Genomic DNA, 72089 nt, shown 5'->3' with positions numbered 1-72089 from the left:
ACAGGTTTCCATTAAACATCCTAGGATGGTAGTCTCATGAGCCGGGGATGGTGGTATGAGACCTATGCCCAAGCTGTCGGCCTACGCTGGTGACAAGCCCCCATAGTGACCTTTGAGCTTATTTAAAATGGCTGGTTGTAATTGGATTAATAACGGATTGGCTAATCATGCAAACATGACACAGACCAACATCTATTGCTATCATACGTGATGTACGTATTGTTCTGACTGGATGATGTTTCCCAGGTTCGATGATTGCATGGGTGACGAGCCCACTGTCCGCACGGATGAGCATCCCCGGGGTGATGATTGCATATTTCATGCATCCATGCACATAATAAGACCTGCATCAAGTGTCACATGTTAATTGGCACATGCTAATGACCATGAGGAAAATTCTCTAGATTTTTTTAAATTATACCAAACGATAAATTGGAAAATCAATTTCAATTTTTTAAAAAGAAATCTTGGTTGAAAACAAATATGGAAAATAAACTTTTCTTTTTCATAATTTCTAAAAATAAGATTTTTTGAGACTGGAAGTCGGGCTGTACTTGTATTGGTACTGGTCAGTTTTTATGAAATAGTAGAACAAATTGTTGTCTGCGCGGGCTCCGGATCTACCAAGGTGGGTGGATGTAAGACTGTGGGGCCCACCATGATGTATGTGCCCGACATTATTTTGACAGTTCAGGGACAATCCATAAAATGAAGTAGATCCTAAGATTGGTGGACCACACCACATGAAACAATGGTGATGGAATACCCACCAATAAAAAAATTATTGGGGGTCACTGAAGTGTTTATTTGCCATCCAACCTATTGATAAATTTACAAAGACTTTGATGAAGGGACCACACAAATATCAGCTTGATCCAAAACTTGTGTGGCCACAATAATTTTTTCATGGTCAATCACCATTGTTTCCTGTGGCGTGGTCCACCAATCTTTGGATTTGCATAATTTGTGGGATTTCCCCTAAGCTTAAGTGTCAAAATGGATGGACGACATGGATGCAAGGCACATACATCACGGTGGGCCACATTGCCGACCATCCACCCAAGTCGTGTCTATTGTTATCTATCCTTCATATAGTGGGTCTATTAGGTGTGATGGGTCACTAGAGTTGGCCTCAGTTTAAAATATATCCCATGATATAAGTTTTGACTATGATGCCAAATGCTATAAAACTAATTAATCGTAACTAACTCATCTCTATGTTCGAAAGGCTTAATATAATATATTTTCCTTTTACAACTTGTTTTAATTTATAGAAAAGGAAAGAAAGCAAACACTATTTTTTATTGCTTGTGAAATTATTTATTTAAGGAATTAATGAGAAACACCCCTTCTCATTTTTCTTTTTTTTTTTTTTTTATTTTATTTTTTATAAAATTAAAGACTTCTTTTTTATATGAATAAATGGAAAACACGATTTTTTTTACTTTTATCTTTTTGTTGGAAAATTTGCAAATTTATAGGGAAAATGAATTTATTAAGAATTAAACACATATATTTAATTGCCTATTTCCAGTCTCCTCATATATGTTACATGTTTGAATGTTCCACCATACATCTTTTATCGTGCCACACATGTTCCACTATCCGACATACACTAGGACGCGGATTGCGTCCTACCCCAGCCCGGACGGTAATCCGTCCGGGCAAGGCTCTGTGGGGCCCATCGCAATGTAAGTGTTTTATCCACTCTGTTCATCGCTTTTCTTTTTAAGGTATGTTTGTAAAATTGAAGCAGGTCCACAGCTCCAGTGGACCACATCGGAGGAAGCTGCAGTGATAATGACACCCACCGTTGAAACCTTTCCAAGGGTCACCGTGTTGTTTTTTTTAAATTATCATCCAACCTATTAATAAGGTCATGTAGACGTGGATGAAGAGAAAAAACAAATAGTAGCTTGATCTGAAACTTATCTAGCTCCCAAGAAGTTTTTAATGGTGGACATTAAATCCCCACTTTGTGGTCCTCTTAAGCCATGTACCTTGCTCAGTGTTTGGCTCATACCTTAAAATGATTTGAGAAAAGTGATTAATGGCTTGGATAAAACACTTACATCATGGTGGGCCCCATAGAGCCTTGCCCAGATGGATTACCGTCCGGGCAGGGGTTGGATGCTATTCGCATCCCATACACTAATGTGCTAGATGGGTCAACATCCATGTTCACTTGGGCTTATTGTGTATAGAGCACCTCAAATGTGCTTAATGTGCAAACTTTCAATTGTCTAATGTGTATTGTCTGTGGTGTAGCACATGTGATGCCATGTGCCACCATCCATATTCACTTGGGCCCTACATGTATAAATCCATATTCACTTGGGCCCTCCATGTATGAAGTGCCTCACATGTGGTGCATGTGCCAACTTTCAATTTTTCATCTCTTGTTGTCTAATATATGTGTTCCTATGGTACATGTGCCACTATTTATCTTTCACTTGCGCTTCCATGTGACACTCACATGTGCCAATGTTCCTAGATGCACTTGTGCCACTATCTAACTTCATGTACATGCGTCAAATGTGCTAATGTGTTGCTTGTGTCGCATGTGTTACCATACAACCTCAAGCACCCTCATGTGTCATATGACACCATTAAGCTTTAGCACCCACATGTGCCATCGTCCATCTTCAAGCATCCCATACATGTCATGTGTTAATCTGGCACATACCAATGACCATCAAGAAAAATTTCTATAGAATTTTTCTTTTTCATTTTACCAACAATAAATTTGGAAACCGATCCCAAATTTTCAAAGAAATCTTATTTAAAAACAAATATGGAAAAGAAATTTTCCTTTTCTATAATCTCATCGAAATAAAGTTTTCCTATAAATTATGTTTCCTTTTTGGCACTTTCCACGAATCCACCTAAATTTAAAAAAGACTATTCAAATGAAAATGGCATTTTGGTTGCTTTTTAATTTTTCTGAAAATGCTGGTTTAATTTTCCTCTCATTCACCAAAATTTTCCTTTTTTCATTTTCTTACCCCTTATTAAAAAGCCCATTTTCAAGAAATCAAGGAAAAAATTAGAAGAAATGAGCACGCTTTTTACAAAGTGTCACAGTCACATATCCCACATCTCATTTTCTAAATGCCCACATGTGCAACACTGTGTTCAGACATGTGCCAATGTGACACATGTGCCACAACTCATCTTGCATGTCCCATGTGTATTTGACATGCGCACCACGTGCTGCCTTCATTTTCAAATGGCCCAATGTTGCCTGCATTTGCCACAACTGCCATATGGCGATTGTCCATAATAAAGCGTTTCACATGCACCAATGTGCAACGTACACAACATGTTCCACCAACCACTTGTAAGTGTCCCACATTTGCAAAATTCCATCATCAGGCATTCACATGCGTCATTGTGCCATCATACATCTTAAAATACCATACTCATCCACTGTGCTACATGTGCAACGACCACCTATGTTCAAATGTTCCACGAGTCAACGTACCACAGCTGCAACATGTGGTAACCTCATCATTTAGGCACCCCACGTGGCACCAAAATTTAAAATGCGGTGCTGGAGTTTGTGGCTTGTGTACGAGTAGAATTCCCTGTGTTTTGGCTGGTTATCATGTTTTAATCAATTCCATGGCTTGTTTCAATGAGCATTAAAACTGAGACAATCTGGCGTAAACTAAGTTATAATGGGACAATACTTTGAGCCATTTAAATAGTTATATTGACCCTGAAACAATTGGTCAAATTCTTAGAAAAAATTGTAATTTATTACTTACAAGGTTTGGAAGACAAAAAAACTTACCAATTAAGTATGGACAGCTTATGTTCCATTCGTTTGGACCACCACCCTCTGCATCTTTAATTACCTTATTGAAGGTTGAGTACATTAAAAAATAAATACATAAATACAGTATTAGAAAAACTGTATCGCACAATCGAGTCCAAGTGTGAGTTAGGTGGTTTTTTTTTTTTTTGAAAGATAACGGATTGTATATTAAAAGAAGAAACAAAATACGTAAGAGGAGGAGGATTCTGTTGAGAAAGCAAACTCGGCTAACCTCTTAGAAAACAAAAATCATAATCCTTTAATGATGTTGCATTAACAGCCCATTCTGTAAGAAGACACTTTGCCTTAGACGCAACTACCTCTGCAGAATTTGAAATATCCCTGAAACATCTCCCATTTCTTTCTTCCCACACAGCCCACCAGATTGCCAGAATAGCCATTCTCCAACTTCTTGTTCTAATCTTATGAAAGCAGACCCCGTGCCAGGCTGAGAAAAGGGTATCTACCGAACCAGCTTTAAACCAACTGATGTTGAAGCAGGAAAAAAATTCAGACCATATCTTACCAATGAAGGGACAAAGAACGAGAAGATGATCAATGTCTCTTCATTCTTTATACAACATAAACAGATATTGACTAAAAGCATCCCCTTTTTTCTCAAGTTATCAATCATCAGGATTTTCTTTTTACCAACCAGCCAGCCAAAAGAGGAAATCTTTGGGGGGACCAAATATTTCCAAATGTAGTTTAACTTTTGATCTTCCTTTACAACTGACTTATTATGGAGCAGATTGTATATTGATTTGACTGAAAATTTACTGGACTTATCCAGTCTCCAAGTAAGGTTGTCAACACATAAGGGATTTGGCATTGATCTCTGAATGCAAAGAAGCAGCTCCACACATTCACTAATCTCCCTATCTTGGAGATGTCTTCTATACTCCACATTCCAGACTAACTTTCCAGCAGTGGCCTCATAGCAATCAGCAACTACAACAGCTTTGTTTGAAGCTAGAAGGAAGATATTCGGAAAGCCCATTTTCAGTGCAAAAAGCCCCAATCCACATGATCGTAGGCCTTCTCAATATCTAACTTACAAAAGATAGTCTTCGGACCTGATCTGTGAGAAGAATGAAGACATTCATTTGCTATGAGCGCACTGTTAATGATTTGTCTTCCTGGGATAAATGCACTTTGATTCACCGAAATGATCTTCCCTATAAGCTTTTTCAGACGAGAAGCTAAAACTTTAGCCAGGATTTTATAAGGCCCCCCTATAAGGCTGATCGGTCTGAAATCTTTAAAAGAAGTCACTCCTGAAACTTTTGGGATGAGGGATATGAATGAGGCCCCTAGACCTGAGGATAATCTACCTCTAGCATGGGATTCATGAAAAAAGGCCATAACATCTGATTGAATAACCTCCCAAAAATATTGAAAGAACATAATGGGGAAGCCATCAGGTCTAGGAGACTTATCTCCACGCAGCGAATTAACGGCTGTCCTCACTTCTTCCTCAGAAAAAGGAGATTCCAGAGGTTCGATGTCTGCTGTCTCAACGCTGTCCACTTGAAGAATATCCAGCCCCGGTCTGTCCCATTCTTCTGCTGAGAGTAACGATATGAAATACACAATGGCTTCTTCTGCTATCTGATCCTTATCTTCGATACAAACGTCGTTCACCACGATACTGCTGATTTTATTGATTCTAGCATGCATACTGGCTATGCTGTGGAAATATCTAGTATTTTTGTCACCCTCCATAATCCATTTAGCTCTAGATTTTTGTTTCCAAGATATTTCATTTTCTAGGACCCTAGCAAAGATAATTTGAATGATATGGATTCTTTTAATCAACAAATCAGGAGACATCAACCCTTCTTCTGTTTCTGCATCTATCCTTTGCAACTTTGACAGGCTATCCTCCATTTCTGTTTCCCTTTTGTGTAGCTCATTATTCTTCCACAACTTCAGCCTTTCCTTTACAAGTCTGAGTTTGGAAGAAAGTCTGAAACCAGCAAAACCTTCCATCTGAAAGCCCTTCCACCAATCTGCTACCAACTGTCTGAAGCCTTCTATCTTGATCCAGGAGGAATAGAACCTGAAAGGTTTGGGACCCCAATTTTTATCTTCTACCGAAGGAATCACTGGGCAATGATCGGACATGGTTCTTGGGAGGGCTGACTGAGTGACGGTTGGAAACGATTCCAGCCATTCCGGGGAAATCAGAAATCTGTCCAGCTTGGAAACAACTGGATTACCTCTCCCGTTGGTCCAAGTAAATCTAGACCCTAGAAGAGGAAGATCCACTAATTCTTGATCTTCAATCCAACAAGAGAAAGATTTCATAGTTGAGGTAATCTTTCTGCGGCGAGAATGTTCTTCTACATATCTAACAGTGTTGAAATCTCCCACTATGCAGCAAGGACCTGAAAATCTCTGTCTTGAAGAAGATAATTCATCCCAAAATTCTTTTTTGCTTGAATCAAGAGAAGGGCCGTAAACTGAAGAAATAAGACACCTAAAATCAGATGATTTATCTTGCAGGATGGCCAAGACTGAGAATTGGCCAACGCAGGAAATCTGTAAATCCCATTGCGCCGACTTCCACGCCAATAAAATCCCTCTGGCACTACCGATTACATTAAGAACCACCCATTTTGCATCCTCAGCCTTCCATAGAGTGCCCATTAATCTGTCATTAAACTGATGTACCTTTGTTTTCTGAAAGCACAACACATCAAGATTACACCTCCCACAAGAATCTTTTAGGAGTCTTCTTTTCTGTTTAAACCCCACTCTAGCATTCCAAGATAGAATATTCATTGAGGAACCGATTTGCTCCGAGTGCCCTATTTTCCTTGACAAGCCGTTGACAAACCACTGCTCATTGCAAGCCGTTGCAATTCGCTGTTGCTAACAGATCTGGATAGACGATGACTAGGGGATCTTGAAACTAGAAGAGGTCTTCCGCAATTCTCAACACATTGAAATAAGGCTATGTAATCCTCCGGACGATCCCCAAACGACATCCCTATGGTCGTTCTCACATGACCGACAACATCTTTGATCCATTTCTTTCTTTGGATAGTGTCAATCAAATTAGCTCCGAATTCAACTTCTTCCATCTTCTTATCTTGGGCTTCCTCTTGGTTCTGCATGAATCTGTAATGGTTCTGCTATGATGAAGTCGTCTTCGGTTTTGTCGTGGAAGAGAGTGATAGGACCAACGTCTGGCCAGTCGCGAGAAGAAGATAGAGGGGAGGAGGGAGGAGAGGCAGAGGAGGCCGAGTAATCCGATTGCAGAGAGGGGTTCTCATCTTCTTTGTCTTCAGTCGCCCTGTCTCTATTGTTGATACAAAGCATGAGGTTGGTCGTATTTGCAGAGCTGAGAGCTTCCAACACCTCCGTCTGTTTGGATTGGATCGGAGATGGAAATCTCCCATGTGGCTTTGGATTTGTTTGAGATATTGGGATCACCTACTATAGTAAGGATGTCTGGATTAGAACTTCTGAGTACATTCACTATTGTCCTTGAGCTGCTTGCTGACATGGGGTCGGAAAGTAATGAATAGTTGGGATTGAATGTAGGTTGACTCGAAGGACCCGATTCGGGATCCGGAATACCCGATTCGATTACTGATTGTGAACTGGACCTGAGACCGAACTTTGAATGAATAGCCGAGCACACGTGTCGAGTATCATCACTAATACGAGTCTCTTAAGGCTGACTGATGAGGCGATTTACTATCTCCCTCGAAGATCTAGATATTGATCAATGACTTGGCTCCATCTCCTCCGTTTGCTTCGGCATGCTCTTGTCTCGAGAAGCACTTAACTCGAGGTGTGGGCTAAGAATTATTGTCCGGCTGCCTTGTCTCAAGATGGGACTTCTCCCTGACACACTCTTTGAGAGGTGCAGCTGGAACAACGGAAAAAAGGTTTGTTGCTCTTCGGGAGCAACGAGTTCGTGCTCCTTCGTGTTCCTTCGGCTCTGTACCTGGATCTCAAGGGGATATCTGAGATTCCTTGATCCTCCACAGATCACCCCACCTAGGGATGAGACCGTTTTTAGACTCCATTTGCAGAGGAAGATCCATCTTTCTGTTGTTTGCCATGATCCAAATATGGGGTGGCAGCGTATTTCCTCTCTTCTTTCTAACTCGGACTCTGATAACAGCAGGGTGTTCGAAAACAGTTACGTGTCGGTCGATACGTAACGGTAATGGCCATGACCGTTATGCATTACGGGGTCGTAATGGCAACCCCCTCTTTTTTGTGCTCGTAAAGGCCGTTACGGGCCATAATGGCCGTTATGGTACCGTAACAATTGTTATGGGCTAAAAAAAATAGGAAAAATTAAAAAAAAAACATACCTTTTTTTTTCCCCCTTTCTTTCCTTCTTCTTCTTCTTCTCCTTCTTCTCCGGCTGCGGCCCTGTTGCAGCTGCTGCTCCCGTTTTCTTCTTCTTCTTCTCATGCTGCGGCTGCGGCCTTGCTGCAACTGCCCCTCTTGTTTTCCCTTTCTTTCCTTCTCATTTTCTCTTTTTCCATCTCATTTCTCTCTCCCTCTTTCTCGGTCTGGAAAATAATGAACGGGTGCGTGGCTGTTTTGTAAAACAGCAAAACAGCCACACACCTTATTTGTTTAAGTGGTCTGCGGCGCACGCCGCTTAGTGCATGCTACCCACCTTGATTTATGTATTGTATTATATATCCATGCCACCCATCAGTTTTTCCTGATCATTTAAAGGTATGGTCCCTAAAATGAAGCAGATCCACATCTCAAGTGGACCGCCTAGTAGGATTCAATGCCCTCTGTGCACTTGCATTGTTTTAGTGCATGTGGCCCACCTTGATTTATGTGTTGTATTATATATCCATGCCAGTTCCACCCATCAGTTTTTCTTGATCATTTCAAGGCATGGTCCCTAAAATGAAGCAGATCCAGATCTCAAGTGGATCGCACAATAGGATTGAATGCCCACCGTGCATTTGCATTGTTTTAGTGCATGCAACTCACCTTGATTTATGTGTTGTATTATGTATCCATGCTACCCATCAGTTTTTCATGATCATTTCAAGGCATGGTCCCTAAAATGATGTAGATCCAGATCTCAAGTGGACCGCATGGTAGGATTGAATGCCCACTCTAGCTACCGGACCATCTGTACGTAAAGCTCTTGCCATTATCAAGATGTCCGGATTAAGACCTGGGCACATCTTAATCCACAACTCATTATAACCGAGCGGTCTGATGGTATATTTCTCTGGATGGATTCCACAGCAATCTACTATCCATTTCTTTACTTGTGAAATGGATGCCCCCTCTTTGAGATCACCACTATTGTGTCCTTTAGCTCCTTCCTTGACTATTCCAGGCGTAGTTGATTGATTCATAAATTGCAATCCGACCCTTTATCTACTGCATCTTCTTTGGTGTCTTCCTTTTTCTTTATTGAAACTTGATTGTTACTCTCGCAGGGGATACGAGTCTGTTTCAACTTCATAGCACCTACAGGATTTAGAAGGACATCTTTGAATGAGAGTCCATTAGATCGTATTGATAGATCTTGAGAATGCTCCTTCTGGGTTTTGTTATGAATCGCTGATGAAGAAAGCTTTCCCTTTGATATTTTACATTCCGACCCATATCTCGCCCTTTGAACTAACATTGGGACCTCATCGGATCTCTCGCCATGAAGCATCTGAACCGCTCTAGCTAGTTCTTCTTCCGAGCTCATCCTGACCAAAGCAAACCCGCGGTAATGGCCGTTAATCCTATCTCTAGGCATAACAACATCCATAACAGCACTCGCACGGCCAAAGACTCTAGAAAGATTGATAGGAAGCTAGCCATATGGATATTCTTTAACAAATAAGGTAGGATAAGAGGCTATGCTTCTATCCCTTTTGTCCACATTTTTCCTTTTCACCCTTCTCCGCGAGATCTCTTTCCATTCACTCAATATCGTCCTCTGTTCGTCTTGCTCGGATTCATCCTTGTCATTTTTGAAAGCTTTAGATCCTCCTGAAATCATCTCATTACTAGTAGTGTCTATACCGCTACTGTCGTCAACGTCGTCTCCCTCGTCGCCATCGTCACAGCAGGATGATGTCGTCGTCGTCGTCGTTGCGATCGCTTTACGAATCGTGTTCACCGTTGTAACGCCACTGTCATCATAGATGGAAACTCCCAACTTTAAAATTCATTTATTAAGTGAGGAAGGCTCACTGGGTGTTTTATTGGGAAGCTTCACATAGACCAAGTGTCTTATACTAGTCTCTGGGCACGCTAGGGGCCAGATCATATGGGTTATTTGACTGCATGCACTAAGTATATCTAACATGATAGCATCAGTGAATCTGTACACGTTTTTATGAAATGAAATAAACATTAAGAAACTGTTTTTATGAAATGGTGAATGCTATCACTGTACGTATTCCCAGTTTTATATTGTATTTAATATAAAATTAATAATTTTGGGTTAACAAAAGTAGTGGTGTGGACTGGCCTGATTTTTTAGCCAGGGCATCTATAGAGTTACGATAGACAACCCAGGCGTTTACACGTCAGCCACATTGGCACATGGGGAGGCTTGCATGGGGGTTATGTTGTGCAGGCTTGGTGTACTGTAACGGCTGTTACATAAAGGTGACAGTGGTAACCGTTACATGTTATGGGGTCTTAATGGCCGTTACTGAAATAATGACCCATAACAGTCCGTTTTGCTCCCGTAAAGCCCATAATGGCCTTATAATGGGCCATTTCGAGGTCAATATAGGTTTTCCAGATTTTTTTTTCAATGAAAAAAACACTGTAACTGTAAAGAGTGGCCTGTTTTGAAGAAGGGACTTCCAATCTAGCGTGGGTAGTGCAATAACCAGGTGGATAGACAAAAATGTAAGAAAAATTCTGGTTTGGGAATAGTTTCACAAAAAATCAGATTTTCATTAGGGTTTTGTATTTATGGATGGAGATTTAGGAATGAGTTTTTTTAGGAATTCAAAGGATCTAGGGATTAGTAAGTTTTGGAGGAAAATCAAAGAGGAAAAATCCCAAACAGGGGCCCACACGTGTCTAGGTAAAGGAGAAGAAAGGGAGAATTGAGTGGGGTTTTGATGGTTTTAGAGGTCGTGATGGAAGGGGAAAGCGGAAGACGAGAAGAAGAAGAATACCTTTTGAAGAAGAGAAAGAGGAATGATGTACCTTGAAGAATCCACTACCAAACAAGTTTCTACTCTACCATTCCCTAATTCAATTAGAAGAGTGTTTCTCACAAATTCTAAAACATGAGGAAAATTCCTTCACACAAGAGAGCCTTTTTTTTTTCCCCCCTTTCTTCTCAATAACACCACTAGGGTTGGAGCTCCACCTCTCTCCATGTGCTTTTTATTATAAAAAATTTGGAAAAATACAACTATGCCACTCACTCATGTGAAATGGTCAATCATCCAAGATAAGAAAACTAAAATACTTATTATCAATCTCTACTATCAAATAAATACTAAAAGTAAAAAAAAAACATAAAGTAAGCAAGATCAAAGTCCGAGGGGCACAGATCCAGAAGATCTGGTGGCCTGATGGTTTGATCGACAAGATCCAGTAGTCAGATTAACACGAAATAAAAATCCCATGACTAAAATGGTCTCCTAAGCAACCAACATGCATCATTCCAAAGTTGGGTCTTCCTGATGCACGTCCAATGCCTGTGGGGTCTTTAAAATGTCCCAGTGCCCCCCATCTGGAACTCATCTTCCATTTACAAAGAAAGCCGCGCTAATGTGGGTGGTTGCCTTTGTTTATAATACACCCGAGTAGGTCCTCTGATGTCCCCATCAATTTTCCCCAGCTGAGAAGAATTTGCCATTGGCGAAATAAACTGTGATAACACTCGAGGAGGTTGGGATCAATGCGTCAAAACTTTGCCTCTGTAACCTAGGTATTGTCCGACTCCGGCCTATTCTTCCACTTCATGAGGTATTTCTAATATCCTCCATGGCGGGTAGAGACCGCTTGGTGGTCCAAAACATCCTTGATCTCTCCTTTCGAATCAGGTAGTAATGGAAGAGAAGGCAATGAATGGAAAGTAAAGTCTGGTAGAGGCCATGGGCTGGGGACGGGGTCAAGAACACCATCATCTGAAATAGGAGAAATGTCTGCAGGAGGGCTAGAAGATGAATGTGTGGGTCCGCTACAAGTCATAAGGTTCTCCACGTTAAATGTTCCACTAATGGCCATTTCAGATGGAAAATCCACTACATACGCATAGGGCTCATTCTTGTCAAAATTTTATATGGATCGGCACTGCGAGCATGCAATTTCCTCACAGTTCCCTATCGGAATTGTTCGGCCCTAACATGGAACATGATATAATCACCAACCTGAAACTCCTTAAACCTACGATGTGAATCTATAGAGATTTTATAATATTGATTGCTAGCATTAATGCGCTTATTGGTCTCACTATGCAAGTCATGCATATGTCGTGCAAATTTTTCTGTGGACTCAGATGGCCTATGTGAAACGACATGGATATGAGATCTATAGGTGTTCTAAGCTTGTATCCAAATACTATCTCAAATGGACTTATGCTATCCTGAATGAACTCTTCCCTAAGAAGCTAATCAACTAGCTTCTTGAGTTCCGCTTGCTTTATGGGGTTCATTTTGTACTGAGGAAGGTTTGGGAGAATTGCCCCAGTGATTATATCAATGGCATGTTGGAATTCCCTCATATGTAGAAGTTCATCTGGGAAGTCTTCAGGAAAGACATCACTGAAATCATCCATCACCAAAATCACCTCACTAGGCAACTCTACACCAACCTAGGGAATAGCCTCTCTAGTCACGATGGCATACACTTTCGAATCCTCCTTAGTCTCTCTTTCAAATTCTTTTGCATTGATGATATGGAGAGACAGGTTTGGACTTCCTTGAAGTTACAGGATCACCTTTCTTGGTTGTCTCCTTCTTTCCTGGTATGCTCTTGGGTGGAAGATGACTCAATTAATTTTCTTGCCCTCAAACATGAATGTACAAATATTCGAGGGACCGAATATTATAACGTCTATGTCAAATAACCAGGGCCTACCAAAGATGATGTGATGGACATCAATGGGAACCACATCACACCACAACGAATCCTTATACGACCCAAACTGGATGGGGATACAACATCGCTATGAGACCGGAATGAAGGACTCATTAACCTTTGTAGGGCTGAGGGTGAGACTCGGCTTTCAATCTCAATCGACTCACGGTGTTGGTTGAGACCATGTTGGCACAACGGCCACTATCCACGATCGCTTTACAATTCTTTTGTTTACACTTGGTATAAGTGTAAAAGATCATGTTCCTGCACCAATCATCATTTTTTTTAAGCCTTGGAAAATGCGTATCTGACTACTGCGAGAGTGTGGGTCTCTTGATCATCAAACTCCTCATCACTAGCACCAATGTAAGGCTTATGTTCCTCTACGTTGCAATTGTCCTCGTCTTCGTCACCATATAGAAATTCTCTGGCAGTTGCTTCAAAATTGTGACCTTCGAAATGTTCGCTCTTACCTAATATTGCAGTGGGTTTCATATCTAACATTACCTAACTCTTGTTATCATTGCCATGACAAGAATCATAGGGTGTCAGTTCTGCCTGAAGCTCTTGGCCAAATAAAAGGGTCACGGCTACAAAGGTGGCATGGGAAGTCTCTATCTTGACAAACTTAGAGGTTCCCACTAATCTAAAGAGTGATGAGGCTGTAAAAGACCTACTTTTGGTGGTGTTGAATGGAAATCGGTTCACAATAAGAAGAGCTTGACCTCCACATGCTTAGAAGAATTAAGAGGGGTCTGCCTCTGTAATTTCAAGTTCTAAGCAAACGTCAATTGGTCAAACAAAGGGAGGGACAAACATCAATTGGCAGACAAAGGAAGGGGCTTTAGACACTCCACGGCCTCTGTTAGTCAAAGATCTGTCCAGTGGGGAGATACGATGTTGTTCTTACTCCTTGTCAGCCTTCTCTTCAAGGCACTTCTATCCTCATCACCAAGGAACATTTTCTTAATAGTCACTTTGAAGATGATAACTTTCTCATGCTCGGGAGGAGAAGAATCACATTGACACTGCCCTTGACTGCCTTGATGTTTATTGCAAGGCCTCAAGCTCGACAATTAATTGGAGTTAGACTTCTGGAGTCCGTCTGTCTTATCAATCCAAAACCCCGTTGGGCTCGCAAATATCAGTGGAAGTGGTGTGACCTTACTGACTTTTCACCCCTGTGGGTATCCCAGCTTCATGCTTCCTCTCACCAGATCTGACAGGATCTTCTTTTCAATGCAAGCCAAAGCTCTCGAGTGGGATAGTAGACGTCTTCCTTAAATGGAAAATTCGTGGTCAGTACACGATTTATACACTCGGTTCATATTTCTCTATCTTCTTTCATGGCACCGTTTAAAGCAGAAACTAAGTAGAAACTCAGAGATTAATCAAGACTTGATGAGCCGGGTCAATGTTCTAAGGTAAGGGCTTGTTATTTCTCCAGTTGCTTGTGATGCTTGCCTTCATATTGAGGAAAATGGTGGAATTGAATTCCCGAATGCTTATGAATTTGCAATACCAATTCTTGGAGGGTAAATGTGTGCTTAGGAGCGTTCAAGGGGAGGAGCCGTGGAAACTTCTATTTAGACACATGCTCTCTAAAGGTTGTTTGAAAAATTCTTAAGGCATGCCTAAATACACCATGGTTTTTTGATAGTTTCAACCCGTCTCTATAAGAGGCTCGCTTGATTGTCCTAAAGCTTAAAGCAAGGAAAGCTTGAAGACCTTAAGGACTACTTGAATTGGTCTCCTAGTGTACTTTCAATCATCAATGGCAGTCACTACTCCCTCTGGTGGGCTCCAATGTTTTTCTTAATGGTAGTGGAAGTTAAGAATAACAACTCTAAGTATGTATATATATAACTTCGGATTTGCTACGAGGAATGATGTGGAATGAGAAAATCCAGGGAGATGGTTTATCGAAGGGGAAGGGGAAACAAAGATTGCTGGAGATCCGCGAGACAGATGAGGCAGGAATGGAAGAACGATAACAGGGAGAATGGGAGATAGCTGGAATGGAAGAACGATAACAGGGAGAATGGGAGATAGCTGGAAAAGGGAAGTTGCAACAACAGAAAAATAGAAGGGGGGCTCCACAGAATTTGTTGGAATACCCGACACTCTTCGTTGATAATTTCCTGGCAGACTGGCAGGCAATAATTTTGGAGAGAGTGTTTGGTCATGCGGGAATGATTATGGAGGTTGTGATTCCAAGAGAGAAATTAAAACAAACTCTTGAGGTTTTGCTTTCGTGCAAATGAGCTTGGAATATGAGATGGACAAGGCGGTTCAGGTGCTGAATGGAGAGAGCTTTGGAGGCATCAAGCTCAGTGTTTAGAGAGCGCACTATGGACCTAAATGAAAAAAACAGGGAATGTGAGGCCAGAAAGACTCACAGATATAGAGACTTTGGTTCAACAATGGTGGCGGCTTCGAAGAAAGGCCGTTCCATCAAAACAGTCCCACACCTCGTTGCCATCATCTTCATTAGAAGCCGCAAAATCTTTTAAGCAGGCAATGACGAACAATAAAACACGGTGTTGATAGTGCCAAAGAAAGAGGAAAGACAGGTGGAGTAGTGGGTGTGGAAGGAGCTTATGGAAGAAGGTCCGGAAGGTGCGAATTCAAGAGAAGGTTCTTGAGGACTCTTTGAAGATTTTTGATTTATGCTTCATTTCTTCAGTAAAGCTTGGACTTCGAGAGGTGGAGCTATCTGAATGGTTATAAAAAAATTGCAAGGGAATTGAAGAAGAAGATATTATCATAAAACGTCTTTAGGAGAATGCAAAGAGAAGTGCAATCAATACCCTTGAATGCAAAGGCAGAAACAACCTGCCAGAAAGAATAGATTTTTTTTAATCGTCAAGTACAACAAATTAAATTACATTTCAAATTAAAGTTATTCAATCCCTTGTAAGAATGGAGAAGGAAATCCACCTAAACTCGAGAGATGGCATGCCCCGGAATATAGACATAGAGAGAATAATAAAGATTAGCCCAGTGGTTAAACTTATTTGCCTTCAAAACTTCTTAAATCACACCTTTTTTTATTTTATTTTATTTTTATTTTTATAACTACGTATACCTGTTGGATTAGGTTCTAACGAATCCTTAGGGAACTCATTGGGATTACGTCTCAGGAAATTATTGAGTAGAACACTGAAACTCACAAATGAAATTAGAGAAGACCAGAACGATGCCATCAAGTATAGATAATGAAAGGCTAAAATACAAACTCCCAGAAATAGCTTTGTAGCAGGCCTCCCTTATAAAACTCAAGATTGGACGAACAGTAGTTGAAGAGCAGTCACAGAGAACAATGATTAATGCTTGCTCCTTGATTTATATGAACTTTGAAAAAAAAAGTGATAGAGAATATATAAATTAGGCATATGAATTGATACTGGGTTTGACATGGAGGTTGTGTTTGGATGTTCAAAAGGAAATTATCACTTTTAGGGCATATTTGGATGCATGGATTCCGTAGATAATGTAATTATTACCATATGAGAATTTTTGTGGCCATTGTAGAAAATAGGATTCCAAAATTGAAGTGACAGTTTGGACAACTAGTGGAATTAGACAACTATCACCTTATTCCTTGTGCCAGAGAAGTCTAACAACCGATAAGAGTAATGATTACTGTACATGTATCCAAACGGCCAACTGTCTTGTCTATGAAAAACAATTTCCATTTCTCCATGGATTCAGTGCATCAAAAAATGCCTCAGTACTCCCTTTTTCACTATAAAAGCCTTTTGTAGACCTAGTTGCAAGTAGATCTAAAGATTTGGCATCTTTGCTATTTTAGACCTATGACACAACACAATCAAACAAGAGATTGACATATGGACTTCAAAACCTGACATGAAACCAAACATTTTTTTTTGAACACTTCAACTAAAAAAAATTAAAGACCCCAAATCTCTGAAGATGTTCTTTTACACACCGTCTGCATGACTAGACTGCTAGACATAGAAGCTTATGGATTTGTGGGCCACAACCACAGCCTCCATTCACGAATGCACAAACAGTTACCAAGGTCATTTAAACCCATCTGATTGGTGTTGTGGACCAAAGAGTTGAATCAGAAAGTTGATTCAGGAACAAACATGCTGCATGCCCTTGTTCTGGTCCAGATCCTTAATCAACCAATATGGACACTTGGTCTTGTGGACCTAGATCTATGATCTATATCAACAAGCTAGATAGTTCAATTACGTAGATCTATGATTTGGACAGTTGGATCTGCTAGATCTTAGATAATGACTGAGGGACAGGCCCGATCTATAATAAGCAAGCTTGTGCTGCATGGGTGCAACTTTTGATTGTTCATGTTTGTTCTTGGATGCGTCCATTCCCTTCAGCTTCATTAAGAACTCGTCCTTGAGATGATTACTAGAGATTACATTTCTAGGATTCACATTATATCTTTCTCCTTCACAGGTTTTAGTTGGAGCTTGCAATGGAGGCCCGACATATCTGCTTAGAACTTACTTTCATCAGTTAGCAGAATAGTAGGGAATGGCACTTTTTTTTTTTCACTTCTTTGTTAATGTCCACATCCTTGGTGTCAGCTTCCATTTGTCCTATGCATTAGAGTTGCTATCTGTGGATGGCAGATCATTGTCCTCACTCTTGATGGGCTTCTTAACTTTGTTGCAAAGCCTTTTTCATCACAACTTGTTGAACAATGAGTTTTGATCGTTGTTGGATGGTATAGGTGTGTCCATCTCATCTTTAACAAAGCAGATGCTCATCTCCTTTGCCAATCTAACTGTCAAGTCATTCGTCACTTCTCCATGCATTCAGACTGTTCTCCATCTATGGGTACGATGTATCAGTTGGCCCATCACTTACTTCTGCTGGTTTATCTGTTACCTCTTCTTCTGATCTAGTTGGTCCTCCATTTAATCCAAACCATTGATCCAACTACAATTTTATCAATGGAACCCTCATGTTCATCATTTTGGATCTTTAGGAACCTTTTCCTTAGAATTTCTAGATATTACGTACTCAGGTTCCACCATTTCCTTTGCCTATTTTCTTGCTTCTTGACCTTTCTTATCCTTCCTCTTCTGAAGATTTGAAGGACAATCAGATCTCCTTAGCCATCCGTTTCAATATATATCAGCTTCCATCATTCATGATTTTATAGGTTATTTTTCTTTTGATCACAGATGGCTTTTTGATGTTGTATCAACAATCTTCCGAGAATCAGGTGCAATAACGCACGACAATGACTTTACACCATACACCTTCAGAGTAGTTTTCTAGAAAAGATTAAGTTAAAAAATATCAAGTGGGTTATTCTTCACACTTGCAGTATCCCAACTCTGACAATTTCAAAATCACCTCTTGTGGTTGGACATGTTGTGGACTGATTTGAGGAAGAATTGGGAAATAATAGATGGCAGGTTAACTGGCATTAGCATGGGATGGTCTGGGGGGTTTGAGGGGTTAATTAAGTGAAGGTTTTGGGGAAAAGGGCTGGCTTAGGGGACATATTTGGGACTGATCTAGAGCTAGAAATTGGGCAGTTATACTGTTAAAGGTTGGAAATGTTTGAATCCCAACCTTGGACTTATGGCTAGATATTGATCATTCCCAGAGGGATTTAAGCAATCAGCAAGAGCAAAAGATTCATTAGGGGAATGCGTTGACCATCCTCTGAAGGATATGAGCAGTCAATCGTGGCCATAGATACATGAAGGGGACACTAAGATTTGGACCTAGAAGCATTCCAATAATCCACATGCAGAAACAGAAATCTTCAATATATCATGATATGTAATTTGACGCTGCAGATCAGAGAACAGTCACAAAAGCATCACAACCGAGGGTATGCCAGCTGAGGCTTCCTTTACAAAAACCCCAAACAAATGACTAAAGGGTATGCCAGCCGAGACTTCCTTTATAAAAACCGCCGAATTCTTGACTAACATAATAACCTTAAAAATCACCTCATTTACGATGTTATCTAGTTGCATGGATATGCTAGAACTGTTAAGACTTATATCCATCAATAATCTATTGTGTGCTAATTTCTAGCTATGAGTACAAAGGAAATATCATGTGGTGTGTGTGGGTCTGCAAGTGTGTATTTAGCATTAAAAAAACCCCCACAAATATGACAATTAAAATCTCAATTGGAAAACTACAATTTAACCTAGGCAGCAAACATATTATCTTATAGAAATCCAAGCAATCCAAGCATTGATTGAATCTGAAGCATAAAATTGTTAATCAAATATAGGTGTGTAGGGGATAGAAAAAATCCAGTAATAAACGATCTTAGAGTGTGTTATTGAAGTGGATGGGGCGGACAGTGATCACTTCAACCTTCGATGGGGGACAGTGATCACTGCAACCATCTCTCACCCACTGGCCACCCACCGCTGCATACATCTCTTACTGACCGTCTTCATTTAGTTGCTGTTGGCGACGAATCTCTTCCTTGATTCTTATTTTTTCCTTGTTACGGCATTCATCTACGTGTTCTCTCCATTGTTGGAGATGCATACGTCTTCGTAGATTTGCAGACTGGGCATTCCTGGTAGGCGATTCTCACCTCAGTTTTTTCTTTATTCGGATCCTTTCTTGCACATTTTTGGTTTAGTCATCTTCGGCCAGGTGAACCTTGGATGGCGGACGGTGATCACTGCAACCATCTCTCACCCACTGGCCACCCACCGCGGCATGCATCTCTTACTGGCCGTCTTCATTTAGCTGCTAGTGGAGACGAATCTCTTCCTTGATTTGTGCTTTTTCCTTATCACGGCATGCATCTACATGTTCCCTCCATTGCTAGAGCCTTTCATACGTCTTCGTAGATTTGCAGACTGGGCATTCCTGGTAGGTGATCGTCACTTCAGTTTTCTCTTTATTCGGATCCTTATTCTTGCGCATTTTCGGTTTAGTCATCTTCGGCTAGGTGAACAGGTATCTTTGGGCTGCAAGAGATGATGAATCGAGGGTTTGTTTGAGGAAGAATACCAAATGAATCGGGCTGGTTTGTTTGAGGAAGAATGTCAAATGAATTGGGTCAGGTTTGTTTGAGTAAGAATGCCAAATGAATCGGGTCGGGTCGAAGGACGCAGTTTGGCTAGTAAACGCCACCACTAGCCATGATGCTCTGTGAGCCCTACCAAGATATGCGTGCATTTTATTCACGCCATCCATCTATTTTTTCAAATCATTTTAGAGCTTGATCCCAAAATTAAAGCAGATCTAAATGTCAAGCGGAAAACACTACAGGAAAACAATACTATTAAAAATCCACCATTAAAAACCTCTTAGAGCTCATTTCAATTTGATGGGGCACCATTTTTATCCTATCTTGGGTTGGCAAAACTCAAAAACGATGTATGTGACAAGTGTATTCTTGACCAAAAGAAGACATAAATCAAAAAATGGGGGTTTTACTGCTAGGGTGGACAATCACAAAGAGGAGAGAAGAAATCCGAAAATTGGGGTTTTACTACTATGGTGGACAATCACAAAGAGGAGAGAAGAAATTAGAAAATGAGAGTTTTACTGCTAGGTTGGACAATCACAAAGAGGATAGAAGAAATCAGAAAATGAGAGTTTTACCGCTAGAGTGGAGAATCACAAATAGGAGAGAAGAAATCAGAATAGGGGGATTTTACTGCTACGGTTAAACTGTGTGAGGGAACAATAACTTTCAGAAATTGTGTTTATGATAAAGCAGGGACATTTTGGTCCAATAAAAAGTTGCCCGTACAGAGGGTAATAGTTAGGTGAAGTTTGGATTGGCAGAGAAATATCGGTGGCCTAAAAGTGAGGTCCCAACCACGAAAACACATACATCATGACGGGGCAACAGAGCTTTGACGCTGGACTTGGATTGGCTAGTGGCCTGTGCTTCTTGGGCCCGCCATGCCGTTCATCTAGTTTTTCAGATTATTTTAAAATATGAGCCTCAAAATGAGGTAGATCCAACTATTAAGTGGACCACATTACAGGAAATAGTGTTAATTGAATGCCCACCATTGAAAACTTCACGGGGCCACAAAAGTTTCGGATCATGACATTTGTTTTTTCCCTTCATTTAGGTCCGTATGACCTACTAAACAGGTTAGATGTCAAATTAAAATGAGCTCTAATAGGTTTTTAACGGTGGACTTTTAATAGTATTGTTTTCCTGTGGTGTGTTCCACTTAAGATTTAGATCTGTTTTAATTTTGGGATCAAAGCTCTAAAATGACCTGAAAAAATAGATGGACTGCGTGGATAAACCGCACACATATCATGGTAGGGCCCTCAGAGCACCGTGGCTAGTTGTGGCGTTTAATAGCCAAACCGCGTCGTTCGACCCGCCTCGATTCAGTTAGCATTCTTACTTAAACAAACCCGACCCGATTCATTTGACATTCTTCCTCAAACAAACCCGACCCGATTCATTTGACATTCTTCCTCAAACAAACCCTCGATTTATCCTCTCCTGCAGCCCTAAGATACCTGTTCACCTAGCTGAAGATGACTAAACTGAAAATGCGCAAGGATAAGGATCTGAATAAAGAGAAAACTGGGGTGACGATCGCCTACCAGGAATGCCTAGTCTGCAAATCTACGAAGACGTATGCAAGGCTCCAGCAATGGAGGGAACATGTAGATGCATGCCGTGATAAGGAAAAAGCACAAATCAAGGAAGAGATTCGTCTCCAGTAGCAGCTAAATGAAGACGGCCAGTAAGAGATGCATGCCGCGGTGGGTGGCCAGTGGGTGAGAGATGGTTGCAGTGATCACTGTCCGCCATCCAAGGTTCACCTGGCCGAAGATGACTAAACCAAAAATGTGCAAGAAAGGATCCGAATAAAGAAAAAACTGAGGTGACAATCGCCTACCAGGAATGCCCAGTCTGCAAATCTACGAAGACGTATGCATGGCTCCAACAATGGAGAGAACACGTAGATGAATGCCGTAACAAGGAAAAAATAAGAATCAAGGAAGAGATTTGTTGCCAACAACAACTAAATGAAGACAGTATGTATGACTTAAACGCGATTAATCGTTAACAACGAAAATGCGGAAGGGTTCGTTCCATATCGAAGGTTGCAGTGATCACTGTCCGCCCCATCCACTTCAATAACACACTCTAAGATCGTTTATTACTGGATTTTTTCTATCCCCTACACACCTATATTTGATTAATAGTTTTATGCTTCAGATTCAATCAATGCTTGAATTGCTTGGATTTCTATAAGATAATATGTTTGCTGCCTAGGTTAAATTGTAGTTTTCCAATTGAGATTTTAATTGTCATATTTGTGGGTTTTCTTTTTAAATGCTAAATACACACTCTCACACCCACACACACGACATGATATTTCCTTTGTACTTATAGATAGAAATTAGCACACAATAGACTATTGATGGATATAAGTCTTGAAAGTTCTAGCATAGCCATGCAACTAGATAACATTGTGAATGAGGTGATTTCTAGGGTTATTACGTTAGTCAAGAATTGGGTGGTTTTTGTAAAGGAAGCCTCGGCTGGCATACCCTTTAGTCATTTATTTGAGGTTTTGTATTCTTTCCTTGCTTTGCGAGCTTTTTAATAAAATTTCAATTCTCTCCAAAAAAAAGAAATACATTGTCAAATAAAAGCAACTAGTTCCAAGTCACAATTAACAAAAACAAAACTTGCTAAGGTACTTCAATTCCAAAGAAAAATCATCCATAAACTACAACAACAACCTGAAAAGGAGTAACTAACATGAACCAACCTTGAAGTTAAAAAAGCAAATATATAATTCCAAAGCACTGTTGAGGGTCAAATATTGCATATTAGACCCCGATTATTGCTTGGATTTATGAACATGGTACTGTTTAACGACCCAATTTAATTGTGTTTATGCTGCAAGGTGTGTTTAGGAGCTTGAACTGAAACAGGGTGATAAAAGCATGGATTTGACACTCCAGAATTCTCCAAGGCAAGGGACGGACTTTAGGGGACCAAGATTGATGGATTTGCACGCCAGAGATCCAAGAAAATCGAGAAACTGAAGCTCAAGTGGCCCGAAATTGGTCTAGAATGCAAGATTACAGGGTTCCCACCATCCGTTCGGCTTGAATCTTCATATGTGGCATGAGGACTATAGATTAACTATACACGTTGAATTTTAACCATTGGATCTTCGTGGAAGTGGCCCAACTGACAAATCAGCCACTAAATCCTTGATCGGGGGCCCACTTGATATCTGGATAGGCTTCAAATTTGGTCTCAACGCGTTAAATGAGCTGACAATACGGATGGACAGCAGATTTCTCATGAACGTCGCCGTGGGACCCACACATACAGTGCTTGTGCAAGGTGCTCTTGCGTCCGATTGACGGTTCGTGATTGTGGGCCCCACCCATCATCCCTTTGGCAGATCTGAGCCGTTCATTGCGTCCACAGGGGGGGAAGACCATCGCCTAGCTCTCTTTTTTGGCCCATGCATGTGTACGCATGTGGATCGTCAGAAAACGTTGGATGAACAGTGAGTTGAGTTCGTACAGTGGGCCACGCCAGAACCTACCAAAACTACCCTTTCCCGACTAGTTTTTCGCCAGGAATCTAATGGACGGGGTGGATTTCTCTGATGACGTCGATCATGGCTCCACTAACGCCACAAAATCATATTTTCGCAGGCTTTACGCATGAACGTGCGTCCGGAGGCTGTTGCATACTGTGGGCCACTAGGCGTCCATGGTGGTGATCGGATCCACGATCTAAGCTGTCCACAAGCTTCAGAGGGTGGACACGACCCATCCCATGAAGTCAGAATGGACGGTGTGGATACTCCCTTCGCCAAAACTCATCCAAACGCAAGTTGGCTTGCGGTTTCACTGTGCACGTGGCTCTTGCTGCGTAAAATTCCAGCAACCGACCTCCTTGCCTATAAAAGGAGAGGAGAGAGAGAGCATGAGGCATTCAATTTTCCAGAGGTGGAAACAGTGGAGCATCTTCTTGGACGTGAAGAGAGCAAGGGAGAGAGAGAGAAGGGTGGACGTTTCAGGCTCGGGTTCTTTCTTTATGTGATTATGTCTTTCCTTTTCAGAGATGTTAGCATGATTATGTTAGGCTAAACCTCTTAGATAGGGCTAAGAGGTGAAGCTTGTAGCGTGATGGGAGAACTATTTGCTTGTGCCTTTTGTTTAGACTGAACTGATGTTGATTTTAGTTTAATTAAGGGAATGTTTTTAGTTTTTAATGATTTGTTGTGACTATAATTACAATGGGTCTGCGATAGCTTTAAGCATGTTCCTTTCCTTTTTATGTTTATGACGTCAGGAAGCCCTGTTGTTCACCATCGTCTCCTGGGCATGGTCGGATGACAGTACCCTTCTTAACCTTCATACATCTTATGATTGGTTGTTAAGTAGTTTAATTCTATTGTTTGCTTTGTCTCCTGGGCATGGTTTGGTGATGGAATCAATTCTAATTCATATACCTTTCATCTTTTGAAAATAGATCAAAGGAAGTTCAGTTTTGATTTCCATGGTTACACCCTTCAACTGGATGAAGATGGGACTCTAAGTCCAGTTGAGTTTTTGAAACAGGCATAAGATCTCCCTGATCTCTGCAAGTGGATCCTCTGAATCCCTGGTTTCCTACCTCTGATTTTTTTAAAGTTTTAGATTAATAATTCACCATTATTCCCTCAAATTCATTGATTTAGATTTCATCTTAGTCTAGTTGTAGTTCTACTTAATTTCAGATTACATACTGGTTCCAGTCCCTTGGGATTCGACCTCGGTCTCACCGAGTTTATTTCTACATCACAACCCTATACTTGGGGTGTGAACAAATTTTTGGCGCCGTTGCCGGGGACTGACAATTACGTTTTTTTGAAATTAATTAGTTTTGGGATTAGTTTAAGATTAGGATTTTCTAACCTTAGATTTTAGGTTTAGTTTTCTTGATTTTTAAAAACTAACATGTTTTTCCTATTTTGTAGGATTCTGACATATACTTTCTAAATTGGTAATCCCTTTCTGATTTTCTAGTTTTTATAACTTTCTATTTCTAGATAAGGTTTTATTCTAAGAATTTTCCTAATTTATTTCATCTGTCCTTTCTTTTACTTTTAGAGATTAGTTTACTTTCTAGTTTAAATTTTAGGAACTTTCTATTTTTAGACTTTCTATTTTAGAAACTAATTTCTTTTGTTTTCTCTTACAGGATCTTTAAATAGGCACTCCAACCTGGTAACTTCCTTCTAACTTCTCCTCATTTTACTTTCCATAATGCTGTAGGATCTTTTCTTTTATTTTTTAGGATTAGATTCAGAATTAAGGTTTCACCATGAACGAACAAGAGTGGCTAGAGTGGGCACGTGAGTATGGTAATCTATTTCTACAAAACGAGAGGTTCCGTGAAAATGTGTTAAATGCTTTTGCTTGGAAACAACCTATATCTCAAAATTTTTCTGAAACCATGATTGAGAACCGACTGGAATATAATTCTCCACTGATTAAGAAGTCTATACGCGATCATATGAGGGAGAATAATTACACCCTACCGATTAAGAAAACAATACGTGATTATTGGGGTCATCTTGATTATTGGGGTGATAATGTGTATCAACAACCATCAAACTCTCCCACCTATGACCCGTATAATTATGATTAGTGGAAACATCAAAATTGGGAAAATGAATCAACAACATGTTATAATGATTATTCTCTTGGATCTCCTACCTTTGAGATCTAACCAGAAACGATCCAAGAGGATTCATTTCGGCGTAACATGACATGTATTGCGGAAATTAGAAAATCATTGGAAGTGCTTAATTCGCGCCTTGATAAGGTAGAGGAGGCTCGTTCATCTCAGCCACAATTCATTCCAGAAATACAATGCGAGGAAAGTGATCCTAACTTGCTTTTGAAGAACTCTGGAATTACGAATGAGGAGTTAGAGTCTATTAATGAGCATATGGTTCAATTTCCTGATGAGTCGATCTCAATGATGGTCTAAAGGAATGGTCAAGAGATGTGGGTGTCTTTCAAATATAAAGATAGTGACACACTGCACTCACATGACACACAGGATTTCAATGATGAGGTAGAGGTTAGTTTATTCGAAGCTCAACTGAATTTAGGAATAGAATATGAGGAAAGCGATCCCATCCCAAGTGTGTATTGCACTGAATTGGAAGCTGAGAAGTATTGGGATGAGATTCATGAGAGCACAACCCAAATTTCATTGGAATCAACTTTAATTATGGTCCAGGAAGGTGATCACGAGGCACAAGAAGTTCTCTACTCCACCTATTTGACATGGCCAATTTAAATGTGGAGGATGAACCATTTTCACCTAAACCTTCCAACCTTTATGAGGCATGTTTAGACCACTCCCCTGAATTGAATGATGATATGATTCGGGAGATGGACGAGCCGCTCGATATGACTCTAAAAGTTGAAACCACCCAATTGAGGCCACCATCTGAGTTATACACTTTTGACGATTCAATGCCTCTTCTGAGTAGTATCAATGAACAGAGTCGTCATATCAATACTTCGTCTACTGACCCTCAATTTGTCTGTGCAGGGCTGGAGCAAGAGAGCATACCTCCATCTACTTTTAAGGGCGATGGAGTCCTTGAGCATCTCATTACAGACTTCAATGAGGAAAATGAGTCACTCTCAGCTGAAATTCCCGACTCTTTGGATGATTGCTTGGCACATTTTTCAGATTCAAACGATCCTATGATTAAAGAAATAGTGGATGCCTCGCAAGAGAATATCTCGGTAGTTGTTACTAATCGAGAGAACCCTTATTCTGAAGCCTCTTCTTCCCCAGATCCTAAATGTCTACCATTAAAGGAGGAAGAGCTGATAATGGAACCGAAGTCTGGAACTTTGAAATATGTTGAGACTACATTACTTCTTGAAAGGTTTTCTGAACTTTATCTACTTGTAGTCTCTGATTCACTATGGGATACTAACGTTGAAACTTCTTCTGTCACAGGTGAATCATATATACTTTGGATACCTCAAGCAATTCAACGAAATTTTTTTTATGAGGTACATAAGTTTCTCTGGAAAGTCATGCTCCAGGGTGTTCAAGCCTTTTGCAAAAATGGCTTTTGGATGTTCCTGTTTAGGAACTTACTGAGATACTTATCAAGATACTAGCCAGAAGAGGAACCTTGCAGCATGATTGAGTAGTTTTTCCTGCTTTCATAGGACTAGGGTTGTTTGCTTTATGCTGTTCTAGGTTATATGGTTTTATGGCATTAGGTTAGTTTGCTTGCTACATTATTTTAGGATAGTTTGAGTTAGTTGTTTTCACTCTCGTGCTAACCCGCTCTCATGTTGAGATCTCTATGGAAAAGTCTCTCTTGATTCGTTATCCAGAGGTACTATCTTCCCATCACTTCTCATTTACTTTCGTCGTCCCATGTGCATTGCATGCTTATTTCTTTTACATTGAGGACAATGTAGATTTTAGGTTGGGGGTGGGAGATTAGGTTACCCAATCAGTGTTTTTTAGGTCTTGAGCAGAAAATTGTGAAATTTTTTAAATTTTTCTGGAATTTCTTGTGAATTTGAAGTGATCTTTACGGCCATCTTGGATTTAGAATTACAAGATAAGTGATGTTGGTAATTTATGACTCTTGGATTCAGTTATCTGTTAGATTTCATAGTTAAGTTTGAACTGTTAATCCATGGTTAAAAGTTTTAAACATTGATTGAGTCATGATTTCACAAGACACATCTCGCTTGCACATTAAGGCTTCAGTTCAATATTGAATTGTAACTTGGCGATCATTAAGTATGAAAGGAACCAACCTGGGGAATTTCTCCATCATGTTCAATAAGAAGAATCTATAAAAAGAAAAAGAAGTTTTTGAAAAAAAAAAAGAAGAAGAAAGAAAGAATGAAAGAAAAAAAGAATACCCAGTAAAAAAAAAAACAGTTGTCATCAGAAAAGGGTTCGGTGTACGATCTTCACCATAGGTTTGCTCTCTACAGGTGCAGATTCGATTCCCCTCCCCTTCGATGGAAAAATCAAAAGTTGGAAGAATGAAAAGAAGAACTGTAAGGCAAGTTCTGGTTTAGGTTTTGGTTGTCCTGAATGCTCTTGGGATCATCAATGTTATCATGGAAATTGACAATTGGATCTCTTAATGATGCTAAGCTAGGATTACACTATACACTCATGGAACTCAATGTTTAGAATTTTTCTAATTGATGGATTAATACTTTGAACTCGACCATGGAATTTACTGTGCGCTTGAGTCCATGAGAAAGTAATGCCCAACATTCATGAACCTTAGAATTCTGGGATCTGGATAGTTTTTCAAAAATCAATCGAGAAATTCTCCTGTAAGTCTCAACTTATTTTTCGCATATTTTGCTCGAGACTAGCAAGATGCTGGTGGGGGTTGTGTTGAGGGTCAAATATTGCATATTAGACCCCAGTTATTGCCTGGATTTATGATTTATGAACATGGTACTGTTTAATGGCCCAATTTAATTGTGTTTATGCTGGAAGGTGTGTTAGGAGCTTGAATTGAAACAGGGTGCTAAAAGCATGGATTTGACACTCCAGAATTCACTAAGGCAAGGGACGGACTCTAGGGGACCAAGATCGACGGACTTGCATGCCAGAGATCCAAGAAAATCGAGAAACTGAAGCTCAAGTGGCCCGAAATTGGTCTAGAATGCAAGATCACAGGGTTCCCACCATCCGTTCGGCTTGAAACTTCATAAGTGACCTGAAGACCATAAATTAATCGTACACGTCGAATTTTAACCACTGGATCTTCGTGGAAGCGGCCCAACTGACAAATCAGCCACTAAATCCTTGATTTGGGGCCCACGTGATATCTGGATAGGCTTCAAATTTGGTCTCAACGCGTTAAATGAGCTGACAATATGGATGGACAAAGCAGATTTCTCACGAACATTACCATGGGACCCACACATATAGTGCGTGTGCAAGGTGCTCTTCCGTCAGATTGACGGTTCGTGATTGTGGGCCCCACCCATCATCTCTTTGGCAGATCTAAACCGTTCATTGCGTCCATAGGGGGGGGACTCGCCTAGCTCTCGTTTTTGGCCCATGCATGTGTACGCACGTGGATCGTCAGAAAACGCAGGATGAACAGCGAGTTGAGTTGGTACAGTGGGCCACGCCAGAACCTACCAAAACTACCCCTTCCTAACTGGTTTTTCGCAAGGAATCTAATGGACGCGGGGTGGATTTCTCTGATGATGTCGATCATGGCCCTACTGACGCCACAAAATTATATTTTCGCAGGCTTTATGCACGAACGTGTGTCCGGAGGCCGTTGCATGCTATGGGCCATTATGCGTCCATGGTGGTGATCAGATCCACGATCTAAGCCGTCCACAATCTTCAGAGGGTGGACACGACCCATCCCATGAAGTCAGAATGGACGGTGTGGATACTCCCTTCGCCAAAACTCATCCAAACGCAAGTTGGCTTGTGGTTTCACTGTGCACATGGCTCTTGCTGCGTAAAATTCCAGCAACTGACCTCCTTGCCTATAAAAGGAGAGAGGAGAGAGAGAGCATGAGGCATTCAATTTTCCAGAGGTGGAAACAATGGAGTATCTTCTTGGACGTGAAGAGAGCAAGGGAGAGAGAGAGAAGGGTGGACGGCTCGGGCTCGGGTTCTTTCTTCCTTTTCTTCTTTCTTTGTGTGTTTATGTCTTTCTTTTTCAGAGATGTTAGCATGACTATGTCAGGCTAAACCTCTTATCTAGGGCTAAGAGGTGAAGGTTGTAGCGTGATGGGAGAACTATTTGCTTGTTCCTTTTGTTTAGACTGAATTGAAAAAAAAAATAGTCTAAAAAAAAAAGAAGGCTTTCCCCAGATCTATTTGAATAGTATCGACCCATAGGCAACAATAATAACAATTATACAGAATCTCATAAATAATCTAGGCCATCTGTGTAGATCAATACATCATGTTGCTATGGTGAGCATTTTTAATTTTTGACCATTTTTTCTGTAAATCATGTTAAATTGGTGTCAAATAGTTACAAATCCATGATTTTTCATGTTTTGCATGATTTTTTGGAGCTTCAATTTAGAGATTTGGTTGAAAACGACCAAGTTGTGGAAAATTGAAAAAAAAAAAAAATAAAAATTTCCCAATTTCCAGCAAATCGGTTGCAATCTTTCTGTCCAAACATAAAATCAGACATGTATGTAACCTGATCTAGTGATTCTTCTTTTTCTTTTGAATGTAGTGCTTGTGTTTTCACACATCTTCTTACATTTATAAATTATATGAATAAACTTTGAATATACTTGCATCAATTCAGTTAGACAATGCATAGATTAGAACCTCATACAAAGAAACCTATCATGTGCACTTGTTTTTTTGTAATGTTTTGATTTGTATGTATTGATGTCTTTTTTAACAATCACTGAAATTTCATTGAAAAATTCAACCAATTTCCAATGTTTCCTCATGTTTCCAACAACAAAGATACATTACGCGATATAACCGACATATCCCATGCGATAACCAATACGCATTTGTATCCCAAGGGTGCGATACGTAACGCGATACCGATATTTTGAACATTGCCCAAACCCAATAGATGTCTGATGTGCTGTAAAGAATAGGAATTTTTGAATCATCTGCTGTTTGGCTGTGAGGTTAGAAGAGAAATATGGATGGCTACTGTGCTCAGTCTTGCTGCGGGGTGTTGGCTGCTTGGGGTGATGTCGGTGGAATGCTTTGGAAGATAGGCCATGTGAATCTTTGGACATCTGGTTAGGAAAAATAATAATAGAACATTCAAAGGCAAAGAAGGCATCAGTTGGGGCTATTATGAACCAGATTTTCAGACTTCTGAAGTCATGGGCCAAACCAAAAGATAGCTTAAGGATAATTCCAACTGTGATAATGGTCTCCAAATGGGTGGAAGTTCTTCGACACCGGGAGAAACCCAATAAAGCAATAATTAGGTGGAAAGCTCCCCTGCTGGCTACATCAAAATAAACTTTGATGTTTACTAGTTTGGCAACTGTAGCCCAGCAGGCATAGGGTGCTGTTCGTAATCATAATGGTGGTGCCTTGGTCAAATTCTCAGTCCCAATCGGTATTAAAGATTCAAATTCTGCAGAGGCCGTGAGTCTTCTGCGAGAAATTAAGCTCATGTCAGAGATTATGGACTGGGTTGGCAAGTTAGGCCGAATTTAGAGAATCATGGGGTGGGATGTATGAGCAGGTTAAGGCTGTAAGTGGACAGTTCATTTGGGTCTGTTTAGTTTGTTATGGGCTATAAAGTTGCACTGACTTGGATGCCTAATATGGGACAGGTTTTGGGAGGAGATATTGGTTGGAGGAGAAAGTTACAGTACAGAAAAAAAGATTGAGTTAGAGATGTCGGTTTCTAAATTGGAGGAGAAAGATAAACTTACGTCAGAAGCCTCAAGCCTAACTGCTAACCAAATGGTTTGTTGCTGCCTTGCTGTTTGCTGTTACTGATTATGAACAATAGGGTGTTATATTCATGCTTGAAGCCTGTATTGTTGAACTTCCCAGAAAGATTTGTTGCTGAAAATTTCAACAATAGAAGGGAAAACGGAGGAGATTGAAGCTCTTGAAAAAGAGATTGCCAAACAAGAGCAACATGTTGATTCTTTGGAGAGGCTGTGTGAAATTCTAGATCTAAAGGAACGTCTTCATATGCAATTTGAGGAGAAGCAGAAGCTGTTTGAGGAGAAAAGTGCAGAGGTTAAAAAATAACTTATAACTAATTGATTCTTCTTCTTCTTCTTCTTCTAGTTACTAGTATTCACTGAATTTTTGCTCAACTATTGGACCTGTCTTCAGATTCAGGCATCACTTACCATGGTTGAAAACACAGTACAGAAGCAAGAAAACAATACAACTTAATGATACAAGGAAAGCAGTTGGAGTTGACGAAGCATTTAAAGGCAATTCTCAGCGGAATGTTCAGGTACCAATTTTTCCATTTTCCCCACATTTTATTTACTTATGGCAGATTTGTTCTAGTTTGGGAACTCAATGAATTTAATTAGGCAATTAATGAGATAAGATGAAAGTATGAGGTGGAGAAGCTAGAGATTGTTAATGCTGAGAAAGAAAAGGTCTGCTCCATTTTTAAATTGCTCAGTTGATCTTCATGTACTTTGGATTATCATTCATTTTTCTATATTATTTGAACCAAAATAGGCTGACACACTTATCGGGGAAATAGAAAGAAAATATGACAAAAAAAATTGCAGAAAATAAAGAAGCACATTGATGCTTACTACGTGTTCAGGAGAAACATGGTGCATTGTTAAGTAGTGAAGGCTAGTGTTGTAAATTTAGCATATCATACTTCATTATCCCAGACATTCTAAAAAATGCACCTAGATGTACTTTTTGAAATTGTGTCTCACAAGCCAACATCCTTTGGACTCTGCAGGCACTGCTTTCAACAATAGTCCATGAGTAGACTAGTGTTCATCATTCTTAATTTGGACTCTTCTATCCTGCATTTTGCCCATGAGTCAACATGGTAATGTGGAGTTTCCGCACTGACCATGCACATAATGTGGATCGCAATAGACGGGACCAGTTTAGACTCAGATGGTGGAAGAAGTTCCACTTTAGCTTTCCATTTTGTAGTATCCATTACAGGATTAGAGTCAAGCAATGCATTGACTTCTTGAATGGAACTTCCTATGTCAAAATCTATGCCAAAATATGTTAAATAAGTCTCAGGAGCATCTTCGGAAGATTTAAGGAAAGAGTCATGCACTAGACTCTCAATCATGTTCACTTCAAATATATCATCTGAGTCTGACGGTTGTTGTCCAGCATTGAAAACAATGAGTTTAATCTTCATGTTACCAAAAGACAACTTCATAACTCCATTCCTGCAATTTATGATAGCATTGGATGTGGCTAAGAATGGACGTCCCAGGATAACCCGAATTTGACTAGTAGGATTCTGGATAGGCTGAGTATCTAGAACGATGAAATCCACTAGAAAATAAAACTTATCAACCTGGATTAGAACATCCTCAATAACACCACGGGGTACTTTGACAAATCTATCAGCTAGTTGTAGTGTTATTTTGGTAGATTTCAGCTCACAAAGTCCTAGTTGCTCATATACAGAATATGGCAACAAATTAACGCTCGCCCCTAAATCAAGTAATGCCTTCTCAATCTTATGATCTCCTATGACACAAGAAATGGTGGGAGCTCCTGGATCCCTAAATTTAGGAGGGGTGTTGTGTTGAATTATGGAGCTGAGTTGCTCCGCAAGGAAAACCTTGTGAACTTCCAGCTTACGCTTTTGAGTGCATAAATCTTTAAGAAACTTGGTGTAAGTAGGGACTTGCTTGATAAGCATCAAGCAATGTAATGTTAATTTGCACTTGCTTAAACGTGTCCAATTAAAGTTGTTTCCTTTCTTAACTGGTGCCAGACATTGAGGAAAAGGTGCTTTAGGCACATAAGAGGACACATGAGTGGTTCCATTCTTAACAAGACTGAGTTGACTTCTTTTATGGCCCATATTATGCATTACGTTGTGTCTGGTATCCATATATGTCTTCCTTCTCTTATCTGTCATCTTATCATTCAGTTTCATCTCCATCCCGGTCATAGCGATATTCCTTTTGCTTATTTTATGACTACCCTAGCTACCCATGCTTTGGTAGCTATGCCTGTTGGAGAAGGTTCCATTAATCTCCGTCCCTTCAACAATTCAAATATCAACAAGATGAACCTGGTACCTGGTTAAGTTGTTGGGGATGTTGGAGGAGGTGAAGAAGCTGAAGAAGGTGATGCTTTGCCACAAGATGTAAACGTGGATGATTTTTTTAATGAGCTAGATTCAGATTCTAAGGCTGATTCTGATTATCAGCCTTCTGATTTTGATGAGAGACTGCGTTGTCTTGAGGAACAAGTGGCTCAGATTCATGTAACCCAACAATCACATTTCACATATATGCGTAAATATATGAGGCGCATCAATAGAGGTTTACATAAGAATGATCCATCTGTTCTTGCTCCTTCATCAGGATTTGACCAGTTGTTCTATTTGCTTTGGTTCTGTATTAATTTCTTTTGACTCTCTTTACCGTCTGTGAGTTTGGATGATAACTACTTGAACTACTTTCCTCTTGTAACATGATACTTGATGGTTATCTGATATTAATCTTTTTATCATGTTCTTTTCTATCTTATTTACTCTCTTATTATCTACATTTATCATTTATCATCTATTTCTTTCATTTGTCATGTTGTGACAAAAAGGGGAAGAATATTATGGGGAATAAGCTTGATTTGATATGATGATGTGGATGAGGAGTTTAATTGCAATTTTTTTTTCTACAATTTGCTTCTCCTGCTTTAAAGGGAATAATTGATTAAGGGGGAGAGTTGCATGGCGTGCACAGATGGTGCATGATTCTTTATTGATCATATGTTATTGAGCAATTGTTGACTAAATAGTGCATGATTCTTTATTGAGCATGTGTTCTTACTGAATATCTATTGCATGGCTCGTATTTTTGTTTTGTCACAAATTTGATAAGGGGGGAGATTGAAATTACTATGTTGGAAACCTTAAGTATAGTCAAATTTTGGTGTGCCAAACCAATTCGAGTTTGTATCATGCTTATGTATCAAGCTTGTGCTTTGATTTGCTTTGAATCTTTGATGATCGTGCTAAATCAATCTTGCCGATATCTATGATGAACTTGCCGAGATCTTCAAGCTGAAGAAAGTGTATGAGTTTCAAGTGTTGGTTGAAGACTCAACTTTCAAGAACCTAATCGCAATATTGCAGTTCAAGTTCTGTAACCGAAAACGTTCAAGAACTCAAGTCCTAATTGAAGACTAAGTTCGATACGTTGAGTTCAAGCTTCGAATATCGCAAGAATTAAAGCTGCTGATGTGATCGGTAGTTTGATGGTTCACACGTTTTATCTCGCAAGTAAGGTATGAATGACTTGGATTGACCTTAGGGCATGTTACGTTCATTTCATACTTGGTATCGGTCATTTTATAGGTTAATAGGTTGTTTTTTTCGACTAGCCCTAGCACTGGCTTGACCAGTTCTAGAATTTTCTTGACCAGTCTAGGATTTGTTACAATTTTTTAGAATTTTTCTGTTGGTCCTTAACCAGTCTTGGAAACTACTCTGTTGGTCCTTAACCAGTCTTGGAAACTACTCGACTAGTCCTAGAATTCGAGTGAACAGTGCTCAACCGGTCGTGCAGGGCTCGAGTCAAATTACAACAAGCATTCTGGCCCCACTTGACTAGTCGTGTGTAGTCCATGACCAGTTGAGCAGGCCACTCGACCAGTTGTGGGACCCATAAGGGCAGTCGAGCACTTGCTAAATCTTATTGCGCTAGAATTGTCGAAAATCTGTTGGACCTAAGGCCAGTCGAGTGAATGGATTTTTCACCTATAAATAGCACTCGAATTTCAGAGTTTTCAATTCAATTCTAATTATTTTTAAGCAATCACTCTGAGATCATTTTGTGTTCATTCTAAGCTATTTTGTGCATATTTTAGATTCTTTATAAGTAGCTCTTGTTACTTGATTTTAGATCTCTATTCCAATTTAATTTTGAAAAGTGACATTTGATTTACTCTTTCTTGAGATTGAAATCAAATCAAGCTAGCCCATGTTGATTTAAATTAAAAATCATCTAGACCTAGAACCCTATACACTTGTGGGACTGAACGTTGAACATCTACATCGTCATCAAGTTGGTTCTAACGGGCTACTTCAGAATCTTCATGCAGATAACTGTTTCCTTTTCTGTAATTCCATTTTGTTTGGTTTATGAGTTAAGCTAGAAAATCTCATTTAGTTTTTTCTGAGTTCAGCTAGAAAATTTCGGAGTGTGGGGTTGTGATTGTGTGAGCCCACTTAAAATACAAATGTGAAGGTTTTAGGTGAACCTTGAAAAACCTATTTGATTTGTGAACGCTAATATCCCGAGGGAGTGGATATTAGGAGTGGAGTAGCTGTGTGGTTGTTTTCAAATAGTTGGTGTACACACATGAACCACTATAATTCTCTGGTGCTTGGTGGATGTTTGATTTATTTCATTTTGTGGTTTAAGATCGTGGGATGTATTTGTGGATTTGAATGTTGTAATCTTTGTTTTTCAAGCATTATGTGGTGAATGTTGTAATAGATTAGTTCTTATTTCTTTCACCTCCATTTGAGTTTGAGTTTTTGATACTCACCCACGTTCTAGTAAGGCTGTCCTGCCATAAACCGTAGGTTTTTGGTGTTAGGTTGTCCTTAGAACCAAGTTTGTATCAACCTCTCAATACTTAATTTTAGAAGTTGCTTTCTATTGTGCTATCAACTGTTTATTAAGTCTTTATTTTCGCGCTTTATTTTTAAATTTGGCATTGTCCTATTCACCCCCCTAGGACATTTAGCTTGGCCTTTTTAGAGTGTCAGTTCGATGAGCCCTGCTACTCGGCGAGGTCGTTCACTTACTCGTATTACGACTTCCTCAGGTGGACCTGGCCTTAGATTTTTCCATAACAGAAGCCCCCTACTCTCTGAATTCGAGTTCGAACTCAGGGAGTAAATGCATGGGGAAATGATCCGTTGCACCCTCTGTTACGAGGAGTCGATATAATTGAAACGTACGGTCGCAATTATGATCCTCTATATTCGAGGCGGTGTGTCACGATGGCTCGATGACTGCAAGCCTGTAGTTGTCGAACACGTGGCGAAGGTTATGGATCTGAATCGTTGAGGTAGTTATGGTGTTGCCGCGTGGACTTCAAAGGACAGAATAGAGACATTATGGCTACTCGATGCCAATAGCACATGGCTCGGTTTGTTCGAGCTAATGGCCTGCCACCACGTACTTCGTGTGCTCGGCCCGGAGGCACTTCGATTTCGGAGACAACTGTTCGTCATGATTGTAGACGGTAACCTTGGGCTATATGAACTATTCTTCCCTTCCTCAGAGTAACTCTCTCTCTCTCTCTCTTTTTCTTTTTTTTTTTTAGTTAGCTTATTAGTACACACCCATGTCAGTACACACACTCCATGTTAGCCACCCTCGCTAGGGATCGATACGAAGACCTCAAGTGTTGAAACGAGGTATCTCCACTCAGTCTCCTCAGAGTAACTCTACTTTCATACTTTTGGAAGGCGGTTGTTGTGGAAGTTCCTCGGAGCAGGCTATTTCCGGTGAGTTTTTCCTCCTTCCGGCCTTCTTTCGCCGCATATTCTGATGATACCTGGTTTACGACGAGCTGAGAGTCGCACTTGACATTCAGAATTCGGACCCCCAGGGCAGCTGCTAATCTGAGCCCAGCCAACAGAGCTTCATACTCTGCTTCTTTGTTTGAGGCTCAGAATCCGAGCCTTATCGCGTACTAAACAGTCGTCGCATAAGACGCGACTAGCACGATCCGTGCTCCTCGTTTTGAGTTTGATGAACCATCTACGAAAAACGTCCATTTATCCTCTGCTTTAGTCTCCCCAGCAGGCTAAGGGATAGGGAGGATCGCAAGGCTTTCTTCCGAGCACATGGGTCCGTCTGAGCTGGATGACTCAGTCTCACTATTTTGAGTGGTGAACTCCGCTATAAAGTCAGCCACCGCCTGGCCCTTGATGGCTGTCCTTCGTTGATATTCGATGTTGAATTCACCGAGCTCAACTGCCCACTTAATAAACAATCTAGACACTTCAGGCTTCTGTAGTACCTGTCGAAGGGGTTGATCTGTGAGGACAATTATTGAGTGCGCCTGGAAGTATGGGCGTAGCTGACGAGCCGACACAATTAGAGCTAGGGCGAGCCTCTCCATATCTGGATATCTTGTTTCTGCTAGGACCAACGCCATGCTGAGATAGTAGACAGGGTATTGTTTTCCTCCAGACTCTCTGATGAGTGCTGCGCTGACGGCCGAGGGGGAAATGGCTAAGTAGAGAAGCAACGGTTCTCCTTTCTCTAGTTTATACAGCAACAGGGGTGATCCCAAATACCGCTTTAGTTGCTGGAAAGCTTGCTCGTAGTCAAGAGTCCATTCTACCTTCTTACTACCCTTCAACTGCTGAAAGAAGGGGAGGCACTTGTTCGTAACTCTGGAGATGAAGCGGTTGAGCGCGGCTGCTCTTCCCGTGAGGCATTGGATCTCTTTGATAGTCCGAAGTGAGCTCATGTCCAGGAGAGCTCTTATCTTTTCCGGATGAGCCTCGATTCCCCTCTGGCTGACTTGGAAGCCGAGGAACTTGCCTGAACCCACAATAAACGCACATTTAGTCGGGTTCAGTCTCATCTGATACTTGCGAAGGATATAGAAGGTCTCGAACAGATCCGAGGTGTGGTTGGATAATCTAATGCTTTTCACTAGCATGTCATCGACATAAACTTCTATGGTCTTACCGATTTGTTGGGCGAACATCTTGTTCACCAATCGTTGATAGGTTGCCCCTGCATTCTTTTACCCAAAGGGCATGACCTAATAGCAATAGAGTCATTTATCTGTGATGAATGTCATCTTTTGTTTGTTCGAGTGCATAACTATCTGGTTATAACCGGAGTATGCATTCATAACGTTAAGAGCTCGTGCTCAGCTGTGCTGTCGACCAGTTGGTCGATCCTCGGGACAGGGAAGGTATCTTTTGGGCAAGCCTTGTTGAGGTCGGAGTAATCTACGCAGATGCGCCACTTTCCGTTGGCCTTTTTGACGAGCACAACGTTGGTGATCCAGTCAGGGTAGTGGACCTCTTCTATGAAGCCAGCGTCGAGGAGATTGCAACCTCCTCGGCAATCGCTGCATATCTCTCGGGCTCGAAAGCCCTTCTCTTCTACTTGACTAGTTTGTGCTCTGGATCCACATTCAGCCTATGGACCATAACTTCAGAAGCGATGCCCGACATGTCTTGGTGGGACCATGTGAAGACACCTTTGTGCTGTCGCAAAAAATTCTGCATCTCATTCCGGTGATCGGCATTCAAAGATGATCCGAGCTGGACTGTTCTAGTTGGATCAGCGTCATCGAGCGGGAGGATTAAGAGGTCCTCCACAGGGGAACTCTTCGTTGAGGTGTCTTCTCTAAGGTCGAGCATACCAATTGTGAGGGCCTGCTTTACTGAGCATTTTCTAACTGCTATGGAATAGCAACGTCGAGCTTCTTGCTGGTCGCCTCTGACATAGCCAATTCCCCCAACAGCAGGGAAATTCATCATCAGATGGTATGTGGATACCCCCGCCCTCATGGCGTTAAGAGATGGTCATTCAAAAATGACAGTGTGTACCACCAGAAAGTCCACCAACAAGGTGACTTGATTCTGTCCTTCTCCTACTTTGACCGGAAGAGAGATCGTCCCTTTCGAGATAACTTTATCGCCTGCGAAGCCATGCAACGGGGTCCGAATAGGTCGGAGGCATGATCTATCAATGCCAATCTTGTTGAATGCCTCAGAGTACAAGATGTCGACCGTGCTCCCCGTATCAACCAAGATGCAGTACACCTTACGATTGGATATTGTCATCGTGACTACCAAAGCATTGTCATGAGGATGCTGAATTCCGCACGCATCATCCTCTGTAAATGTAAGATTGCACGTACTCACTTGGAGCTCCTTTCTCGGCCTGTTAGCTAAGTGGATATAGTGCTCGGGGTAGATGCTTCGAGCATGAGCTTTTCGGGCTTGGTTTGAGTCACTGCCTCCGGACGGACCTCCGTATATCATCCGGATCTTAGTACCATCGTCCCTAGCTCTGCCTGGTTGCTCGTCCTTCCGAGCCTGTCTTTCTTCTTTTATGTACTGACATAAGTGACCCTTGCGGATGAGGGTCTCAATCTCCTTCAAGTCGATGCAATCACTGGTGTTATGCCCATGGTATGAAAGTGACAATATCTGCGCTTGTCTTGCTGACCTGCTTCCGTCTTCATGCAGATCAACCAATGTAATAGCTTTCTGTCTCGGATCTCCAATAGGATCTGTTCTGGAGATGTGTTGAGAGGAGTATACGATCTGAAGCGGTTTTTGGGTTTTCTACTTGGCCTTTGGCCGTGGGATCCATTCTCATCTAACCTCTTCTTGCTCGTGCTAGGTTTGAATGGGGCATCCTTGCGCTTCGTGTCTTTGGGTGAATGCTCTGAGCCTTGGGCACTTTTTCACAGCTAAAGAACTCCTCAGCATTAGTATACTTCTGGGCTCGATTTATGAGATCGCTCAGAGTGGCCAGGGGGTTCTTCCCTATCGAAAAGAGGAACCTCCCGTCTTTGAGTCCGCTGATCATTGCGGTTAGAGCCATCTTGTTGAAGTAATCGTCGACTTGCAAAGCCTCTTCGTTGAATCGAGAAATGTAGTCCTTCAACGATTCCCCACTTTTCTGTTTGAGGGTGAGTAGATGAGTTGACGGTTTTCGACTCTTCTTCTCGACAATGAATTGCGTTAAGAAAGCTTTACTGAGCATGGCAAACATGTTGATTAATTTCGGCTTGAGTTGTCGGTACCAGCTTCTCGCAACCCCTGTTAGGGTTATGGAGAATGCTTTGCACATCATCACCTCTGATGTCGACTGGATCTGCATCCAAGAACAATAAGATTCCATGTGTTCTGTTGGGTCCCCGGAACCTGAATATTGAATGATGGGGGGCATCCTAAACCTTGAAGACATTGCTGAGTCCATGATTTCACTAGTAAACGGAGGCTCGGTCTCCTCCATCATCGCTTCTACTACAGCTGGAGCCTGCATCTGGTGATCTCGGTGCATGCTCTTGATCTGGTTTCGGAGTTCTTCAAGCTGAGCTTCCCATGGGTCTTTGTTTTCAGCGACAGTTTCGCGAGATGCCTCGACCTCGGGCGTTCTGCCCCTTCTCCTCCTTTCTAACTCATGGCGGAGGTCAATTGGGGCTAATGCGGAGGTCTTGGACACGTAAGTCGGTGCCCCGGTTGCTGTATTTCGTGTGTGAGTTGGGGTCCGAGCTGATATACCCCGGGACGCTCCTATTTGTGAACCTACAAGAACGAGCTGCTCTGTTGCCACTGGAGCGACCTCCCCTTGATCGGGGGGTGGTTGCTGTCTTGTCATATGATGCTTCATTTGGTTGATCTCGTTGACCAATGTCAGCACTTGGTTTTATAGCGCATGGTACTTGCCTCCTCGGCTCCGAGTTCGTTGAGACAGTCCTGTTGGGGCTGATTCGACATGGAGTACATAAGATGAGTGTCATTGACCAGTGGGCTATGGTTTTGCCACTGCTACTGGGAGTGCTTTCTTCCTTCCCTTAGCCAATTCTAGTAAAGTTACAAAGACTTTTTAACTGCTTCCCTCAGACGGTGCCAAAATGTTGATACAAAAATCTGGCTCACCCTAGCCAAGCTACGAGCACTCGCGTCGAGCCCTGTAAGCCTGCATAGGAGAAGGACAAAGGAGACCCTTGCTAGAGCAGGGGACCCTCCGATGCCAAAGTCAGGATAGGAATCTGGGTCTATGTAGTGCTAGTGGGTTTCGGGTGAGAGATTTTGCGTACTTGTTCCTGTGGGTTTGATTCCTACTTATACCTTTCAATTAGAGTGAACGTGTCCGTCATTCTCGGCACGATCTTGGCCTCTAACCACTAACAACGTGCATGTTGATATTGGCGGTTATTTCGAGATCGTGCGCTGGCAGTTACTCCTCGTGTGTTATTGGGGATGATTCCCTAGTATGATCACAGGTTGCGTCTCTATCCGAGCTGACCTCTTGGTTTTAGGAACCATGCTCCTGCTGCCCGAACTGATTGATAGGTTTAACATCGGCACTAAGAGTCAGGGCTGTGTTTGAGCTCAGTTTGGACATGCCGAGCTAAGTGTCGGTTTGATGAGCCCTGTTACTCGGCGAGGTCGTTCACTTACTCGTACTACGATTTCCTCAGGTGGACTTGGCCTTAGATTTTCCCATAACAGTAATGTCAACAATTGAAAACTTTTGGGGAGCCCTCCATAATGCTTATATGTCATTTGAACAATTCATAATATTATTAATGCTAGGATAAATTATAGGCACAAATATCATGTTAATACAAACATCATCTCATATGTCCATTGATTTTTCAATCCTCACTATTTTGTGTCGTTGATCAGACTGACTTTTTTACTCCTATCCTATTGCGATATTGAGAAACTAATGGATGGAGTCAATTTCTTAGCAGCATTTTTGTGGGCCACACAGCTTCTAAGGGCCCACATAGCTTATGACCACAAGGATTTCTCATGGCCCACTCCATCCATATGCCGAGACAAAATGCAGGCATAGGGCCTAAAGATTAGGCCCATTGATAATTTGATGGGCCACACCAAGGGAGTTTGGAGAGTGAGAGTTGCCATATATATATATATTATTTCTAATCATATGGTCCACTTAAATCAAGAATGAAGTTGACTATTAAATGGCCTTATCCACAGTCCATTCATTTTGCCCAATAATTTCAGAGCACGAGTTTTAAATATAAGGCAAATCCAAAGCTGTACACGAGCAGAGTTAGCTCGGTAGCTCGCTCGACTCGACTTGAGTCGGATCGAAGCTGAGTTCGAACCAAGTCGAGCTGATTTTTGGAGCTTGAAACGACCCTTCTCACATTGGTGAATAAAACAGAATGCAAATGTTTACATTGCTAAAGACACTTGGATTTTTGGAAGAACATTACTGCAATTCCAATGGCTAAAATTGAGACAGAAGCAGTGGAAATGCATTCTTTCATCCATTGTCTCCATCCTTGAAAGATGAAACAGGTCCTCGAGATAAAGAATGAACTCCAACTCTATGTCATCAGTCTTTTTTGTCAATTTCACATAAGACGCTGAGCTGACATACACTTAAGCCGCATTCTAACACCTTTGCTGCAATCAGGGGAAGTGTTCCAGCTAGATTAATAGTAAAAGCCGGGATAACGAAAGAAAGAAAAGGAAAAAAAAAACCTTCCATAATCTGAATTTTAACTCTTACGCGGCTAAAGTTCCAACTTTTACCTAATGATCGGTGCTCAATTCTGACAAAATGAGCCTGTGGTTTGGTACTCAAGACCACTGGACTGTTGCGTTGCACCCTAGATGGACTTTCCTAAAATTTCCTCCACATGACGATCTTATCCTTTTTAATTTGTCACCAATAAGTAGATAGTTAAAACCAAGACAAGCTGCTTGACCATCCGATCTGGGAGATTTTTGGGGCATGGTCTATCCATAGTGGAATGCAACATCCCAATGGTTTGTCCTACCAGATTATGTGTTTCACTTGTTAGAAGTTAAAACTGTATATACTATGCTGCGATTTTGGTCACATGTCATATAATTCCTCCCCGTGTTGGCTTTGATTAACTCCATGGAACTATTTTTTCTGAAGCTGAAGCTGAAATGGTCATTTGCTCAGATTTATTGAGAAGAGTGGTTTTTTCTCATTTGCTTAAGGTGTAATTTCATAATTTGTTTGATAATAATTGCTGTGTTATGGTGTCCCTCATACAGTTTAAGCCATATGAAGAGATCCAGCAAGAAGGAACGTAGAAGGACAAGAAGAAAGGATGAGAAGAAAGAAGCTGAAAGGATGAGAAGAAAGAAGCTGAACAAGTTCAAAAAGAAAGGAGTCCAAAGGACTTGGAAGAGATCCAACAAGAAAATACCAACCTAGGTGATATGGAGGACATCTTCAAAATAACTCCATCCAAAAAGACAGAAATTGTTGAATATAGACCTTGGTCTGACCTTCCAACAGATCTTCTAGAGTTGATCGCATTGCATTTCTTTTGAGCAGATTTTGTTCATCTGATCTCCTCCTGTAGAAATTGGCGATCAATTGCCCCACCGAGCCTAATCACAAAACAGCATCTCTTTTCTCAGTAGTCATGGCTTGCCATTTCTCAGAAATTACTCGCCATGGCTCATGTATTTTGGGAAAGACGATGGCATGTGTAACTTCTTGAATCCTTTGTACAATGAGAGATATTTCATCAATATCCCAGAGCTCCCTGGTTCAACAATTTGTTTCTGCAAGGATGGTTGGGTATTCATGTATAGAGGCAACAGCTCTGTGTTCCTTTTCAATCCCTTTATCAAATCAAGGATTGAACTCAACAGCTCTGTGTTCCTTTTCAATCCCTTTATCAAATCAAGGATTGAACTCCCAGATTTGGAATATCACCACTTCAATTGCATCACCTTCTCAGCCACACCTACTTCTTCAGATTCCACAATTTTTGCTATTGACTCTATTGCTACTTCTGCTTCCATATAGATTTATCATCGTGGGGACAGGTATTGGCCTGAGTACCTTTTTGATACTAATTTGCCATTCTCGTTATCCTACTCAAATCCAGTTTTCAAGGATGAGGTTTTCTGTCTTGGGACATAATGGGGTATTGGGGGTCTTTGATCCAAAGCTAATCACTTGGACTATTCTTGCCAAGCCCAAGCCACTGAAATTCTGTAATTGTCGTGAAACACCTTTATGTAAGTGGGAATATTATTTGGTAGAATCGAGAGGGGAGCTATTAATGGTGGTTGTTGGTTTTTCTGGGACTCCAGTTCATGTTTTTAGACTGGAACCTTCAGGGATGGAGTGGGTGAAGATGGAAACCCTGGAAGATCGATTACTATTTGTAGGTCGATGGACTTCTCTCTCCTCCACAGCATTAGGGAAAGGGATGGAAAATAAGATCCATTTTCCTATTGTCAGCGGTGAAGATTGTGTTTTCTACTCGCTTAAGTACAGTAGATGCTATCCTAACATAGATTTTTATGTGTGAAGAATATATTTATAGCACTTGGATTGAACCGAGGTGGTTTCAACCTTCAACTGAAGAGCTCGATTGGAGTCGAACCTTAGAGTAGGACAAGGGTCTCAACAGAGTAAAAATATTCTTTTATTATTTATCTCATTTAGCTACAATCTGGTGAATTCTGCAATTTGACTTTTTGAACATAAATTCTGCAATTTGATAAATTGTATAAACCTGCAAAGCCTTGGTTGGTGAATGGTTTGCATATTATATAGGCCAAATGTTTGTAATGGTAAGGCCCAAAAGGTGCCCAGAGCTGCTGATCAGGGAAGTGTACTAGGTAACTCAGTACGCCCCATTGTATCATTATTCCCTCTGTTTTCAACCTGATTTTTGGCAACAGGGTTCTACCTGGAATTCCAACCTAAATGGACAGCTTGGATCTCACATGAGGCCATATGCCGGTGCCTTCTATGGAGCTGTGTAACACATATGTTGGGATCAGAAACCTGACCCTACATGTATATATATACAGAGAAGATTCGATTCATGCCCATGCCTACTTACAAGGACTTTGTCATGTGGGGCCCCCCATCAATGTTATTGTCCATCATCATGTGGGGCCCATCTTCAATATCTACCATCCATCAATATTAACTGCTAGAGTTGGTGATGAGCTAAGTTAGCTCAAGAAACTCGCTTGACTCGACTCGACCCAGTGGGACAAGTCAAGGTGAGTTATATTTAGGAGCTCAAGTCAGAAATGAGTCGAGGTTAAGCACTGGGTCACTCGACTCGACTCACCTTGAAACTCGACTTGACTTGCTGTTATAAGTACTTGAACAAAAAAAAAAAAAAAAAAAACTAATCATTCCAACTTACTTGGATGACTGCCCCCCTTTCTTGATTCTTCCTAAAACCCTAACCCTGTCCAATCCTCATTCCTCATCCATTCTCTTCCCCTTTCTTCCCAAAGCAAAAACCCTAACCCATCTCTCTCTCTCTCTCTCTCTCTCTCTCTCTCTCTCCACCATCCTGACCTGTGACCAACAACTGCAAGCAATTGAGAAGTTGCGAACTCCAGCGAGCTTGGGTCTCTTCTCCCAATCCCTCTCATTCTTTTTCTTCCTCTTCTTCTTCTTCTTCTTCTTCATTTTTTCATTTTTTTCTTCATCTTTGCAGTGGCTAGAGGTGGGCATCGAGTCGAGTCGAACTGGATTGGGTCTAACTTGACTCGATCCAAAACTTTCAATGCCCTGACCCGAACTCGATCCGATCCGGAATTGAGTCCAGGTCCTTTGACTCCATCCGATCTGTCGCATTGTTGGCCTGACCCAAACTGAGTCTGACTTGGTCAGGGAAACTGCGTCGAATCGGGTTGGGTACGGTTCGAATCGAATCCTCTATTTCAATGGTAGACGTTCAACCTCCCACCGCTTTTTGCAGTGTGGTCCACTTGATCGTTAGATCTGTCTTATTTTTCGGCTCAAGCCTTAAGACGAGCCCGCCAAATGGATGGATTGTTTGGATATAACACATACCTCATGATGGGACCCACAGAATTTGCTGACGTCAATACACCATCTAGCTTGGTGCGTTGGTACACCTGCCAATCTGCTTCACGTTTGTACGTTGAGAGGGGTTATGGGTTACCCTCCTATTAAAATATTCATGATCATTTTTTGGGCCCACCGAGGTGTGGTTCACAAATCCAGACCATCCATTATGTGTGTCCCACTTGGATGAGGGGTCAGACCAAGTTTCAAATGCATCCAAATTTTAGGTGGTTCCTACCAAGTGCTTTTATATGTTTTAGGAATGTCTTCACATGATTTTAGATGGTATGGCCCACCTGAGTTCCATATACGGATTTGGGATATCCCATAATTTAAAGGGGACCCATCAAATGCACGGTGTTGATGTTCGACACGCATCACGGTGGGGGCCCACACAGCTCAACCTCATGGGAAGTTCCCATGCTCTCGACCGCATAGAACCATTTCCCTATCTCTGTGTCAAAGCTCGGTGCTTGATGCACCTCGAGCCATGAGCTGAGAGGAGGGATTGGCTACTCTCTTGCCACTGGCCAATGGCTGATGGTCGGTGCTCTGTGGACCCACCATGATGTATTTATTTCATCCATGCCATCTATCTATTTTTCTAGATCATTTTATGGTATTAAATAAAAAATGAGGTATATCCCAATCTCAAATGGACAACATTATAGGAAATAGTGTTGAATGAACATTGTGCGGATCGGATCCCAGATCAGATCGGTCCAGATTGGTAACTGATCCGAACTTCACTTGATGTATGGTTCGATCTGAGTGGACCTACTCGATCCGACCCGATCCTGGCCTTCGGTTCGGATCGGATCAGGTCAGATCCGTCAAATTAGGTCGGATTCTGCCCAGCTCTAGCAGTGACGCAGCAAGCTCGCAAGTCTACTAAGGCTAGATATGCCAAAAATGTGAAAACCCTCTCGACATTGAGTCTCTCTCTCTCTCTCTCTCTCTCTCTCTCTCTCTCTCTCTATATATATATATATATATATATATATATAGATATATATATATATGCACGTATGTATTTATATATTTCATCTTGAAGTTATCCGTCTTCTGGTATTTTATTTTTCTTTTCAGTTTGATTCTTCACCACTTCAAACCCTGACTCATGCTTTCCACAATGCTGGGGGGTAGTTTGTATGGTAGAAGTGGGGCCCATAGGTGATGAGGCAGTGATTTAAACCATCAATTTCATGGCCTAGATGTAGATGGCCAAATGCCAATGTAGAACCCTTGGGTGAATGTGATCCGTTGGTGTATTTTCATTCTTTAACCTTCTAATAAATCTCCACCATTCAATGGTTATGATTCTTCCAATCTAACAAATATTTGGGGCGAGGGCTTTTGATGATGTTGTTCGTAATAACTCTAAAAAAAGATGGCGTTGTCTGTAATATTAACAGTTTGGAACACTGAACGGTGGGCCCTACTGCTGCGAACTTATATTGGAAATGGTATCGTGCGAACTCCGTGCTTGGGCATTGCATGGTAATTTTTGATGGTAATGAAAATGGTACCTTTTAAGTCGCGAGATTCCTATTTTCTCTATGATGGGTTATGTTGTCGTCCAAATGCATTCTTGTTACTTATTTGAGTTGGTGGCTGTGTAGGCCGAGTCCACCTCTTAGGAACTTGGACCATTCATTTAATTGGCCCACCTTCAGTTGGTGTTGCCATGAAAATCTATTTCAATAGACGACTTGGGAACCTGGATACACCCTACTGATTTTTCGTCGTTGGTAGTAGTAGAGCCTCGAAAGAGGCTACTTCTAAACTGCACGACTCTCAACATTCTCTTTGAGGGGGAGTTCCAAAGCAATTCAATTTCTGATGGTAGTGGCTTCTGCCTCCCTTTTCTTCCTTGTTTTTCCCATCTTCGAGCTACTGGAGCATATTTCATGTTTGGGTTTTGGCTCTATCATCATGTTTTTTAGATTTCTCTTTTCATAGTTCGTTGTTGTAAAAGTATGGCACATAAACTGTGTAGGGCCCACCCAAAATTGTTTGTTCCCATAGTTTTCTTATATTTAACCTGGATTACCACCTCCCGCTTTCCCTTGAAAAACAAAAAAGAAAAAAAGAAAAAGAAAAAGAAAGGGTGAATTGCATTCTGCCAAAACTATCAAAAGTATTCTTTGCTGGTACCCGAAAGGAAACCATTAACGATTAGGGCACAAAAGGTAGAAAAACAAAAAGAAAAGCATTTTGCAATTGTTCTCTTTGGCCGACTGTAAAAATTCCTTTTTTGTTTTATTTATATTGAAGAGGAAAAAGTCATTTCATATGGAAGGCAGAGGTGTTACCCATTTTCATAGGATGAACCCCTCCCTTTAACAATCGCCTGATCATATTAAGCACCATTGTGCAAGTAGCTAAATGGGCGACTGATTTTATTAGATCTCGGCCACATACGATCAATTTTTGACATACCTACCTATCTTGGCGCTTGGGGTTGTAGCTATTTGCTTTGAATTGAGCCGCGTGAGAATGCCATGATGTATATCTTTCATCAAACCCATTAATTACAAAAGTGTAACTCATTGTGGTGAAGTTACGAGAAAAATCAACCTTATCCAAAACTCAGACATGCCAAGCCACTCGAACTTAGGAGATTTAGGGGCAATTTTACATTTTTCCATGGGTATGGCTTGTTGATGTCTCCTACAGAACTAGTATTTTGTATATATGTGGTTCAAATAGAGCTCTCCCGAATAGATGAGGAGCTTACATGTAAGGTGTTTCATGTGCAGCTGCGTAAAACAGGTGTTGAAGACTATTCAGTCTATGATCCATGTTGGAGAAAGGGAAATAAATAAAATCTCCATGAGGCACAGCATAATGTTTGTGTGTAACATCCGTCCATCAGTTTCTCCAGCCCATGTTAGTATATTAGCTCAAAATTGAGATGGATCCACTACAAGAAAAATGACCTTTATCAGTGGTCAAAAGTGCCAGTAAATGGCAAAAAAAGCGCCAGGAAAACCTTTACCAGCACTCAGACAAGTGCCGAAAAAGGGGTGTGTTAGCAAAGGATTTTCAGGTGCTTATCAACATTTACCGGCGCTTATGCTGGTTGCCGTGATTGAGTAGACTTTTCTGGTGCCTATTCTCCGTTTACCAGTGCCTCTAGTGTCCACCGCTAATTGCTGGAAAAGCGCATGGGAAAGTTGATAAAGCGCCGGCAGAAGTCCGTTCAAGCGCTGGTAAAAGTGTTCCAAAGCACAGTTTCTAACGACATTTAATCACGGAAAAAGTGCCGATAAAAGTCTTCCAAAGGGTTGTAGAGGTTTGAGATGCATTAGTTAAAAGCTGTGCAATCCATGACGCAAGCCAGTAAATATACACACACACACACACACACACACAATTCAATCGGAACCTATATTTTTTTAAAAAATATTTGAAACCTAAAAAATGTTGCAATACAATTAAAAATGAATATTAAACAAAAATTATATTACTTTAGAATAAAAATATATATAATATTTACAACAATAAGTTCAAAATGATCTTGAATACATTAAAAAATAAAAATCCTCCATGTGGTCCACTCCTAGCTTGACCACACTACTGAACGAAACATAGACGACCGGAATGGTTGCCTTTTCATCGAACCACTTCATGCATGTGCTTGTCTAAGAACATGGATGGCAATCGGTGGTTCTGAAACAACAGGAGAGATCATCCACCATCATTATCTTCTTCTTTTTTTTTAAAAAAAAAAATTGTAATTTTATTGAAGAAAAAAGTGCCAAGATGGTGCGAAAGCTACAACCCTAAGACTCATCATCAATATTTCAAGAACAAAAAACAGAGAAGGGGAAAAATCAAGATTGAGATCTAATTAAAACAAACCTGCAAATGACTCTTTACTTCATTGTTAATCAGCCCCTCAATCTTCATCAGTTCTCTGATATGGTCAGGAGTAGCAATTGCACAAAAATAATAAATTATAAATACTAACTATAGTCCAAAAATCAGGTTCATGGAAAGATCAAATTTTCTGTGAATTAATTTAATATTTTACATTTTCACATATTCAAGAAAGCAACGCTTATAAGAGAATAGATCAATATCAAGTATGCCATGCAGATTGAATGTTATGACTTAATATAAATTTTCATATTTACATTTTTAGGAATAGTTTCTTCTATTTTCTACATCTTATGATGGTTTGATCTGCTTTGAATTTAGCTATCTTTTCCTTTTTGGCCATCCAAAATATCCAAAATATAAAAGAATACTCTTACAATTTTAACAACCTACCAATTTTCTCTTTTGCAAATTCAATTGACATATGGGAGAGCTACAACTATGATTTTACTTACCTTTCTCGGTGTTATAAGTCCATTTGCTTTATCATCAACTATCATACTGTAACCTATCCTGAAGAAAAGTTTGATCTTGCTGGTTGAACATCCCAATAAATGAGGCCAACTTCTGATTGCATGGTCGATACTCACTTTTGATACCTGATGGAAAAATAAATAAATAAAATTTTTCCTAACAACAGCTCGTTTTTATACAGCACCCATGCCGTACCCATTAATACAGGGAACAGAAGAGAGCACCAGTATTTTTGTAGTGATTGAGAAAAAGTTGCAAAAGGGAATACAATATTAAGGAAATATGTGATTTTTTAATTTTTTAATTTTTTCTTTTGAGTGAGAGATGACAACAATTTATCTCTCTCAAAACAAGAAAAAAAAAAAAAACTTACTATACTTTCTTAGTTAACATCCTTAATCCTTACCCCTAATTGTGCCTTCGCAAGAAGCTGCCACCCTGATTTGAATAGGCATCTTACATCCAAATCACTAATACAAGTCAAACGTTATGGAAACTCTGTGTTATATTGAAGCACTGAAGATTGGTAGGAAAAAAAAATCACAAACATCCTCATGCTACAATTTGAAACAACATCCAAATATCTTTCACACTATTCATAAACGCGGAAGCAAGAATAGGAATCATAAAAGCAAAAAACTTTCACTGAATTTCTCCTTGAATATAGTTAGTAATTCCCTTTTACAATCACACAATAACAATGTTTAGAAAATCAAAACATGAACAAACCAAGTTTTAAATACTTGTGTTAGTCACTCAAAACAAACATATAATTGAAACTTATAATGTTGAATACACGGTCAATATAAGCATTACTATTTGGATGATAATCTTGGCACACTTATGTGGGATCCATGTCTTTGTTGTCCACTCTATATGGCCTAGATTTATATGGGGACTCAACAAAACCTAGGAAAAATGGCTAACTAAACTCAACAAAATATGTCCCCTTAGCAGAGTCGGTACGTGTGTAAAGCTCTACGATTTTTTACGATTTTGGTCAAGGGGTTCTTTAGAAAATTTTCACTAAAAAGATGGATTGTCAATAAACTGACATACGTTAAAATCTAGCCTTTGATACCAAAAAATGATGTAGGGATATGTAATGGCCTAACTCTATATGCATGTATAATTTGGATGACGAGATTCAAATAAATAAATTAATCAACCAAATGTTTTCAATCAAAGGGATTAGACAAATTTCAACACAGAGATGAAATCATTCTGTCAGGATCATGCTCCTTAGCATAAGATTACATAAACAATAAAAATGGAGGACCTAAGGATATAAGGAGAAATTCAGTCCACGGTCAAATTTTGATCTGATTATACTAACTAGTCATCCCTCCTTTTCGTTTAAACCAAAAGGGAATGTCCAGAGGAATGAAATGTATAAAAAGAAGGGGGGTTCGTGTAAGACCCGTATCTTACACCGTACCGTTCCATAGGCTCTGCGGTCCTCATGGTCGAATTTCGGCAACCCACGACCTATATCCAACGTTTGCGCATGATCCTAAGCTGAGTCTTGCATATTGGAGTCGGCTTGATCTGAGACTTGTACCAGTGCGACCGCACCGTCACCGCGGTTCCAACGCCCCGTCTCGCGCGGTGAGGTGATACTCATGCCAGGAGATGTGGGCCCGCGTTCAGTTCGAGGAAAATGCCGCACGTTGTAAATTTCGAGAGAATCTCTACGACATGTCTCATTAATCACATCAATCATAAGTTAAGTACATCCCATTACAACCCATCACTCACCCTTACCTCTCCTTATCCAAAGTCAAAGCAACTCATGCTTAACCTTCCCTTTCTTACCCAACAAGTCAAGAGAGCCCATACCTTCCATCCCATCTCCCGTACATCTCCTCTCTCTCTCTCATTTCTCATTTTCATTCCAAGCAAATTCCATGAGAGCAATGTCTGAGCCCCCCAAAGAAACTAGGTGTGGCCACCCTCCTTACATCCCATCTCCACCATCCAAGCTTCATCTCGACCGTTGAAATGCATTCTATGGGGCTCTAGGACGCATTGGTGGGAGAAGAAGTCCAAGAAGATCTTTAGGTGGGTGATTCACCATTAAATCTCATTTTTTTGGGACCACATGTTGTGGGACCCGTTTGGAGTATGCAATGTAAGAAATGGAGGGCCTAGAGTGGCGGGGTCCCTCTTCATCACGATCTCTCTCTCTCTCTCTCTCTCTCTCTCTCCTTCTCTCATTCTCTCTCTTATTTCCAAGTTTTGTGGTCCCCATTGTGATGTATGGTTCATATATTTGATCTAGACCGTCCGTGGGCTACCATGGTACACGTGTGAAGCCACGCCATTCAGTACCTTGATATGGGGCCACCTTGATGTATATAGATCGTGGGCCACATGTATGTGGACCCCACCTTGATGGATGTCCAGCCATGGACCATCCAGTAGCTGAGGCTGCTGGACCGCATGCAGCTGTGAAGCCTGGAAAAGGAAACAGCCCCCTCTTTTTTGTATTATATATATATATATATAATATAAAATATATATTATAATAAACAACTGGTGGGCCACCACGTCGTCCCACCTTGATAGCATGGGATTGAGAATCCAGACCGTCCAGCGTCCCTGCTGCTGGATGCTAGGCTGGATGTTAATATATATAATATATATATATATATATATATATAAATATAAATATAATACTTTAATATTATATTAATATATATACATGATATGGTGGGCCACCCTCTCACGTGGGACCCACCTGACGAATGGTTTGGATAATATATGTAGTAGGTGGGCCACATACGTGGGACCCACCTTTAACACGTGTATACTACACCGTCCAGATGGGTCTGGACAGTGGGTCTACATGTAATGTACATATACATAATATATATAATATTATATAATATATTATTATATTAAAACAGATGTTATGTGGGCCACTCTCACATGAGAACCACACGTATGTGTTGTATCCACACCGTCCACCACAGGACGGTGGGACCCCACACGTATGCTGCTGAACGTGCAGCAGCAACTGCATGCCCATGATCATACATTTACAGTATTCACGCCGTCTATCTGTAAGACCCGTATCCTAGTCCATACCATTTCGTAGGCTTCCGCGGTCCTCCCGGTCGAATTTTGGCAACTCTCAACCCGTATCCGATGTTTAAGCGCGATCTTAAGCCAAGTCCTGCATACCAAAGTCGGCTCGACCCGAAACTTGTATCTTAGCAACCGTGTCATCGCTGCAGTTCCAACGCCGCGACTCGCGCACCGATCCGATACCCAGGCTAGAAGATGTGGGCCCTCGTTCATTTTGAGAAAAACGCTGTGCGTTACGAATTTCGAGGGAATCTCTATATCATGTCTCATTAATCAATCAATCAATCAATGTCAAGTACAAGCCATACCCCAAGTACAACAACCCATCCATTCCCATTACCAAAGTCAACTCTCTCTCTCTCTCTCTCTCTCTCTCTCTCTCTCTCTCTCTCCACCCATCACCCATCACACCTCATCCCATCCCTTTTCAGCCATCACTTCTCTCTCTCTCATTCCCTCTCTTCACTCCCAAGCAACGCAAAACACCACACGTCCAAGCCCTCCCAAGCTCTCCGAAATCATCAAGTGTGGCCCACTTTCTCACCCTCTCATCTCACATCTCAACCGTTCATTTATCATCCACCTCCATCAACATTGAAGCCAAGGAGCTAAGGAGGATAAGGGACCAAGAAGAAGGCTAACAGGTGGGTATCCACTGTTGATTCTTATTTTAGGGCCCACTTGTTGGTGAGACCTATTTTGATGTATGAGATGTAACCATGAGGGGCCCATAGTGGCGGGGTCCCTCTATCACCGTCTCTCTTTCTTTGTATGATGATGATGATAAAGGGGTGTGTGGTCCATTTGGTGTGTGTGTGTCCCACCATGAAGCATATATTTTATCCATGTCATTCACCTTCATGTGGGACCCACCTAATGGATGTGTTGGATCTACACCGTTTAGCCCGTTAGTGGGCATGGATGGAAGGAAAAATACAAATATCATGTTGATCCAAGTAGGTGGGCCATGTCCATGTGGGACCCACCATGATGCTTGTGTTGTTTTCACATCGTCCAGCGTCCAGGGACGCTGGACATGGCGTTACAGTGAAGTGTGAACTGGACTATGCTGTACTGGTGGTAAAACACAAATATTTATTATGAGATGAGATTGACCATTGCATATGCCATAGTATAGCTGGTTTATGGGACTCCCTGATAAGTGGAGTTATCCCACATGAGCACACGGTATGCGTAGGATTGATGTATGATTGGACTACATGACTCATGCATCTTGCATTGTGTGATTATGATTACTGTACGCCCTAGGGACATCAAGGCTGTGACCTCCACAGGCATGACATGGATGACTAGATGGGACACTGAAAATGTTTGTGTTCGATCATTTGGGCACTTTGGATGTCCGTGGGTGAAAGTCCCTAAACCTCTAAGGCTAGGAAATGCCCCAATGTGGAGACCAAGTGGATACATGAGCGCCCGGGTGCCGAATACCATGAGGCTACATCTCTTACTGTGTCGTGGTTGGTTGGGAGGGGGTGTGGCCTTACCCGCCTAAGAGAAGGGGGAATAGCTAGGCTGAGTTTGACCAGCTCGTGAATGGGTCCGTTATCGACATGCCGGGTAGATATTGACTGACTACTGGCTAGGCGGATAGTGAGGTCTCTTCCACTTGCATGGTCGCGTGTCAGTGGGTGGTGATTGCATGTAAAGTGTACTAGACCCTAGTGATGATCCCAGAGATGTACAGTACTGATACGTGGACTTATTGAGCAGGAGTTACGTATTCATTCATTCATTCACTATCCATTTGAGCTGATGGTGCGCAACTAAATTGCTATGTGTACCTTCATAATGGCCAGGATTTCGGTTGGGGTGCACGACTAACCTGAGGTCAGGAGTTTACCACATTGAGTCTGATTATCCAAATTTAGGTATGAGACTGGTTTGGATAGAAGTCCCTTGTGGTGGATCCCGTAGCCTGCGATACTACGTACTACCATTTCGACTTCACACTGCAGCTTGGTCATTCCATTCGCACCACATATTACATATTGTATTACATCCTCGATATATGATATCTGGTTCATTATGTTTCTGCAATACATAGCCGATTTACATTATTTTCTTAGTATATGACATTGGCTTGCTATGTCTTTTTATCATATATCCTGGATGAGATTAATGATATTTTATGAACTTATCAGTATTTCCGCTTACTCTGATATCGTATGATTCACGACCTTGTCAATATTTCTGCTTATTCAGATATTATATGATTTATGGCACTGTATTGCATACTTGGCACTTACCTTGTGCACACACTTTCACCACCCTCTAAGCTTTTTATAAGCTTATGCACGATAGATGCGTGCAGGTGGTGTTAGGTCGCAGCAGTATTGAGCTTGGAGTGTGCAGTAGACTTTTGGAGCTTTGATTTTTGATATATGTATTCCCCTTTCAGCACTGTATTCAAAATTTTATATTATTGGATATATGTGATGATGATGTCGTTCTTATGATTTGGGTATACTTGTGGTTATGCTTCTTATAAGATAAATGTACGTTGGAAAATCCTCCTTGTAGGATCTCAGATCAGAAATCTGGTGCATGCGCGTTGGGAGTTGAGAATGAGGTACTACGGAGGCTGTCGGCACCAGATTCGGCGATCGGGAATTTTGTGAGCCCGGTCTCTGAGTTTGGGGCGTGACAGTTCAAGATGAAGAAAGTACATATCCTTTATCATCAAAATAAAAGAAGGATGATCCTTACCTTTTCTTGCACCTCAAAGAAACGGAAAGAAGGACACCTGAAATCAAGGTAGAATCCTCAACACCTAAGGGCTAATCCTGAAACTTAATCTCTTTGATATAAGAGAAAAAAACATATAAATTCTTATTCATTCTATATTTGTATTGCATTGGTATCATTGTTCTTACCCTTTCCTACACATAAATCTAGGACCATTCACTTGTCATTCCTGGTGTATGCCCATGCGCTCTGGTTGTGGATTTAGTCTCCATTACACTATAGATTTTGATTAATTTTCCAATGCTATGGAGGGCCTAGCTAAGATAATGGATCAACAATTTCGAAACTTGAGGGATTATATCGCGCAGAAGTTTGCGCATCAAGATGATAGGTTCACGTGTCTAGAGGAGAGAGTTACACGTTTAGAGGTTGATATTTCAATTGCCATTATAGGTGGTGCCCGGGCAAACCCCGACACTGGGGCTGTCGATCAGTCCCAAGTTGTGGGCCCTGATCCGCTTATGGATGGTTTGGGCGTAGGCCAGCCTAAGACATAATGGGGTATATCCATTACCACCCACACACAATCGTGATCATGTTCTTCCCGCCCAATGGAAGGGCCATGGTGGGGTGCATCCTCAGCAACCTCAGAGATACCATGGGCACGAGGACGATGCCGCTACGGTCATGAAAGGCATCAAGGTTGATGCCCCCATTTTTTATGGGAGCTTGGATCCAATTTTTTTTTTCTGATTGGTTAGAAGACATGGACCATTTCTTTGATTATCACAATCTGCCAGACCCACGACGGGCAGGCTCACCAAGATGAAATTGGTGGGCCAGACAAAACCATATTGGGAAAATGTGGAGCGTCACCGTGAGTGATCTGGAGAGGGGCCGGTTCTTTTTTAGATTGAGATGAAAGAGTTATTGCGAGAGAAGTATGTTCTCCTTTCTTACAAGCAGAGGTTGTTGGATCAATGACTCACTTTACACCAAGGATTCATGATGGTGACAAAATACACCACGAAGTTCGATGAATATATGATGAGGTGTGATGTGGATGAGGACACTGCTGTGATTCTTTCTCGTTTCCCTATGGGCCTCATGCCCGAGCTTCAGAGGGAGCTCACACTTCACATGGTTACCAGTTTAGAACATGCTTACCAGCTAGTATAGGAACTATAGCACTGTGTGCGCCAGTTTAATGTGAGGAGGATTGATTTTTGACCTACTGTGCCTAGAGTTGCAGACCCTAGGTCAGAAATTAACCTAGAGCTCAACTTGGTACCCAGCCAGTCAACAGAATCGAAGTAACAATGCAGTTGAACCAAGTACTAGGCCCATAATTCCAGGGTAGTGCTACGCTATGGTGGCATGGGTCACATCGTCGCGGAGTGTTCAAATAAGGGTAGGCGCATTGCCTTTGTTTCCGAACATCCCACAGAAGAAGAAGTGGTAGATAAAGTTGATGGTGACTAGGATGATGAAGAGATCATTATCTCATCCCTTGAGTCAGCTAGTGATGCCGATGATGATACTGTGGAGACTACCTCACTTGTAGTGGTGATGTGCACCTTGACCCAGGTGAAGGAAAGCGAAGACTAGCGCAGAACTATCATTTTTCACACTTACTCCACGTGTGGAAAAAAGAGCTACAAAGTAATCATAGACAATGGGAATTGTGAAAATGTAGTTATCCCAGTTACTTTGAGTTGCCTGGGATTGAAGTCAGCCCCTCACCTTAACCCCTAAAGAGTTTCTTAGGTGGATGCCACATCCCTCCCTATGACCCATCGATGCCTTGTTCCTATTAACTTTGGACCATACAAGGATAAGTTATGGTGTGATGTGGTCACGATGGGTGTTGGTCATGTCATCTTGGGAAGGCCATGGTTCTGTGAAATAGATGTCATAATATTCAGGCGTACGAATAATTGTGTGTTTAAGCATGAAGGAAAAAAACTTGTCTTGAGCCCGCTCCCTCCCAAATCGTCCACAGGAGCAAAAGATATTGCGTCCCCAGGCGGTTCCAAGAGTTAAAGGGCGCCTCGGTCGAAGTCTCTCCACATCATAAATGCTAAGGAGTTTAAGAGAGAGACCAAAGCGGGGACTATGGTGTACAATCTACTGGTTAGAGAGAGTACACCCGAGGTTGCTAAGGGGATACCCCAGGAGGCTTGTCCGGTCATAGAGGAGTTTCAGGATATCTTCCCTGAAGACCTTCTAGATGAGCTTCCACTGATGTGAGACATTAAACATGTGATAGATCTCATCCCGAAGGTGACCCTACTAAACTTCCCTCACTACAGAATAAACCCCACCGAGCATGCCGATTTGAAGAGGCAAGTGGATGAATTTCTTAATAGGGATTCATTCGTGAGAGTCTGAGCCCGTGCATCGTGCCCTTACTTCTTACACCCAAGAAAAATGGCACGTGGCAGATACGTGTCGATAGTAGAGACATAAATAAGATTGCTGTCAAGTATCGATTTCTCATCCCAAGGCTTGATGACATACTTGACATGATGGCCACCTTTACTATCTTGCTGAAAATTGACCTCAAGAGTGGTTATCATCAAATTTATGTTTGCCCGGGAGATGAATGGAAGACTACCTTTAAGACGAAGGACGGGCTATACGAGTGGCTGGTTATGCCCTTTGGGTTAACCAATGCCCCAAGTATGTTTATGAGGGTGATGATCCAGGTGTCACGATCCTTTATGGGAAATTTTTTAGTTGTGTACTTCGATAATATCCTCATCTATAGTACATCCTCTAGCCAGCACATCGAGCACTTAAGGCATGTCTGCAATGGCTTGCGTGTAGAAAAGCTCTTTGTGAACCTCAAGAAGTGGTCCTTCTTAACTTCCCGAGTTATCTTCCTGGGGTTCTTTGTATCGTCAAAGGGTATATCTACAGACATTGAGAAAGTCAAAGCCATTGTCAATTGGCCTGAGTCGAGTACCATATACGATATGCGAAGCTTTCATGGTCTAGCTACATTCTATCGGCGGTTCATCCATGGATTTAGCTCGATTATGACTCCCACACATATTGCATACAAAAAGGGGAGTTTCGTTGGACTAAAGCCATGACATAAGATTTCTTAGAAATTAAGAAGAAGATGATGAAAGCACTAGTCATACATCTACCTGACTTTACTAAAGTCTTTAAGGTAGCATGTGACGTGTCAAAAATTGCAATAAGCAAAGTGTTAAGCCAAGAGGGACATCATGTGGCCTTTTTCAGTGAGAAACTGAACGAGGCTAAACAACGCTACTCCACTTATGACAAGGAGTTAAATGCGGTTGTGCAATCATTGCACCATTGGCAACATTATTTATTACCATAGGAATTCGTCTTGTTCTCTTATCATGAGCTCTTAAAAGAAGTTGAGCCCTAAGCATGCCAAGTGAGCACAGTTTCTTCAAGAGTACACCTTTGTGCTTAAGCACAAGGTGAAAAAAGAGAATAAGGTTGCTGACACACTTAGCCGTTATCATGATGTTGCAGTCCATGAGTATTGAAGTTGCAGGCTTTGAGCAACTTAAGGGTGAGTACTCAAACTGTCCTGATTTTGGGATCATTTGTGTCATTGTCTAGTGACCCGCCCTCTAGGAGGGTAGAGTTCGTCCTTATAGATGGTTATCTTTTTATAGGGGACAAGCTTTATATCCCACCCACATCCCTCCATGATTTTCTAGCTTGGGAGCTGCATTTTGGAGGGATGACAGGTCACTTTGGTCGAGATAAAATAGTTGTCCTTGTGTTTGATTGTTTCTATTAACTTAATCTCCAGCAATATGTGGCTAAGATTGTAGGACAGTGTCGGACATGTCAACTGACGAAGCAGAGGAAGTAAAATACATGTTTATATACTCATTTGCCAATTCCACATGCCCCCGTGGCAAGATGTCAGTATGGACTTTGTGCTTGGGCTTCCCAAGACTATTCGTAAGCACGATTCTATACTCATGGTTATTGATCGATTTTCTAAGATAGCCCATTTCCTACCCTGTTATAAGACCTCAGATGCCTCTCATGTTACTAAGTTATTCTTTTTAGAGGTTGTGCGACTTCATGGAGTACCTAGATCTATCATGTCTGACAAAGATACTAGGTTCACTAGTTATTTTGAAAGACTCTTTGACATCTTTTAGGTACGAGACTCCAGTTTTCTTCAGCATATCGTCCTCAATCGGATGGTCAAACAGAGGTAGTGAACCGCGACCTAGGGAATTTGTTGAGATGTCTGGTTAGAGACCACCATAGGACCTAGGACACTGTTCTTCCCACAACAGAGTTCACGTATAATTCTTCAGTGAATAGGTAGGAATGAGCTTGTTCAAAATTGTTTTATGTCTTAAAACCCTGAGCCCCTATAGATTTGATCCCCATGACTACCCTACAACGTCCTTCAGAGTTAAAAGAGTTATTCACCCAGCATATACATGCATTGCATAGCGAGATTGGGAGGAAGATTAATTCAAGTAATGAATATTATAAACTTTCTACTGATACTCATAGGAGATTTAGGAAGTTTCAACCTGGAGCTGACGTCATGGTTCGTATTAGGTCTGATTGGTTTCCACCTGGATCCATGAAGAAGCTTCATGCGCGTAGCATGGGCCCACATAAAATTATGAAAAGGTTGGGGTCTAATGCTTATGTTGTTGATATCCCTGCTACCATGGGCAGTAATTCCATATTTAATGTGGAGGATCTAGTTCCCTATCACAAGCCATCACCTCTATCTACCGATTCCCCTATTTCTTCCCAGACTCTCCTATACATGAACCTTAGCCACAACCTAACCTTCATGTATCCATCTTACTTCTCTTCCACGTACACCGAGAAAAGACGAGATAACGAAAATTTTGGGCTCCAAGGCGATTTCCACTCGCTCCAGGGGTTTCTAGAAATTCCTAGTTAAATGGAAGAACATGCCCATTACAGATAACTCTTAGATCATAGAGACATAGTTGTAGGGCATCAACCCTGATTTACTCGAGAGGTATAGGAGGTCACTTCGCCAGTGGTGAATTCTTCTTACCTGAGGAGAATTGATGCGGACATCAATGGTGCACCCTTTAGAGTGTATCAGATGAGGAGGCGTCACTAACAGAGTATTGGAGTGAAGGCGTTGATGTAGTGAACATTGGGTTCATCGAACCCATTTTCTGATGCGCTACGAGTGTAGGAGAGCCATGACCGCACCCTGACTGCAGGCCCATGGGTCGAATTTCACACCGTGTCATGAGGGTGTTTTTAGTTTTAGACATTTTTTTGTTCTTTGCCTTATTTTCAGGGGCTTTAGTGCACTTTTTACTTTTTTAATTTTTTTGTTATTTTCATTGTTTTTAAGGGCTTTAGTGCACTTTTACTTCTTCCATGGATTATATATACAATGTAATAAATCATATTTTGATATAGAATGAATAAGAATTTGTATGTTTTTTTCCTCTTATATCAGAGAGATTAAGGTTTTAGGATTGACCCTTGGGCGTTGAGGATTTCACCCGATTTCAGGTTTCCTTCTTCCTTTATCTTCGAGGCATAGGAAAAGGAAAGAATTGTCTGCTTTCTTTTCTTTTAATGACAAAGGATCTGTACTTTCTTCATCTCGAACCCCTTATTCTTCTTCCATTTCATTCCTCTGGACATTCCCTTTTGGTTTAGACAGAAAATATGGATGGCTAGTCAGTAGAATTAAATCCAAACTTGACCATGGACTAACTTATGATAGATTTGGGATATCCTCATATCTATAAGTCCTCCCTCTTTACTGTTTATGTGATTTTATGCTAAGGAGCGTGATCCTGATGGAATGATTTCATCTCTGTGTTGAGATTCGCCTAATTCTTTTGGTTGAAAATAGTTGGTTGATTAATTTATTTATTTGAATATCGTCATCCTGATTATACATGCATTTAAAGTTAGGCCATCACATGTCCCTACATCATGAACCTCAAAAAGGGACTTCACGAAAAACCTTAAGAGGATTATTTCAATGATATCACCCGAGAGATAGAAAACAACGTCACCCATGCTTAATCTTCTTTCCGTTTCTCCAGTTTCTTTTTTGAAAAAACCTAGCTGACTATTCGAGTAGCTTTATAGCGGGATTAAAGAGTCTGCTGTAGTTAACACTGCATGAGAAATTTAAGTTAAGAGTTTGTCAACACTGATGTATCTGCATGCTAGAGAAATGGGACTAAATTGCAACAATCAAAAAGTCAATATGGTGTTTGGTTGTTTGGTTTTGCTTGTTTAACTCTAGCGGTCAATTTTCTTTGCTGCATAAAAGGTGTGTTTGGATGCAGCAGAGAATACCAACGACCGGAGATAAACAAGCAAAACCTAACACATCGGGTTTAGATACAAAATAGGAAGAAAAGGAAAAGGAAAAAAGAAGAAGCAAAACCTAACATATTCTCTACTGTTGTATACAAGGTGTGTTTGGATGCACTATCAAATTGAATTACAAAAATTAGTCTAATGAAGTGAAAAGAACCCAAATTCTAGTTTCCATAATATTCTAAGAAAAAGGTGTTTGAATACTTAGAAATTTGATGAATTTATCATTGAAAGTATACATATAAAATGCCGGGAAAAAAAGGTTGGCCGTCTAATCTACTAGCTAATTGCTGATGCATATAGATGTGATCCATCTGATGTAAGAACTCTATTTAGTGGGCCTTACTGATCAACAGTCTGGATTGTCATTCACTTGGACTGGATAATTGAGTAGACCAGTGGGCCCCACTTTAGGTGATGTGCTGCGCAGTCTATCTGCGCAGCTTTGTGTACTAGGGCTGGAATGCTATAGCTGTCTTACGCAGATAACAATTTGAGTTGAACTAGGATACTACAATGTGGAGCATGGGAGAGAGAGAGAGAGAGAGTTGTGATGGGTTTCAAACTCTCTCTCCACAGACTCTATATTAGAGAGCTAGGTCCCCGATCCTACACCACATGGCAGAAGTCTAGTCCCATCTATAGTTTTGCAGAAAGGGTGTGAAGGAGAGGAAGATACTAGCTTTATATTATCTGGTATTCTATTTTTAATAATGGCGTCTCGGTCAGGTAAGCCATCCAGCCCTTGATCACCATGTTCTATGCACAGAGAGATCAGTGGACCTATTCCGCATATATAATTAGTCCCACAGTTGGTATCAGAGTCACTGTGCAAAGGCATGGATGATCATATTCATCTAATTTTCATATTCAGGTTCGTATTAGGGATTCCAGATTCAAAACCCATATAGATAATCAGGGTTTATTTCTTCCCAAATTTGAAGCTGTGTTAATATTTAGGGATTTTAATCCCAAATCCAATATTGGGGATTTCAGTCTTATAACCCCAAAATCCAGCTAAGATTAGAGATTTAGAATCCCTGTATTCAGTAGATAATTAGGGTTTTCGATTTCAAATCCCCAAATCCAGTTAAATTAAGGATTTGAGATTCAAACCCCTAAATACAGACATCCGATTCGGGATTTTAATCCAGTAATTTGGGATTTGAATCCCAAATACAAAATCCAGAATTAGGGATTTCGGATTCCAATCCCCAAATATAACAATTAGGGATTTCGAATCCTAAATCTAAAATTGGGGATTTCAGATTCTGATCCCCAAATCGGATAATTAGGGATTTTCGAAATCCATGAATCAAGTAATCTGATTAGGGATTCAGCATCCAGAACTAGGAATTAGGAATTCTGAAATCCCTGAATTGAATTTTTTTTTTCGATGCCCTTACCCGCAATTTGTGAGTGCCGTCAGCCATCCGGAATTGCAGACAAAGGCAATGGCATGCAATCTTCCTCTTGACCATGATTTGAAGCCATTACTAATATCTTCATTACTAGAGACCATATCCATCTTTTTGATGACATTGACGACATCCATCTCGGCTCATCAGATCTGTCAGACAGATGAGAGCAGCTTGATCCCTTCTCATCGCGTCGGGCGGACAGGGAGAGCGGGTTGCCTCCCTCCCCCTCTCTCTCTCTCTCTCTCTCTCATTTTCGGAGATAGAGACTCGCGAAGAGTCTAGGGCGTTCTGCCCTGTTGAGATTATGAGACGCAAAAGGTCGGAATTTCTCCCGTTTTAATTGTCCGGTAATCAAACCCGATTTTAGTCTATTCGGGTCCACCTCATGGATCCGTGACTTTGGATATGTTTCAATTAGGGCCTAGGTTGGATAAGGCCCAGTTGCATCTGGGCCTTGTTTCTGGCCTCCGTTTGGGATGTATAGACACACTATATATATGATTGGCATGTTTAATTTATGAGCATATAGTTTTGGTACATTTAGATGAACCTACCATATTGTGTATCTGATCTTTTGTATCCATTTGACACTGATATAAGCATCTCATCAACCACTTAAAATTGTTCTAGACCAGGCTTATGCTGCTCATTATAGATTATGTTGATCTCATATAGAGTCCTATTTCGGCCCTATTATGGCCCATCACCCATCCTTAGTAGTTGATATGGACTGATGGAATATATGGTAAGAAACCTATTCGTATGTTTCATTTTGGTGCTATTATTTTTCAAAAGGTTTAGTACCAACTAACTTATGGGCCGCATCAGACTGATTAAGTTATAATCCATTGAGAGACAAGATTATAATCATGATCCTAAGTTTATATTTGTAAGTTGGATTCTGTTGTGTTAGCCACCATAGTGACCTCAATAGAAGAAAATTTTACAGGTATAGACTTGTAACATTGGGATAAGGAAGATTGCATATAGTTGCATTCACATTTTCAAGCATATAGTAACGAAAACACAAACAATTACCGTTTGACAGTCAAGTGAACGGGTGAAATAAATGGTGCTGGTAATGTAAAGCTGAAAGACTCATCTCACTCACAGGTGTTAAGTGTCTCAGATTTACATGACTTACATCACTTAGCTTCATGTTCAGGAAGATCACTAACATGTTTCTATTACCACCCATAGGAGGAATGATGATGATGCAACAGATTCTCACCAGGATGAGATGGTTGGGCCCATTGTCATCCTGGATGATTCAGTTGATGTCTCCCTTAGCAACTGAATTGATTAATTTTCCTTAATATCACTAAATTTCTTTATGAAATTATGAACTAATGTGAGTATAAATGCATCTCTTTTATTTTAGTCTCAACTCCAACTAATCAGAATCAAGTCCCTGCCCTTAATGGATCTAATTACACTCAATGAAAGAATGCCATTGAAGTTGTACTGGGCTGTGTTCAATTAGATCTTACCTTGATAACACCAGAACCGCCGAAGCCATTTGATAATGCCACTGAAGCTGAATATAATCGATGGGTTGCATGGTTTCGATCAAATGATATATGCCTGAAAGTCATTAAGTATTCAATTTCTGAATCGATGAAGGGTGCCATGCCTGAAACAGATAAGGCCAAAGTTTTCTTGACTGAAATGGGAAAACGATTCAAGAAATCTGATAAATCTGAAGTGAGTATTCTTCTAAATAAATTGACTCGCTCGTCTTACGATGGAAAATGCAACATCCGTGAATACATTGTAGAGCAGATCGAAGTTGTTTCTAAGATCCGTGCTCTAGGGCTTGTACTCATTGATGATCAACTAGTTCATTTGATCATGAATAACCTACCTCCCCAATTCGGCACGTTCCTGGTAAACTATAACACTCTGAAGGACATGTAGACATTGGATGAACTTATCACTCAATGCGTCCAAGAAGAAGACAGATCAGGCAGATGGTAAAAGTTCAAAATGTTAATATGGTGACTTCAAGACAAGGGCATGGGCAAGGAAATAAAGGTAAAAGAAAAAGGAAACAAGGTTCTAATAAAAGATTCTCTGGTCCTCCATCTGGAAACCATAAGAATCAATCTGGAAATAGATCTAAATGCAAACGGGTAAAAGGTAAACCATGCTTCTTTTGTAAAAAGGCGGGTCATCTAAAGAAAGACTGCGAAGGTTTTTAGAATTGGCTCATAAAGAAAAGTTATCATTCTTTTCTTATCTATTTTGAATCTAATCTAACTGATGTGTCAGCGGATTCTTGGTGGATAGATTCAGGAACTACTATTCACATATGCACTTCTATGTAGGAATTACTAGAGGCCAGGCCACCAACTTGTGCAGAGTGCTCAGTATACATAGGTAATGCTGTAGCGTAGGCAATGGTGTCAAGGTAGATGTGGAGGCAATAGGAGTTTATAGGCTTAAGTTAAAGTCTGGTTATTTTTTGGATTTATTAGATACATTTTGTGTGCCGTCTATAAGACACAATTTAGTTTTAATTTCTTATTTAGATAAGTTGGGATATTCGTTCCACTTTGAAAATAAAAGTTTTAGTATTTACTTTAATTCGATTAAAGTTGGAACCAACTCTATAGTAAACAACTTATACCAATTAGACTTGATTGTCTCTCACGTCTATAATATTAATACCTTGCATGGAAATAAAGTGGGATCCAAGTGAAGACTAGACTATGAGAATTCCTCCATGTTGTGGCATAGGCAGCTATGCCATATATCTCATGAGAGATTAGACAGGCTTGTGCAAGAAGAAATTTTGTATTCTCTAGACTTCTCAACTATAAAGTATGCATTGATTGCATAAAAGGGAAACAGACTAAAACGAGAAAGAAAGGTGCAACCAGGAATGTAGGTCTATTAGAGGTTATACATACAGATATTTGTGGACTATTCCCTACAGCCTCATGGAGTGGCCACAAATATTTTATTACCTTTATAGATGCCTACTCTCGCTTCGGGTACCTATACCTTATCAGTGAGAAATCAAATGCCCTGGATGCTTTTAAAATCTATAAGGCCGAGGTTGAAAACCAACTCGATAAGAGAATTAAAGTTGTCAGATCTGATCGTGGTGGTGACTACTATGGCAGATATGATGAATTAGGACGTAATCCAGGGCCATTCGCTAGATACTTGCAAAATTGTGGCATTGTCACTCAATACACTATCACTGGTTCTCCAAAGCAGAATGGAGTGGCTGAGAGACGCAATCGCACCCTTATGGATATGGTGCGAAGCATGGTCATCAATTCGACATTGCCAGAATCTCTGTGGGGTGATGCGATCAAAATCCCGGTTCATATATTAAATAGGGTTCACAGCAAAGTAGTAAGAAAAACTCCTTTTGAGTTGTGGAATGGGAGAAAACCAAGTCTCCGATATCAACATGTTTGGGGTTGTCCTGCTGAGGCCAAAGTTTACAACCCGCATGAAAAGAAGCTTGATCCTAGAATCGTAAGTTATTTCTTCATTAGATACCCAAAAAGATCAAAAAGCTATCGATTCTACTGTCCTTCCCACTCTATCAGGATTGTTGAGACTGGGAATGCTAAATTCATTGAGGACATTGAAAACAGTGGGATCACGAACATAATAAATTTTGTATTTGAGGAACAAAGAATTGTGACTCCTATCATAGTTAATCCAGATCACGTGGACATTAATGATGCAGTCGATTCTGCCGTCACTGCAAAGCACCACGTAGAACCTCATATACAAACCACTGATGAGAAAAATCAAGATCAGACCCAACAAACTGAACCATTGAGAAGATCTAACAGAAAAAGAAGGCCTGTAAATCGAGACGATTATATCGTATACTTACAAGAGCACTATTTTGACATAGAGGTGGAAAAGGATCCTAAATCCTTTACACAAGTCAAACAAAGTGTTGATCCTTCTCGTTGGTTTGATGCCATGAAAGATGAGTTGAAATCCATGCAGGACAATAAAGTATGGGATCTTGTTGAGTTGCCTACTGGAATAAGGCCGATTGGTTCTAAATGGATATTTAAAACTAAAAGGGACTCCAAGGATAATGTCGAAAGGTATAAAGTCCGACTTGTTGCCAAGGGTTTTAACCAACGTGAGGGCATTGACTTTAAGGAGACTTTCTCACCAGTATCTAAGAAAGACTCATTCAGAATCATAATGGCTCTTGTAGCTCATATGAATTTAGAGCTACATTAGATGGATGTAACGGCTACATTTCTCAGTGGGGATCTGAATGAGAATGTGTACATGCTGTAGCCTGAAGGTTATGTAACTACTGGCTCAGAACATTTGGTCTGCAAACTAAGAAGTCCATCTATGGGTTGAAACAGGCATCGTGATAGTGGTACCTTAAGTTTCATGAAGTAATTTCCTCATATGGCTTTGTAGAAAACACTGCAGATGAATGCATCTACATTAAAACCAGTGGGAGTAAGTTCATTATGATGATTTTCTATATGATATGCACAAATTTTATGGTATGAGACCAAAAATGCGGTATATCCCAATCTCAAGTGGACCACGTTAAAGGAAACAATGTTGAATGAGCGTCGACCATTAAAAACTTTTTGGGGGCCATAAAAGTTTTGGATCAAGCTGATCTTTGTTTTTTCCCTTCATCTGATGTTGTATGACCTAATCAATGGATTAGATGTCAAATAAATAGTACAGTGGGCCTTAGGAGGATTTTAATGGTGGATATCCAATTACTATTGTTTTCATGTGGTGTGATCCACCTGAGATTTATATCCCTCTCATTTTTGGGTTTAAGCCCTAAAATGATCTGTAAAAATGGATGAAACACATACATCATGGTGGGGCCCACAGAGCACCGACCACCAGCCACTAGGCTGGTGGCGGGGGGAGTAGCCAATCCGTTTCCGATCCAGACCTTTCATATGGTGAGCCCCTCTCCATGGGATGAATATTAATGAAAGAAGTCCCCATCGGGAAATCCTAACCAGTGGATTTTCACCTTGCAATAGACAGATAAAAAAGAAATTTGTAGTGGGAACACTTCAACAGATCAGATGGACATAGATATTCCTGCCAGAGGAATGGTCTGGATTGCCTAAAGTTGCGCCCCTCCACCTTTATGATGACAGAGAGAGAGCAGAAAAATCGCCCTTGAATTCGTCAAGAAACGATGAAAGATTTAACAAAAAAAATGGAAAAAGAAAGAATCAGAGCTTGTAACAGAAGAGAACCCAATTCTCATAAATCAATGTAATAAAATGAGAAGAGAAAAGAGACTTTCAGAAGAAAGATAGTAAGATAGAATGAAGAAAGAGAAGAAATGCAGAAGAATTTCACCCCATTCAACAACTCCATGAATTACATGAGGTTTTCCCTTAAACCAGTTTTCCATAGAGCTGGAACCCACTTTCGATGATTCGGATAGTTCATATGGTGGGCCCCTCCATATAAGGCATATTCTTGAAAAAATCCCCATCAGAAAACCCACCCCAGCCACCCGATTTCCGCTCTGCAAATGGATGTCTAAAAGTACATTTTCAGTGGGAAAACTTCCACAGATTCTTAATCCATCCTCTATCAAGAAACGATGAAAGATTTCAAAGAAAGAAAAAAGAAGAAGAAGAAGAATATTAGAAAAACCATCCTTCAATTCATCAATAAACAGTGAAAGATTTCAAAGAAAGAAGGGAAATGAAAGAATCAAAGCCACTAAGAGAAGAGAATTCAATTCACACAAATCGCATATAATAAAATAAGCAGAGAAGAGAATTATTACAGAGAATTACATAAGAAAGATGAAAGATGGTAAGAAAGAACGAAGAAAGAGTAGAAAGAGGAGAAATTGCAGAGAAACCTCACCACTTTCAATGACTCTGGTCTGAAAATGCAAGGCTCTCTTTCTCGTTGCGTTTTCTTTTTCAAGAGCATATGCACAGAGGGAAAATTCAATTAAGGGGACTCGGATTCGGGCGCGGCTTAAGTTGATACCCGGATCCACTGAGGTATGTGGTTCCCCTGACTACGGGGCCCACCTTGATATATTTGTCTTAAATCCCATCCATCCATCCATTTTTCAGATAATCTTAGGCCATGATCCAAAAACTGAAACAAATCGAAATCTTAGATGGACCACACCACAAGAAAGAGTGTTGATAGAATATCCACCATTGAAATCATATTGGGGGCCATCAAAATGTTTATTTACCATCCAACCTGTTAATAAGGTTAAAAGATATGGATGAAGGGACCAAAAAAAATATTAGACTAATCCAAAACTTTTGAAGCCCTAAGAAGTATTTAATGGTTAATCACAACTGCTTTTTTGTGTGGTCTACTTGATATTTGGATATACTTCTACCTGATATTTGGATATACTTCATTTTATGACCATGCTCTAAAATGAGCTATAAAAACGAATTCACGACATGGATTTAAAGCACACACATCATGGGGGACCTCAGAGTCAGGGATCCACCCACCACCGAGGAGATTTGGTAGTCACCACGAGGAACAGTGTGAAACTCTGGGTCATTTTGTGCAATTGCGTAAAGTGAAGTCTATTTTGAAAAATTATGTAGAGTGAAGTCTATTTTAGTAAATCGTGTAAATTTGAGGCGGTTTCTAGAGTTTTCAAAGTAGGTGCAAAAGTTGGAGTTCCACAACTATAAATAGTATTCCCTAGAATGTTCCTAGGCATCTTATAGGGTTTAAGGAGTGGAGAAAAATGGTGGAGAAGCCATTGCTAAAAGTTTTTCTTCTTCTTCCTTAGTTGTTTTCATGTTTTTCTTAAGAGACTCTGGTCTAATCATATTTATGGTTAGCTAAACCTCTTAGATAGGGCTAAGAGATGAAGCTTGTAGCATGTTTGATTCATGTTTATGTTGAACTTTATGGATTCTAATTTGATATTTAAGGAATACTTTCAGTTTTTAATGGTTTATTGTGACTCAAATTATACTAGATCTGCAATAGCTTTGAGTATCTACTTTTCCTGATTTGAGATTGTGAAATTAGTAAGTCTTGTTGTTCACCACTGTGCTTTGGGCATGGTAGGGTGATGGAATCCTTCCTAATCTTCACAATTCTCCTGCTTTGAGATTATGGGATTGGTAAATCTTGTTGTTTGTCATTGTCTCCTGGGAATGGTTTGGTGATGGAATCCTTGCCAATTATCATAGTTCTTCTTCATTGAGAATTAGGTCAATGGGAGTTCATATTTGGTTTTATTGATATATTTTCCAATTGGATATGATAGGACTCCAATTCTAATTGTGTTATTTGAATCAAGTAAGAGGGCTCCCTAATCACTACAAGTGGATCCTTGACACCCTAGTTCCCACCTTTAAATTCTTAGTTTTAATTACTCCATTCACAATTACTCTCTTAAATACTTCAGAATTATTTTCACATCTTCTTTTAGTTCTACTTTTAGTTAATTTCAGAATCATACAAGTTTCAGTCCCTATGGATTTGACTTCGGTCTTACTGAGATTATTATTACATCGCGACCCTACACTTGGGGTTGTGAACACCGAGCTCGGGGGGACGAAGTCTCACCTTGGCTTGGTGTGAGTTGAACTGGAGAGCGTAAAGGCGCTCCTCTCATCCGTTGAAGCTGATGTTATGGGACTGAAGGCGGAGTTGGAGAGGACAAAGGTGAGCTCGGTGGCTAAGTTGGCCGAGGTTGAGAAGACCTTCGCTGCTCAGATGTCTGAGTCTGAGCTGGCCGTTGCGGCAATCAAAGCTATTGTTGTAGAAGAGTATAAAGCCTCGAAGGAAAGAGCCGATGAGTTGGACATAATTTACAACTATGGCTACGACTGTTATGATGAGGATGTCAGGCGACTGTATCCCGAGCTGAACTTGGACACCCTCTTCAATGATAAAACCTCGGAGGGACTGTCACAGCCAGAAGCCGAAGCCAAGCAGCCTCCCCCCCAGAGCAGATTAAATCATTTTATTTATTTATTTTGTAAAATGTTTTGTAA

The 72089-nt window shown here is 40.7% G+C and overlaps 1 protein-coding gene and 2 long non-coding RNA genes across 3 annotated transcripts; 2 read left to right on the top strand and 1 right to left on the bottom strand.

Moving 5' to 3' along the window:
* Positions 1-31525: 31525 nt before the first annotated feature.
* Positions 31526-32079, top strand: LOC131227942 (uncharacterized). The gene is made up of 2 exons (XR_009162638.1): positions 31526-31610; positions 31710-32079. It is a non-coding gene; the product is annotated as an uncharacterized LOC131227942 (long non-coding RNA).
* Positions 32080-39126: 7047 nt separating this feature from the next.
* Positions 39127-40948, bottom strand: LOC131226876 (uncharacterized). Its single transcript, XM_058222587.1, has 2 exons — positions 39934-40948; positions 39127-39839 (listed from the first exon to the last, which is right to left on the bottom strand). The coding sequence occupies exons 1-2, from the start codon at positions 40946-40948 to the stop codon at positions 39127-39129; spliced, it is 1728 nt and encodes a 575-aa protein (XP_058078570.1).
* A 1517-nt stretch (positions 40949-42465) lies between these two features.
* LOC131227142 (uncharacterized) lies at positions 42466-43956 on the top strand. Its single transcript, XR_009162081.1, has 2 exons — positions 42466-43385; positions 43422-43956. It is a non-coding gene; the product is annotated as an uncharacterized LOC131227142 (long non-coding RNA).
* Positions 43957-72089: the final 28133 nt, after the last annotated feature.

This window comes from Magnolia sinica, chromosome 15 (assembly GCF_029962835.1).
Source record: "Magnolia sinica isolate HGM2019 chromosome 15, MsV1, whole genome shotgun sequence".
In the NCBI taxonomy this organism is placed as follows: Eukaryota; Viridiplantae; Streptophyta; class Magnoliopsida; order Magnoliales; family Magnoliaceae; genus Magnolia; species Magnolia sinica.
This window is presented reverse-complemented; position numbering and strand designations above follow the sequence as displayed.

Excerpts from the sequence above, each read along its gene's own strand:
- LOC131226876 (XM_058222587.1), bottom strand. The coding sequence starts at position 40,948 with ATGAAGCATCATATGACAAGACAGCAACCACCCCCCGATCAAGGGGAG. Across the intron at positions 39,840-39,933 it reads CCTAGCACGAGCAAGAAGAG|ATCCTATTGGAGATCCGAGA; the intron begins GTTAGATGAGAA and ends TCTCCAGAACAG.